The sequence below is a fragment of the Mobula hypostoma genome, chromosome 5, assembly GCF_963921235.1.
Source record: "Mobula hypostoma chromosome 5, sMobHyp1.1, whole genome shotgun sequence".
Lineage (NCBI taxonomy): Eukaryota > Metazoa > Chordata > Chondrichthyes > Myliobatiformes > Myliobatidae > Mobula > Mobula hypostoma.
This window is the reverse complement of record NC_086101.1, coordinates 106933974-107005905: the sequence shown is the minus strand read 5'-3', so window position 1 is coordinate 107005905 and position 71932 is coordinate 106933974. Positions and strand designations below refer to the sequence as shown.

At 51.8% G+C, this 71932-nt stretch overlaps 2 protein-coding genes across 3 annotated transcripts in view; one reads left to right on the top strand and one right to left on the bottom strand.

The window, feature by feature from the left end:
- Positions 1-25357: 25357 nt before the first annotated feature.
- LOC134347324 (F-box only protein 24-like) lies at positions 25358-52973 on the bottom strand (the record flags this gene model as incomplete). The annotated part of the gene is made up of 9 exons (XM_063049719.1): positions 25358-25693; positions 27932-28102; positions 29364-29495; positions 33845-33966; positions 38502-38660; positions 42021-42264; positions 43340-43578; positions 45267-45453; positions 52950-52973. Coding segments are annotated over 9 exons (1614 nt in total), but the record flags the coding sequence as incomplete, so codon positions are not given.
- A 15173-nt stretch (positions 52974-68146) lies between these two features.
- Positions 68147-71932, top strand: part of lrch4 (leucine-rich repeats and calponin homology (CH) domain containing 4) — a 72570-nt gene continuing 68784 nt past the window's right edge. Inside the window, exon 1 of one of the 2 annotated variants that reach the window (XM_063048708.1) lies at positions 68147-68450. In XM_063048708.1, the coding sequence (XP_062904778.1) occupies positions 68147-68450 (304 nt within the window). The remainder of the gene's footprint in view (positions 68451-71932) is intronic. The other variant, XM_063048709.1, reaches the window with a different exon arrangement.

The following is a 71932-nucleotide window of genomic DNA, read 5'->3' as shown; positions in this document are numbered from 1 at the left end:
TGTGTGATGGGACGGTGTGTGTGATGTGACGGTGCGTATGTGATGGGACGGTGCGTATGTGATGGGACGGTGCGTGTGTGATGGGATGGTGCTTGTGTGATGGGACGGGATTTGGGGAGTGTGTGATGGGACGGTTGGGGGTGATGGCGGTTGGGAGTGTGTGATGGAGTGTGAGTTGGGGGGGCGAGTGTGTGATGGGACAGTGTGAGTTGAGGGGAGTGTGTGATGGACGGTGTGAGTTGGGGGAGTGTGTGATGGGACAGTGTGAGTTGGAGAGTGTGTGATGGACAGTTTGAGTTGGGGAGTGTGTGATGGGATGGTGTGAGTTGGGGGGACAGTGTGATAGGACAGTGTGAATTGGAGAGTGTATGATGGACAGTGCAAGTTGGGGGAGAATGTGATGGGACAGTGAGAGTTGGGCGAGTGTCTGATGGGACAGTGTGAGTTGGGGGGAGTGTGTGATGGGACAGTCTGAGTTGACGGGACGGTGTGTGTGATGGAACGAGGAGTGTGATGGGACGGGGTGTGTGATGGGACGGTGCGTATGTGATGGGACGGAGTGTGTGATAGGACAGTGTGAGTTGGGGAGTGTGTGATGAGACAGTGTGAGTTGGGGGAGTGTGTGATGGGACAGTGTGAGTTGGGGAGTGTGTGATTGCACAGTGTGAGTTGGGGGGAGTGTGTGATGGGAAAGTGTGAGTTGGGGAGTGTGTGATGGGACAGAGTGAGTTGGGGGGGCGAGTGTGTGATGGGATGGTGTGAGTTCGGGAGTGTGTGATGAGACTGTGTGACTTGGGGAGTGTGTGATCAGACAGTGTGAATTGTGGGAGTGTGTGATGAGACAGTGTGAGCTGGGAGAGTGTGAGTTGGGTGTGGCGAGTGTGTGATGGGACAGTGTGAGTTGGGGGGAGTGTGTGCTGGACAGTGTGAGTTGGGGGAGTGTGTGATGGGACAGTGTGAGTTGCGGAGTGTGTGATGAGACAGTGTGAGTTGTGGGAGTGTGTGATGAGACAGTGTGAGGTGAGGGAGTGTCTGATGGGACAGTGAGAGTTGGGGAGTGTGTGATGGGACAGTCTGAGTTGGGGGAGTATGTGATGGGACGGTGTAAGTTGGGGGAGTGTGTGATGAGACAGTGTGAGGTGAGGGAGTGTCTGATGAGACAGTGTGAGTTGTGGGAGTGTGTGATGGGACAGTGTGAGTTGGGGAGTGTGAGATGAGACAGTGTGAGTTGGGGGAGTGTGTGATGGAACAGTCTGAGTTGGGGAGTGTCTGATGAGACAGTGTAAGTTGGGGACTGTGTGATGAGACAGTCTGAATTGGGGGAGTGTGTGATAGGACAGTGTGAGTTGGGGAGTGTGTGATGGGACAGTGTGAGTTGGGGAGTGTGTGATTGCACAGTGTGAGTTGGGGGGAGTGTGTGATGGGAAAGTGTGAGTTGGGGAGTGTGTGATGGGACAGAGTGAGTTGGGGGGGCGAGTGTGTGATGGGACGGTGTGAGTTCGGGAGTGTGTGATGAGACTGTGTGACTTGGGGAGTGTGTGATGAGACAGTGTGAATTGTGGGAGTGTGTGATGAGACAGTGTGAGCTGGGGGAGTGTGAGTTGGGGGTGGCGAGTGTGTGATGGGACAGTGTGAGTTGGGGGGAGTGTGTGCTGGACAGTGTGAGTTGGGGGAGTGTGTGATGGGACAGTGTGAGTTGCGGAGTGTGTGATGAGACAGCGTGAGCTGGGGGAGTGTGAGTTGGGGGGCGAGTGTGTGATGGGACAGTGTGAGTTGGGGAGTGTCTGATGAGACAGTGTCAGTTGGAGAGTGTGTGATGAGATGGTGTGAGTTGGGGGGAGAGTGTGATAGGACAGTGTGAGTGGCAGAGTGTGTGATGGACAGTGTGAGTTGGGGAGTGTGTGATGGGACGGTGTGAGTTGCGGGGAGAGTGTGATAGGACAGTGTGAATTGGAGAGTGTGTGATGGACAGTGCGAGTTGGGGGAGTGTGTGATGGGACAGTCAGAGTTGGGGGAGTGTGTGATGGGACAGTGAGAGTTGGGGGAGTGTGTGATGGGACAGTGTGAGTTGGGGGGAGTGTGTGATGGGACAGTGTGAGTTGGGGAGTGTGTGATGGGACGGTGTGAGTTGGGGGAGTGTGTGATGCGACAGTGTGAGTTGGGGGAGTTTGTGATGAGACAGTGTGAGTTGGGGAGAGAGTGATGAGACAGTGTGAGTTGGGGGAGTGTGTGATGAGACAGTGTGAGTTGGGGGAGTGTGTGATGGGACAGTGTGAGTTGGGGAGAGTGTGAAGAGACAGTGTGAGTTGGGGGAGTGTGTGATGAGACGGTGTGAGTTGGGTAGGGTGTGATGAGACAGTGTGAGTTGGGGAGTGCGTGATGAGACAGTGTGAGTTGGGGAGTGCGTGATGAGACAGTGTGAGTTGGGGGAGTGTGTGATGGGACGGTGTAAGTTGGGGGAGTGTGTGATGGAACAGTGTGAGTTGGGGAGTGTGTGATGGGACAGTGTGAGTTGTGGGGCGTGTGTGATGGGACGGTGTGAGTTGGGGAGTGTGTGATGGGAGAGTGTGAGTTGGGAGAGTGTGTGATGAGACACTATGAATTGGGGGGAGTGAATGATGTGACAGTGTGAGTTGGGGGAGTGTGTGATGGGACAGTGTGAGTTGGGGAGTGTGTGATGGGACGGTGTGAGTTGGGGGAGTGTGTGATGCGACAGTGTGAGTTGGGGGAGTGTGTGATGGGACAGTGAGAGTTGGGGGAGTGTGTGATGGGACAGTGTGAGTTGGGGGGAGTGTGTGATGGGACAGTGTGAGTTGGGGAGTGTGTGATGGGACGGTGTGAGTTGGGGGAGTGTGTGATGCGACAGTGTGAGTTGGGGGAGTTTGTGATGAGACAGTGTGAGTTGGGGAGAGAGTGATGAGACAGTGTGAGTTGGGGGAGTGTGTGATGAGACAGTGTGAGTTGGGGGAGTGTGTGATGGGACAGTGTGAGTTGGGGAGAGTGTGAAGAGACAGTGTGAGTTGGGGGAGTGTGTGATGAGACGGTGTGAGTTGGGTAGGGTGTGATGAGACAGTGTGAGTTGGGGAGTGCGTGATGAGACAGTGTGAGTTGGGGAGTGCGTGATGAGACAGTGTGAGTTGGGGGAGTGTGTGATGGGACAGTGTTAGTTGGGGGAGTGTGTGATGGGACAGTGTGAGTTGGGGGAGTGTGTGATGGGACAAGGAGTGTGATGGGACAGAGTGTGTGATGGGACAGTGTGAGTTGGGGGAGTGTGTGATGGGACAGTGTGAGTTGGGGGGAGTGTGTGATGGGACAGTGTGAGTTGGGGAGTGTGTGATGAGAGTGTGAGTTGGGGGAGTGTGAGTTGGGGGGGCGAGTGTGTGATGGGACAGTGTGAGTTGAGGGGAGTGTGTGATGGACGGTGTGAGTTGGGGGAGTGTGTGATGGGACAGGGAGTGTGATGGGACAGTGTGTGTGTGTGATGGGACGAGGTGTGTGATGGGACGGAGTGTGTGATGGGACGAGGTGTGTGATGGGACGGAGTGTGTGATGTGACGGTGCGTGTGTGATGGGACGAGGTGTGTGATGGGACGGAGTGTGTGATGGGACGGTGTGTGTGATGGGACAGTGTGAGTTGGGGGAGTGTGTGATGGGACAGTGTGAGTTGGGGAGTGTGTGATTGCACAGTGTGAGTTGGGGGGAGTGTGTGATGGGAAAGTGTGAGTTGGGGAGTGTGTGATGGGACAGAGTGAGTTGGGGGGGCGAGTGTGTGATGGGATGGTGTGAGTTCGGGAGTGTGTGATGAGACTGTGTGACTTGGGGAGTGTGTGATGAGACAGTGTGAATTGTGGGAGTGTGTGATGAGACAGCGTGAGCTGGGGGAGTGTGAGTTGGGGGGCGAGGGTGTGATGGGACAGTGTGAGTTGGGGAGAGTGTGTGATGGACGGTGTGAGTTGGGGGAGTGTGTGATGGGACAGTGTGAGTTGGGGAGTGTCTGATGAGACAGTGTCAGTTGGAGAGTGTGTGATGAGATGGTGTGAGTTGGGGGGAGAGTGTGATGGGAAAGTGTGAGTTGGGGAGTGTGTGATGGGACAGAGTGAGTTGGGGGGGCGAGTGTGTGATGGGATGGTGTGAGTTCGGGAGTGTGTGATGAGACTGTGTGACTTGGGGAGTGTGTGATGAGACAGTGTGAATTGTGGGAGTGTGTGATGAGACAGTGTGAGCTGGGAGAGTGTGAGTTGGGGGTGGCGAGCGTGTGATGGGACAGTGTGAGTTGGGGGGAGTGTGTGCTGGACAGTGTGAGTTGGGGGAGTGTGTGATGGGACAGTGTGAGTTGGGGAGTGTGTGATTGCACAGTGTGAGTTGGGGGGAGTGTGTGATGGGACAGTGTGAGTTGGGGAGTGTGTGATGGGACAGAGTGAGTTGGGGGGGCGAGTGTGTGATGGGATGGTGTGAGTTCGGGAGTGTGTGATGAGACTGTGTGACTTGGGGAGTGTGTGATGAGACAGTGTGAATTGTGGGAGTGTGTGATGAGACAGTGTAAGCTGGGAGAGTGTGAGTTGGGGGTGGTGAGCGTGTGATGGGACAGTGTGAGTTGGGGGGAGTGTGTGCTGGACAGTGTGAGTTGGGGGAGTGTGTGATGGGACAGTGTGAGTTGCGGAGTGTGTGATGAGACAGCGTGAGCTGGGGGAGTGTGAGTTGGGGGGCGAGTGTGTGATGGGACAGTGTGAGTTGGGGCCTGTGTGATGGGACAGTGTGAGTTGGGGGAGTGTGTGATGGGACAGTGTGAATTGGGGGGAGTGTGTGATGGGACAGTGTGAGTTGGGGAGTGTGTGATGAGAGTGTGAGTTGGGGGAGTGTGAGTTGGGGGGGCGAGTGTGTGATGGGACAGTGTGAGTTGAGGGGAGTGTGTGATGGACGGTGTGAGTTGGGGGAGTGTGTGATGGGACAGTGTGAGTTGGAGAGTGTGTGATGGACAGTTTGAGTTGGGGAGTGTGTGATGGGATGGTGTGAGTTGGGGGGACAGTGTGATAGGACAGTGTGAATTGGAGAGTGCGTGATGGACAGTGCAAGTTGGGGGAGAATGTGATGGGACAGTGAGAGTTGGGCGAGTGTGTGATGGGACAGTGTGAGTTGGGGGGAGTGTGTGATGGGACAGTCTGAGTTGGGGGAGTGTGTGATAGGACAGTGTGAGTTGGGGAGTGTGTGATGAGACAGTGTGAGTTGGGGGAGTGTGTGATGGGACAGTGTGAGTTGGGGAGTGTGTGATTGCACAGTGTGAGTTGGGGGGAGTGTGTGATGGGAAAGTGTGAGTTGGGGAGTGTGTGATGGGACAGAGTGAGTTGGGGGGGCGAGTGTGTGATGGGATGGTGTGAGTTCGGGAGTGTGTGATGAGACTGTGTGACTTGGGGAGTGTGTGATGAGACAGTGTGAATTGTGGGAGTGTGTGATGAGACAGCGTGAGCTGGGGGAGTGTGAGTTGGGGGGCGAGGGTGTGATGGGACAGTGTGAGTTGGGGAGAGTGTGTGATGGACGGTGTGCGTGTATGATGGGACAGTGTGTGTGATGGGACAGTGTGAGTTGGGGAGTGTCTGATGAGACAGTGTCAGTTGGAGAGTGTGTGATGAGATGGTGTGAGTTGGGGGGAGAGTGTGATAGGACAGTGTGAGTGGGAGAGTGTGTGATGGACAGTGTGAGTTGGGGAGTGTGTGATGGGACGGTGTGAGTTGCGGGGAGAGTGCGATAGGACAGTGTGAATTGGAGAGTGTGTGATGGACAGTGCGAGTTGAGGGAGTGTGTGATGGGACAGTCAGAGTTGGGGGAGTGTGTGATGGGACAGTGTGAGTTGCGGGGAGTGTGTGATGGGACAGTCTGAGTTGGGGAGTGTGTGATGGGACGGTGTAAGTTGGGGGAGTGTGTGATGGGACAGTGAGAGTTGGGGGAGTGTGTGATGGGACAGTGTGAGTTCAGGGAGAGTGTGTGAGGGGACAGTGTGAGTTGGGGGCTGTGTGATGGGACAGTGTCAGTTGGGGGAGTGTGTGATGGGACGGTGTGAGTTGGGGGAGTGTGTGAGGGGATGGTGTTCGTTGCGGGGAGTGTGTGATGGGACGGTGTAAGTTGGGGGAGTGTGTGATGGGACAGTGTGAGTTGGGGAGTGTTTGATGGGACAGTGTGAGTTGTGGGGCGTGTGTGATGGGACGGTGTGAGTTGGGGAGTGTGTGATGGGACAGTGTGAGTTGGGGGGAGTGTGTGATGGGACAGTGTGAGTTGGGGAGTGTGTGATGAGACAGTGTGAATTGGGGGGAGTGTGTGATGGGACAGTGTGAGTTGGGGAGTGTGTAATGGGACAGTGTGAGTTGGAGGGGTGAGTGTGTGATGGGACAGTGTTAGTTGGGGAGTGTGTGATGGGAAGGTGTGAGTTGGGAGAGTGTGTGATGAGACACTATGAATTGGGGGGAGTGAATGATGTGACAGTGTGAGTTGGGGGAGTGTGTGATGGGACAGTGTGAGTTGGGGAGTGTGTGATGGGACGGTGTGAGTTGGGGGAGTGTGTGATGCGACAGTGTGAGTTGGGGGAGTGTGTGATGAGACAGTATGAGTTGGGGGAGTGTGTGATGGGACAGTGTGAGTTGGGGAGTGTGTGATGGGACAGTGTGAGTTGCAGAGTGTCTGATGAGACAGTGTCAGTTGGAGAGTGTGTGATAAGACGGTGTGAGTTGTGGGGAGAGTGTGATAGGACAGTGTGAGTTGGAGAGTGTGTGATGGACAGTGTGAGTTGGGGAGTGTGTGATGAGACAGTGTGAATTGGGGGGAGTGTGTGATGGGACAGTGTGAGTTGGGGAGTGTGTAATGGGACAGTGTGAGTTGGAGGGGTGAGTGTGTGATGGGACAGTGTTAGTTGGGGAGTGTGTGATGGGAAGGTGTGAGTTGGGAGAGTGTGTGATGAGACACTATGAATTGGGGGGAGTGAATGATGTGACAGTGTGAGTTGGGGGAGTGTGTGATGGGACAGTGTGAGTTGGGGAGTGTGTGATGGGACGGTGTGAGTTGGGGGAGTGTGTGATGCGACAGTGTGAGTTGGGGGAGTGTGTGATGGGACAGTGTGAGTTGGGGGAGTGTGTGATGGGACAGTGTGAGTTGGGGAGTGTGTGATGGGACAGTGTGAGTTGCAGAGTTTCTGATGAGACAGTGTCAGTTGGAGAGTGTGTGATAAGACGGTGTGAGTTGTGGGGAGAGTGTGATAGGACAGTGTGAGTTGGAGAGTGTGTGATGGACAGTGTGAGTTGGGGAGTGTGTGATGGGACGCTGTGAGTGGGGGGGAGAGTGTGATAGGACAGTGTGAATTGGAGAGTGTGTGATGGACAGTGCAAGTTGGGGGAGTGTGTGATGGGACAGTGAGAGTTGGGCGAGTGTGTGATGGGACAGTGTGAGTTGGGGGGAGTGTGTGATGGGACAGTCTGAGTTGGAGAGTGTGTGATGGGACGGTGTAAGTTGGGGGAGTGTGTGATGGGACAGTGAGAGTTGGGGGAGTGTGTGATGGGACAGTGTGAGTTCAGGGGGAGTGTGTGATGGGACAGTCTGAGTTGCGGGAGTGTGTGATGGGACGGTGTGAGTTGGAGGAGTGTGTGATGGGGTGGTGAGAGTTGGGGAGTGTGTGATGGGACAGTCTGAGTTGGGGGCGTGTGTGATGGGATGATGTAAGTTGGGGGAGTGTGTGATGGGATAGTGTGAGTTGGGGGAGTGTGTGATGAGACAGTGTGAGTTGGGGGAGTGTGTGATGGGACAGTGTGAGTTCAGGGGGAGCGTGTGATGGGACAGTCTGAGTTGGGAGAGTGTGTGATGGGACAGTGTGAGTTGGAGAGTGTGTGATGGACAGTTTGAGTTGGGGAGTGTGTGATGGGATGGTGTGAGTTGGGGGGACAGTGTGATAGGACAGTGTGAATTGGAGAGTGCGTGATGGACAGTGCAAGTTGGGGGAGAATGTGATGGGACAGTGTGAGTTGGGCGAGTGTGTGATGGGACAGTGTGAGTTGGGGGGAGTGTGTGATGGGACAGTCTGAGTTGGGGGAGTGTGTGATAGGACAGTGTGAGTTGGGGAGTGTGTGATGAGACAGTGTGAGTTGGGGGAGTGTGTGATGGGACAGTGTGAGTTGGGGAGTGTGTGATTGCACAGTGTGAGTTGGGGGGAGTGTGTGATGGGAAAGTGTGAGTTGGGGAGTGTGTGATGGGACAGAGTGAGTTGGGGGGGCGAGTGTGTGATGGGATGGTGTGAGTTCGGGAGTGTGTGATGAGACTGTGTGACTTGGGGAGTGTGTGATGAGACAGTGTGAATTGTGGGAGTGTGTGATGAGACAGCGTGAGCTGGGGGAGTGTGAGTTGGGGGGCGAGGGTGTGATGGGACAGTGTGAGTTGGGGAGAGTGTGTGATGGACGGTGTGAGTTGGGGGAGTGTGTGATGGGACAGTGTGAGTTGGGGAGTGTCTGATGAGACAGTGTCAGTTGGAGAGTGTGTGATGAGATGGTGTGAGTTGGGGGGAGAGTGTGATAGGACAGTGTGAGTGGGAGAGTGTGTGATGGACAGTGTGAGTTGGGGAGTGTGTGATGGGACGGTGTGAGTTGCGGGGAGAGTGCGATAGGACAGTGTGAATTGGAGAGTGTGTGATGGACAGTGCGAGTTGAGGGAGTGTGTGATGGGACAGTCAGAGTTGGGGGAGTGTGTGATGGGACAGTGTGAGTTGCGGGGAGTGTGTGATGGGACAGTCTGAGTTGGGGAGTGTGTGATGGGACGGTGTAAGTTGGGGGAGTGTGTGATGGGACAGTGAGAGTTGGGGGAGTGTGTGATGGGACAGTGTGAGTTCAGGGAGAGTGTGTGACGGGACAGTCTGAGTTGGGGCCTGTGTGATGGGACAGTGTCAGTTGGGGGAGTGTGTGATGGGACGGTGTGAGTTGGGGGAGTGTGTGAGGGGATGGTGTTCGTTGCGGGGAGTGTGTGATGGGACGGTGTAAGTTGGGGGAGTGTGTGATGGAACAGTGTGAGTTGGGGAGTGTGTGATGGGACAGTGTGAGTTGTGGGGCGTGTGTGATGGGACGGTGTGAGTTGGGGAGTGTGTGATGGGAGAGTGTGAGTTGGGGGGAGTGTGTGATGGGACAGTGTGAGTTGGGGAGTGTGTGATGAGACAGTGTGAATTGGGGGGAGTGTGTGATGGGACAGTGTGAGTTGGGGAGTGTGTAATGGGACAGTGTGAGTTGGAGGGGTGAGTGTGTGATGGGACAGTGTTAGTTGGGGAGTGTGTGATGGGAAGGTGTGAGTTGGGAGAGTGTGTGATGAGACACTATGAATTGGGGGGAGTGAATGATGTGACAGTGTGAGTTGGGGGAGTGTGTGATGGGACAGTGTGAGTTGGGGAGTGTGTGATGGGACGGTGTGAGTTGGGGGAGTGTGTGATGCGACAGTGTGAGTTGGGGGAGTGTGTGATGAGACAGTATGAGTTGGGGGAGTGTGTGATGGGACAGTGTGAGTTGGGGAGTGTGTGATGGGACAGTGTGAGTTGCAGAGTGTCTGATGAGACAGTGTCAGTTGGAGAGTGTGTGATAAGACGGTGTGAGTTGTGGGGAGAGTGTGATAGGACAGTGTGAGTTGGAGAGTGTGTGATGGACAGTGTGAGTTGGGGAGTGTGTGATGAGACAGTGTGAATTGGGGGGAGTGTGTGATGGGACAGTGTGAGTTGGGGAGTGTGTAATGGGACAGTGTGAGTTGGAGGGGTGAGTGTGTGATGGGACAGTGTTAGTTGGGGAGTGTGTGATGGGAAGGTGTGAGTTGGGAGAGTGTGTGATGAGACACTATGAATTGGGGGGAGTGAATGATGTGACAGTGTGAGTTGGGGGAGTGTGTGATGGGACAGTGTGAGTTGGGGAGTGTGTGATGGGACGGTGTGAGTTGGGGGAGTGTGTGATGCGACAGTGTGAGTTGGGGGAGTGTGTAATGAGACAGTATGAGTTGGGGGAGTGTGTGATGGGACAGTGTGAGTTGGGGAGTGTGTGATGGGACAGTGTGAGTTGCAGAGTTTCTGATGAGACAGTGTCAGTTGGAGAGTGTGTGATAAGACGGTGTGAGTTGTGGGGAGAGTGTGATAGGACAGTGTGAGTTGGAGAGTGTGTGATGGACAGTGTGAGTTGGGGAGTGTGTGATGGGACGCTGTGAGTGGGGGGGAGAGTGTGATAGGACAGTGTGAATTGGAGAGTGTGTGATGGACAGTGCAAGTTGGGGGAGTGTGTGATGGGACAGTGAGAGTTGGGCGAGTGTGTGATGGGACAGTGTGAGTTGGGGGGAGTGTGTGATGGGACAGTCTGAGTTGGAGAGTGTGTGATGGGACGGTGTAAGTTGGGGGAGTGTGTGATGGGACAGTGAGAGTTGGGGGAGTGTGTGATGGGACAGTGTGAGTTCAGGGGGAGTGTGTGATGGGACAGTCTGAGTTGCGGGAGTGTGTGATGGGACGGTGTGAGTTGGAGGAGTGTGTGATGGGGTGGTGAGAGTTGGGGAGTGTGTGATGGGACAGTCTGAGTTGGGGGCGTGTGTGATGGGATGATGTAAGTTGGGGGAGTGTGTGATGGGATAGTGTGAGTTGGGGGAGTGTGTGATGAGACAGTGTGAGTTGGGGGAGTGTGTGATGGGACAGTGTGAGTTCAGGGGGAGCGTGTGATGGGACAGTCTGAGTTGGGGGAGTGTGTGATGGGACGTTGTGAGTTCGAAGAGTCTGTGATTGGGCGGTGTGAGTTGGGGAGTGTGTGATGGGACAGTCTGAGATGGGGGAGTGTGTGATGGGACAGTCTGAGTTGGGGGAGTGTGTGATGGGAGGGTGTGAGTTCGAGGAGTCTGTGATAAGGGCGGTGTGAGTTGGGGAGTATGTGATGGGACAGTCTGAGATGGGGGAGTGTGTGATGGGACAGTGTAAGTTGAGGGAGTGTGTGATGGGACAGTGTGAGTTGGGGGAGTGGGTGATGGGACAGTGTGAGATGGGGGAGTGTGTGATGGGACAGTGTAAGTTGAGGGAGTGTGTGATGGGACAGTGTGAGTTGGGGGAGTGTGTGACGGGACAGTGAGAGTTGGGACAGTGTGAGTTGGGGGCGTGTGTGATGGGACAGTGTGAGTTGGGAGAGTGTGAGCTGGGGGAGTGTGTGATGGGACAGTGAGAGTTGGGGGAGTGTGTGATGGGACAGTGTGAGTTGCGGGGAGTGTGTGATGGGACAGTCTGAGTTGGGGGAGTGTGTGATGGGACGGTTTGTTTTGGGGGAGGGTGTGATGGGACAGTGTGAGTTGGGGCCTGTGTGATGGGACAGTGTCAGTTGGGGGAGTGTGTGATGGGACGGTGTGAGTTGGGGGAGTGTGTGAGGGGATGGTGTTCGTTGGGGGGAGTGTGTGATGGGACGGTGTAAGTTGGGGGAGTGTGTGATGGAACAGTGTGAGTTGGGGAGTGTGTGATGGGACAGTGTGAGTTGTGGGGCGTGTGTGATGGGACGGTGTGAGTTGGGGAGTGTGTGATGGGAGAGTGTGAGTTGCGGGGAGTGTGTGATGGGACAGTGTGATTTGGGGAGTGTGTGATGAGACAGTGTGAATTGGGGGGAGTGTGTGATGGGACAGTGTGAGTTGGGGAGTGTGTAATGGGACAGTGTGAGTTGGAGGGGTGAGTGTGTGATGGGACAGTGTTAGTTGGGGAGTGTGTGATGGGAAGGTGTGAGTTGGGAGAGTGTGTGATGAGACACTATGAATTGGGGGGAGTGAATGATGTGACAGTGTGAGTTGGGGGAGTGTGTGATGGGACAGTGTGAGTTGGGGAGTGTGTGATGGGACGGTGTGAGTTGGGGGAGTGTGTGATGCGACAGTGTGAGTTGGGGGAGTTTGTGATGAGACAGTGTGAGTTGGGGAGAGAGGTGATGAGACAGTGTGAGTTGGGGGAGTGTGTGAAGAGACAGTGTGAGTTGGGGGAGTGTGTGATGAGACAGTGTGAGTTGGGGAGAGAGTGATGAGACAGTGTGAGTTGGGGGAGTGTGTGATGAGACAGTGTGAGTTGGGGGAGTGTGTGATGGGACAGTGTGAGTTGGGGAGTGTGTGAAGAGACAGTGTGAGTTGGGGGAGTGTGTGATGAGACGGTGTGAGTTGGGTAGGGTGTGATGAAACAGTGTGAGTTGGGGAGTGCGTGATGAGACAGTGTGAGTTGGGGAGTGCGTGATGAGACAGTGTGAGTTGGGGGAGTGTGTGATGGGACGGTGTTAGTTGGGGGAGTGTGTGATGGGACAGTGTAAGTTGAGGGAGTGTGTGATGGGACAGTGTGAGTTGGGGGAGTGGGTGATGGGACAGTGTGAGTTGGGGAGAGTGTGTGATGGGACAGTCTGAGTTGGGAGAGTGTGTGATGGGACGGTGTAAGTTGGGGGAGTGTGTGACGGGACAGTGAGAGTTGGGACAGTGTGAGTTGGGGGCGTGTGTGATGGGACAGTGTGAGTTGGGAGAGTGTGAGCTGGGGGAGTGTGTGATGGGACAGTGAGAGTTGGGGGAGTGTGTGATGGGACAGTGTGAGTTGCGGGGAGTGTGTGATGGGACAGTCTGAGTTGGGGGAGTGTGTGATGGGACGGTTTGGTTTGGGGGAGGGTGTGATGGGACAGTGTGAGTTGGGGCCTGTGTGATGGGACAGTGTCAGTTGGGGGAGTGTGTGATGGGACGGTTTGAGTTGGGGGAGTGTGTGAGGGGATGGTGTTCGTTGCGGGGAGTGTGTGATGGGACGGTGTAAGTTGGGGGAGTGTGTTATGGAACAGTGTGAGTTGGGGAGTGTGTGATGGGACAGTGTGAGTTGTGGGGCGTGTGTGATGGGACGGTGTGAGTTGGGGAGTGTGTGATGGGAGAGTGTGAGTTGGGGGGAGTGTGTGATGGGACAGTGTGAGTTGGGGAGTGTGTGATGAGACAGTGTGAATTGGGGGGAGTGTGTGATGGGACAGTGTGAGTTGGGGAGTGTGTAATGGGACAGTGTGAGTTGGAGGGGTGAGTGTGTGATGGGACAGTGTTAGTTGGGGAGTGTGTGATGGGAAGGTGTGAGTTGGGAGAGTGTGTGATGAGACACTATGAATTGGGGGGAGTGAATGATGTGACAGTGTGAGTTGAGGGAGTGTGTGATGGGACAGTGTGAGTTGGGGAGTGTGTGATGGGACGGTGTGAGTTGGGGGAGTGTGTGATGCGACAGTGTGAGTTGGGGGAGTTTGTGATGAGACAGTGTGAGTTGGGGAGAGAGTGATGAGACAGTGTGAGTTGGGGGAGTGTGTGATGAGACAGTGTGAGTTGGGGGAGTGTGTGATGGGACAGTGTGAGTTGGGGAGTGTGTGAAGAGACAGTGTGAGTTGGGGGAGTGTGTGATGAGACGGTGTGAGTTGGGTAGGGTGTGATGAGACAGTGTGAGTTGGGGAGTGCGTGATGAGACAGTGTGAGTTGGGGGAGTGTGTGATGGGAAGGTGTGAGTTGGGGGAATGTGTGATGGGACAGTGTGAGTTGGGGCCTGTGTGATTGGACAGTGTGAGTTGGGGGAGTGTGTGATGGGACAGTGTGAATTGGGGGGAGTGTGTGATGGGACAGTGTGAGTTGGGGAGTGTGTGATGAGAGTGTGAGTTGGGGGAGTGTGTGATGAGACAGTGTGAGTTGGGGAGTGTGTGATGAGACAGTGTGAGTTGGGGAGTGTGTGTAGAGACAGTGTGAGTTGGGGGAGTGTGTGATGAGATGGTGTGAGTTGGAGGAGCATGGGATGGGACGGTGTGAGTTGGGAGAGTGTGTGATGGGACGGTTGGAGTTGGGGGAGTGTGTGATGGGACGGTTGGAGTTGGGGGGAGTGTGTGATGGGACAGTGTGAATTGGGGGGAGTGTGTGATGGGACAGTGTGAGTTGGGGAGTGTGTGATGAGAGTGTGAGTTGGGGGAGTGTGTGATGAGACAGTGTGAGTTGGGGAGTGTGTGATGAGACAGTGTGAGTTGGGGAGTGTGTGTAGAGACAGTGTGAGTTGGGGGAGTGTGTGATGAGATGGTGTGAGTTGGAGGAGCATGGGATGGGACGGTGTGAGTTGGGAGAGTGTGTGATGGGACGGTTGGAGTTGGGGGAGTGTGTGATGGGACGGTTGGAGTTGGGGGGAGTGTGTGATGGGACGGTGTGAATTGGGGGAGTGTGTGATGAGACAGTGTGAGTTGGGGAGAGTGTGATGAGACAATGTGAGTTGAGGGAGTGTGTGATGGGACAGTGTGAGTTGAGGGAGTGTGTGATGGGACAGTGTGAGTTGGGGAGTGTGTGATGAGACAGTGTGAGTTAGGGAGTGTGTGGTGAGACAGTGTGAATTGGGGGAGTGTGTGATGGGACAGTCTGAGTTGGGGGGAGTGTGTGATGGGACAGTCTGAGTTGGGGAGTGTGTGATGGGATGGTGTAAGTTGGGGGAGTGTGTTTTGGGACAGTGAGAGTTGGGGGAGTGTGTGATGGGACAGTGTGAGTTGGGAGGAGTGTGTGATGGGACAGTTTGAGTTGGGGGAGTGTGTGATGGGACAGTGAGAGTTGGGGGAGTGTGTGATGGGACAGTGTAAGTTGGGGAGTCTGTGATGGGACGGTGTGAGTTGGGGGGAGAGTGTGATAGGACAGTGTGAGTTGGAGAGTGTGTGATGGACAGTGCGAGTTGGGGGAGTGTGTGATGGGACAGTGAGAGTTGGGGGAGTGTGTGATGGGACAGTGTGAGTTGGGGGGAGTGTGTGATGGGACAGTCTGAGTTGGGGAGTGTGTGATGGGACGGTGTAAATTGGGGGAGTGTGTGATGGGACAGTGAGAGTTGGGGGAGTGTGTGATGGGACAGTGTGAGTTGGGGGGAGTGTGTGATGGGACAGTTTGAGTTGGGGGAGTGTGTGATGGGATGGTGTAAGTTGGGGGAGTGTCTGATGGGACAGTGAGAGTTGGGCGAGTGTGTGATGGGACAGTGTGAGTTGCGGGGAGTGTGTGATGAGACAGTCTGAGTTGGGGGAGTGTGTGATGGGATGGTGTAAGTTGGGGGAGTGTGTGATGGGACAGTCTGAGTTGGGGGAGTGTGTAATGGGATGGTGTGAGTTGGATAGTGTGTGATGGACAGTGTGAGTTGGGGGGAGTGAGTGATGGGACAGTCTCAGTTGGGGGAGTGTGTGATGGGATGGTGTAAGTTGGGGGAGTGTGTTTTGGGTCAGTGAGAGTTCGGGGAGTGTGTGATGGGACAGTGTGAGTTGGGGGGAGTGTGTGATGGGACAGTTTGAGTTGGGGGAGTGTGTGATGGGATGGTGTAAGTTGGGGGAGTGTCTGATGGGACAGTGAGAGTTGGGCGAGTGTGTGATGGGACAGTGTGAGTTGCGGGGAGTGTGTGATGAGACAGTCTGAGTTGGGGGAGTGTGTGATGGGATGGTGTAAGTTGGGGGAGTGTGTGATGGGACAGTGTGAGTTGGGGGCGTGTGTGATGGGACGGTGTGAGTTGGGGAAGTGTGTGATGGGACGGTGTTAGTTGAGGGGAGTGTGTGATGGGACGGTGTAAGTTGGGGGAGTGTGTGATGGGACAGTGAGAGTTGGGAGAGTGTGTGATGGGATAGTGAGAGTTGGGGGAGTGTGTGATGGGACAGTGTGAGTTGGGGGGAGTGTGTGATGGGACAGTCTGAGTTGGGGGAGTGTGTGATGGGATGGTGTAAGTTGGCCGAGTGTGTGATGGGACGGTGTGAGTTGGGGGAGTGTGTGATGGGACGGTGTTAGTTGGGGGGAGTGTGTGATGGGACGGTGTAAGTTGGGGGAGTGTGTGATGGGACAGTGTGAGTTGGGGGAGTGTGTGATGGGACAGTGTGAGTTGCGGGGGGGTCAGTGTGAGTGACGGGGTGGTGCGGAGGGAGTGTTTGATTGGTATGCAAGAAACCTTGCTCCTGGTGGTGTCCCACACCCTCCCATACCCACCTCTGGATATCCTCATCTCCAATGGTGAGCAGACGTGGACGTTGGGGTTTAGTACCACACATAGGGAAGTTTATGGCCTGCAGCAGGAGGTCATAGGACTTCATAGCGAGGTGGCTGGTGGAGAGATGAGCTTCCTGGATCAGTGTGAAGTCTACGCCCAGCACGTAGCCATCTTCGTTGGTGAGGTAGAGCAGGCAGTTGAGGTGGATGAAGTGGTCATGCTGGAGGGCTGTTGATAGACGAGAGGGGTGGGATCAATATTGAGGGGACAGTGTTGGTTTGATGGGTGGGCTGAGGAGGAAGGGCAGGAATGGGGCATTGTAAGGGTGGGTGAGGAAAGAGGAGGAAGAGAGGAGTGGATGAGTGAAGCAATAAAGGAAGTGGAGCAGGCATAAGGAATTTGTCGAGGGAGGGAGAGTTGGGGGGGGTCAATGGGATGGGAAGAAGGTGGTGGGGGGAATCAAAGAAAAGGGGGACGCAGTTGCCAGTGAAGACAAATTCTGGAAGAATTGGATGAACACCACTGGCCAAGTAACCTGGGTCGGGGTGAAGTGGGTGCAGGTTCATGCAGGGTGGGCAGAGGATGGGAACCTTTCACCCAGCATCAGCTTCCGGCTGGACATCCCACCCTCCTGCGAAGTACTTGAACGGGTTTTCCTGCATAACCGCTGATCCTAGTGCAGGTGATTCAGCCAAAACATAAAATGCACGCCAGGCAGCACCTTTGCTGTCTTACCAACAATGACTCCCCTCTCCACAGGCGCCGACTGACCATCCAAGAGTTTCCAGCACATGTGGCCTATTTCTCCAAGTGCATGTTCCTGACCTCGTTCTGCTCCCAGAAGCAGAGCTGGGCTGACTTCATGGTGGACACTCAGACATTGAGGAGGGCAATTCTCACCCATGCCCGGCCCCACCAGTGGAGACAGACTGGGCACCTGAGACAACACCCTCACCTCTGCCCAACCTCCCACAGATTTGGGAGCTGACCACAGGCTAATTCAGGGGCGGGAAAATGGGAACGTCAAACAGTCCAGCACAGGAACAATCCTTTCAGCCCATCACATCTGTGTCAACAATGACGCCAATTAAACCTCGACTCTGTGGCCTGCACAAGGTCCATATCCCTTCATTCTGAGTCTCTGTGGCCTGCACAAGGTGCACATCCCTTCATCCTGAGCACATTCCTGTGCCGAAGAGCCATCACCCTCCATCACCACCCAAGACAGTGCATTCTAAGCATCCACCATTCTCTGTATAACAACCTTGCCCTGCACATCTCCTTTTGACTTTGCCTCCCTCAACCTAACTGCATATCCTCTCGTTCAAAATTCAAAGTAAATTTATTATCAAATTATGTATATGTCACCATATACTAGCCTGAAATTCATTTTCTTGCAGGCATTCACAGTAGAACAAAGAAATGCAATAGAAACAATGAAAGCTACACATAAAGACTGACAAACACAAGTTCAAAAAGAAACAAATAATAATAAATTAGTAAATAGATAAGTAAAAAAAGGGTCAGAACGGAGTGAAGATGGCGCTAAACGGTGACTCCTTTGTTTGCATCTTCAGAAACAGCTCTATTTCCATCTTTAGTATCTTTACTTTTCCCTTTCAGGGTTTTAGAAGACCCTGACCTGGAGTCACATGCTGACTACGGATCTTTGCGGGAATGGGACCCGCTCTCGGGGTTCCACAACCGGCTGTTGTTCGGCATGCCAAGGGATCGGCCTAAGAGTCTGGCTCGGCTTTGAAGGCCTAGAGATGGGTGGATCGAAGGTTGGCGTCCCAGACGGGTGAGTCGTGGGCGCTGGAACTTCTTTGGCTGTGTACCCAAAGACCCAAGACTTTTGGGCACTGAGCTCAAAAAAAGCGACACAACAGACTTTTAACATCGTAAACCAGTGAGTTGTTTGTTATGTCTCCCTTCTCAATGTGAAATGAAGATACCTCTTTCTCCCTTATTAGGGAGAGAGAGAGAGCCTGTGGTATGTCGAATACCGGGTGGACAGTGTAGTCTTTGGGGTATTGAAAGTTTGTCTTTGCTGTTGCTTTGCTCACAGTTGAGTGCTCAGTGGCAGGTGCCGATACTTTTTTTTTGCTAGTGAGGGGATGGGGGAATCATTGCTTGCTGCTGCTGCTTATGCGCAGGAGGGAGGGGAGCTGGGGGGGGGAACTTTGGGGTTCTAACATTTAACTGTCATTAATTCTTTGGGGCACTCCTCTGTTTTCGTGGATGGTTGAGAAGAAAAAGCATTTCAGGATGTATATTGTCTACATTTCTCTGACATTAAATGTACCTTTGAAAATAAATAATACTAACAACATGAGTTGTAGAGTATTTGAAGGTGAGTCTGTAGGTTGCAGAATCAGTTCAGAGTTGAGGTGAGTGAAGTTATCCACACTGGTTCAGCAGCCTGTTCCTGAACTTGGTGGTGTGGGACCCAAGGCTCCTGTACCTTCTTCCTGATGGAAGAACAGCGAGAAGAGGGTATGGCCTGGATGGTGGGGGTCCTTGATGGTGAATGTTGTATTCCTGCGATAGCGCTCCTTGTCGGTGTGGCTCAGTCGTAAGGAAGGCTTTACCTGTGGTGTATTATCACAGGAAAATGTCTAGTGTTTGACCTTGCACTCTGAGGAAACAGATTTTGATTCCCTACCCTATTCTATGCATTTTAAAAATCTATCTACAGTTCAGCATATAACACCATCATTCCTACAGTTTTGGTCAAAAAGCTCCAAACCCGGTCTTCTGTACCTCCCCCTACAACTGGATTCTCCACTTCCTAACCAGAAAACCACAATCTGTGGGGATCGGTGATAACATCTCCACCTCACTGTCAATCAACCTTGGCACACCTCAGGGATGTGTGCTTAGCCCACTGTTCTACTCTCTCTACACTGATGACTGTGTGACGAGGCATAGCTCAAATACCATCTATACATTTGCTGACGACACAGCTATTGCTAGCAGAAGTTCAGGTGATGAAGTGAGATATAGGTGCCCGATCAGACTTTTCCATGGATGGCTTCCAGACCGTTCGGGCTGACCGGAAGTGTACTGAGAGCGGTAAGCGTAAAGGAGTTGCGGGCTTATTCAGTTAGTCCTGACGAAGGGTCTCGGCCTGAAACGTCGACTGCACCTCTTTCTATAGATGCTGCTTGGCCTGCTGCGTTCACCAGCAACTTTGATGTATGTTGCTTGAATTTCCAGCATCTGCAGAATTCCTGTTGTTTGCGGGCTTATTGTTCTGGTTAACAACGGATGGTGCAATCCTGGTCATATTACAATTGAGGAATGTGTTTGTAGACCGGATATTGAACTGGGCGTCACGGGAGGTTGTTCCTGCCTGTGGCCATCGAACTTTGCAGCTCCTCCCGTGGAGGGTCAGACACCCTGAGCCAATAGGCTGGTCCTGGACTTATTTCCATCTGGCATAGTTTGCATATTGTTGTTTGATTGTTTGTGGTTTTTGTATTGCTATATTTATGCTCTATTCTTGGTTGGTGCAGCTGTAACGAAACCCAATTTCCCTCAGGATCAATAAAGTATATCTATCTATCAATTGAGTGGTGCTGCAGCAACAGCCCTGATGGTGAATGTTGATTATCTGTCAATAAGGCCAGATAACTGATTGTAGACTCCAGAAAGTCTAAGACAAGGGAACACACGCCAGCTATAAAGAAGGCAAGACAGTGGCTATATTTCATTAAGAGTTTGAGGAAATTTGGGGTGTCATCAAAGACACTTGCAAATTTATACAGATATAACTCAGAGAACATTCTAACTGGCTTTATCACTGTCTTTTCTGGGGGTGGGTGGGGAGGGTGCTACTGTAGAAAACTTAGTTTTTTTTTCTTTTCTCTTTCCATATACACACACACACACACACACACACACACACACATATATTCACATATATATATATATACACACACACATATGTATACATACTGTATATACACACATATATACTGTACACAACACACACACGCACACACATGCACACATACATAAATACACAGATATATACACATATGTACACACATATGCATACATTCACACTAAACGTACACATATACATACACTCATACATCCATATATACATATGTACACATAGTAACTCATGTTTTTTCTACTGTACAGTATTTCATTGTACTGCTGCCACAAAGGCAACACACTTCGTGACACATGCCAGTGATATTACCCCCAGGTCTGATTATGTCTCCAGAGAAAACAACCCAACTTTATCCACCCTTTCCTTATGGCTCACACTGTACTCCAGGCAGCATCCTGGTGGACCTCCTCTTCACCCTCTCCAAAGCCTCAACATCCTTCCTGTAACGTGGGTGCACACCCTGCTCCAGTGTGTCCTCAAAGTTTTATGCAGCTGTGAAGTGAATTCCTGACACTCGACAGACTCCATCCTTACCACCCTATCTATTTGCATGGCTACTTTCCAGGAGCTGTGGGCATGGACACCAGTACCCCTCTGATAATCTGGAGCATGCATTGGACAGACTTCAAATTCAAGATTCACATTTATGTGTGACGTGTATATTGAAACATACAGTGAAATGTGTTGTTTGCACCGACAAACAACACAAAGCAAGGATGTGCTGGGGAAACCCCACAAGTGTCGTAATTCATTCCGGTGCCAATGTTTCACGACCAACATGTTAAGTGGAACAACACAAGCAACAACAACAGGTAAACAAACTAAGACAACAACAGCAAAACAGGCCCCTTTCCATCCTCTTGCCCACCCAACCTCTCACACACAGACATGCCTCCAGCCTTCAGATCTTGGCCCTGGAGGATCAGGCTCGCAAGACGCTGGGAGCGGGATACACTGGAAACAGGACAGCAACTGGGTGCCGGGATCTAGAGTGGGGGTGACGAGAATGGGTGGACACCCAGATGGGTACCAACAATGGGGTGGATACCCGGAGTAGGGACACTGGGAGTGTCAATGGGAGCCCAGACCCAGTGGCAGAGGACTGACACCAGAAGCCAGGGCAGGCAGTGGGATTGTGCATCTGGATTGGGGTGGACACCTGGAATGTGAACAACAGGATGGTGAATCTGGATCAGGACAGATACCCGGAGTATGGACAGCGGGATCCTTGAACTGGATCTGGAGAAAGATGCCAGGAGTGTAGACACTGGGATCGTGGATCCGGATCGGAGCAGACACACGGATCATGGATCTGGGTCAGGGCAGATGCCTGGAGAAGGGACACTGGGGTGGTGAATCTGGACAGAGGCAGACACCCAAAGTAGGGACATGGGGGTGGCAGATCCGGATCAGGAACAAGGGTCGCGACCCAGGGGAAGTCACATACCCGCCCACTGGTGACAGTCTGGTGTCTCGACCAATAGGAGGGCAGATTAGGAAGGTGATTAACGTACCTAGCTCCTCCTCATCTTCCTCCTCCAGGTTGATCAGGCTGACATACTTGCGCAGGTCCCGCAGGATCAGCACATCATCACTGTAGAAACGCTCATTCACCTGCTGCGCAGGGTTCTCCACGGTCAGCGCCGTGCACGTGTTCCTGATCACGTGCAGCGTCCAGTTGGCGCCGTTGGCGGGTAGGCGGCGTGCTGACACCTCCCCCTGGCGGCGCCAGCCCTCCAGCATGGTGGCATCATCCCCGTTCCCAGCCGCCTGGTCTGTCAGCAGCTTCCGGTACCAGTGGAACATGAGCTCCGAGAAGTCGAGCAGTTGCTCCCGGTAACCAGTCACAAAGTCCATTGGACCGGCGCTGCGGAGAAAGTAAACTGCTTAAATCGTGTGGTTCCCCTCCCCCCCCCCCAGGGCTGGTGCCCGTTCCCCACTCCCACCGGCCCCGTCCTGAGACACCACCCCTCATCATCGGACCCCTACCCACCCCTCATCACCCATCCCCGGACCCCAAGACACTTCTCCCAGAACCCCTAACATCCTGAGACCTCCTCGGCCCCAGACACTGACCAGTCGAGATATCGCTCCATCTCCGGACTCCTACTGGCCCTGAGACACCCCTCTCCTCCCCAGAACCCAACTGGCCCCTGGATACTTCATGTCACCCCCACCACCTCATCCCTAGACCCATACTGGCCCCAGGAACCCCATCCTCGGTCCCCTACCTGCCCCGAGACACCCCGCCCCACCATTCCCTCCAAACTGGCCCCAAGATACTACCCCACCAATCACCCCATCCCTTGACCCCTAACAGCTCCAGAACTAACTCCCTCTCATCTCAGGACCCCTACTAGCCCCGGGACACCCCTCATCTCTCTAGCCCCAACCTACACTGAGATACTACACCACCCCATCCCTGGAGTACCAGCCCTGAGACACCTCTCCTCCCCTCAACGCCTGGACCCCTATCAGCCCCGAGACACCCCTCCTGTTCCCAATCCCCGGACCCCTACCAGCCACAAGACACCTCTTCCCTCCATTATGAACCTCAATTGGCCCCAAGAACACCCCCGCCATCCCTATACCCCACTCCTGGCCCCAAGACCTTCCACCCAATCATCCCCAGCCTAGCCCTGGACCCCTCACCACACTCCCCTACCACACCCCCGGACCCCACCCACGGATCAAAGATACATCTCCAGGCCCCACCACCACACCCAGGATCCCCCCTCCCTCCTATACCCTGGCACCCAGCTTTGTTCCCACACCAACTCTCCACCCCTGAACCCCACCTGGAGGAGGGACGTAGACTAGCCCTGGGGGGGGATTGGGGGTTGTTGGTGTGGTTGGGGGGGGGGTGACCAGTCCAGTGGTGTAATTAGGGGTGAGTAGACATTGATCACCATGGGAGGGGTTATAGTTGGGGGGAATGCTGCGGGTAGAGAGACAAGCTGAACAGCCCGGTGGGGGGGTTGACTGCGTGGTAGGGTGCTGACCAGTCAAGGGAAGGGGTCCCACCTGTAAAAGGGAGACGAACCGCTCACCTCCTGTCTGGTCTCCCTTTCAGCTGAAATAAACACTGTCGGGATTCTGCTCTGATGCATTCCTGGGGTTCCGGAATCCCCACACCCTCCCCGTGTAAAACTGATGTTTTGATTCGGTTTTGAGATGTTCCGGTCCCTTGTCACAGCCGGAACTGGGAGGGGGGTTCTGGGAGAACAATGGCTGGGCCGCTCTCAGCAACGGCGACTGGGGGCTGAATATGCTGAAGTTGTGGTGGGGGGGCAGGATTAGATTAGATTAGATTATGAAGACACGTAGTCCTCTTTTATAGTCATTTAGTAATGCATACATTAAGAAATGATACAATATTTCCTCCGGTGTGATATCACAAAACACAGGACAGACCAAGACTGAAAAAACTGAGAAAACCACATAATTATAACATATAGTTACAACAGTGCAACAATACTGATGAAGAAGTCCATGAGCACAGTAAAGAGTTCAAAGTCTCTCAAATGTCCCACATCTCACGCAGACGGGAGAAGGAAGAAAATCTCTCCCTGACATGCCGACCACAGTCCGACTCTGAGTCATCCGAAAACTTCAAGCCTCCGATCAGCTCTCCAACACCGAGTACTGAGCGCCATCTCTGTCCGAACGATTCAACCTCAATCGGTCGCCAACAGCAGGCAAAGCCGGGGATTTTGAGGCCTTCCCTCCGGAAGATTCCCAACCACGCGGTAACAACAGCAGCCAACTAGTGTTTCAGAAATTTCTCCAGATGTTCCTCAGTGCTTTCTTGTCCATCTCCATCAAATCAGAATCATCCACAGCCCCTGTTTAACAGATACGATATCATTTTTCACCGGAGGGCTGCACATGCACAGCGCTGCTCTCTCTCCTCCCACCGTTAAAATCCCCCAAGAAAGCAAACTCCCACGGAAGGGACCAGGATGCAGGGACGGAGTGTGGAAGTGAAAGGTGTGCCTTGACGGAGAGGGTTGGAGAGGTCTGTTTGAGAGTGAGGTTGAGGTTCCCCCATCACTGACATGACCTCTCCCTGGGGAGTTGGGGGGGGGCAGGATGGTGTAGTGAACACTCCCCCACGTCTGACGTGATCCGTCCCCGGGGAGTCTGGTCGCAGATGGTGGAGTGAACGCTCCCCGACGTCTGACGCAATCCATCCCCGGGGAGTCTGGTCGCAGACGGTGGAGTGAACGCTCCCCCACGTCTGACGCGATCCGTCCCCGGGGAGTCTGGTCGCAGACGAGATGGTGAAGTGAACGCTCCCCCACGTCTGACGCGATTCATCCCCGGGGAGTCTGGTCGCAGACGAGATGGTGGAGTGAACACTCCCCCACGTCTGACGTGATCCGTCCCTGGGGAGTCTGGTCGCAGACGGTGGAGTGAACGCTCCCCCACGTCTGACGCGATCCGTCCCTGGGGAGTCTGGTCGCAGACGAGATGGTGGAGTGAACACTCTCCCACGTCTGACGTGATCCGTCCCCGGGGAGTCTGGTCGCAGACGAGATGGTGAAGTGAACGCTCCCCCATGTCTGACGCGATTCGTCCCCGGGGAGTCTGGTCGCAGACGAGATGGTGGAGTGAACACTCTCCCACGTCTGACGTGATCCGTCCCCGGGGAGTCTGGTCGCAGACGAGATGGTGGAGTGAACACTCTCCCACGCCTGACGTGATCCGTCCCCGGGGAGTCTGGTCGCAGACGAGATGGTGAAGTGAACACTCCCCCATGTCTGAAGCGATTCGTCCCCGGGGAGTCTGGTCGCAGACGAGATGGTGGAGTGAACACTCCCCCACGTCTGACGTGATCCGTCCCTGGGGAGTCTGGTCGCAGACGGTGGAGTGAACGCTCCCCACGTCTGACGCGATCCGTCCCCGGGGAGTGTGGTCGGAGACGAGATGGTGGAGTGAACACTCTCCCCCACGTCTGACACGATCCGTCCCCGGAGAGTCTGGTCGCAGACGAGATGGTGGAGTGAACGCTCCCCCACGTCTGACGCGATCCATCCCCGGGGAGTGTGGTCGGAGACGAGATGGTGGAGTGAACACTCTCCCCCACGTCTGATGCGATCCGTCCCCGGGGAGTCTGGTCGCAGACGAGATGGTGGAGTGAACACTCCCCCACGTCTGACACGATCCGTCCCCGGGGAGTCTGGTCGCAGACGGTGGAGTGAACGCTCCCCCACGTCTGACGCGTTCCGTCCCCAGGGAGTGTGGTCGGAGACGAGATGGTGGAGTGAACACTCTCCCCCAGCTGTTGTAACTGTCACTGCCACTGTCCATAAACACAGCCAGGCCCTCCTTCCTGTCATCCGTATAATTTATTTCTGTATAAAAAAACAACGCAAATTTGAAGTCCTGATTTTCTGGCTCTGCGTCCATAAAGATAAAGCTCCATGGCTGGTGGACTGGAGGTGGTGCTGGGGATCCTGGCCTCACCCAGGGAGGGAGGGTCACATGAACACTCCACCACTAGGGTGCCGGACACCTGTCGACCGCTGCAAGGTGCTGATGGCCTCTTTCAGAAAGTCCTTCTGGTAGGCAGACAACCCCATCTGACCCACAATCTCCTTCATCATCTGCATCTGCTCGGGCAGGCTGCCACAGCTCTCCAGCTGGCTTAGGTAGCGGGCACACAGGCGCGAGCCCTCCCCGTCAGTGCCGGCACCCTGGCACCGGGCCTTGGCAGAAGGCAGCTCCCGAAACACTGGCTCCTGCTTGATGTCGTGGCAGGACAGCATGTAGAGGCACTCGCGGCTGGAACACAGTAGCCTGGTACAATGGGGGACCTGCAGTGAGCACAGGGCACAGAATCATACCCCTTGTTCCACTCTAACCCCACCAGCCTGCTCCAATCCCACACTCCTCTCTTCCTCACTCATTCCTGCTAGTCTCGCCTCCCCACCTCCTCTGATAGTTGAGTCCCATCATAACTACCCTTCATGTGAAAATTTTAACCTTTAAACCTCCACCTCCTCACCTGGAACCATTCCTTCTACTTTTAGCAGCCTTAGCATGGGGAACTGACTCTGCCTAATAACCCTATCTGGCCAATCTGTGATACCCTAATGCTATGGAGGGAAGCAACACAGATTTTCGCATTTTCAGATCTCATCTCTTGGAGGAATACCACTGCTGAACAGCCCATCCTACAGTGCAACATTCCTACATTGCCTCCAACCTCAGAGTGTGACACTCCCTCAGAATGGGTTTGGGATGCTGTGCTTAGCACTGTTGGTGAATGCCATTGTGAAGAGGCAGTTTGCAGAGTCACAGGTCATTCCAAAAGGATGGAGTGGTGTTGGCCAGAAGGAACTACAGTCAGTGAATTTGAATGAATCAGGGACAGTGGACCAATTGTCTTTGGTTCTTGCCATGAGGAAGGAGACGGAGGCCGCCATTTTATGAAGGAGACTGGGTTCTCCATTTTGTGAGACAGTCGCTTGGTTTGATAAGTGTTTTAAAATAGGCACAATGAAGCCTCAGGTAATCTGCTGAACTAGGAACCATTTCTAAATAAGTTATTTGTGAGATGTTCTTTGGTTGGATGCAGGTTTTTGACTGTTGGGGTCAGCATCTGTTCTGAGTGAATCAAGCTGATGGAGAACAGAGCCATAAATTACAGATTGTCACTTGCTGGGAAGAGGGCAAGATATGGGTGCTGGCCTGGAGCAGAGCCAATAGAAAGGAGCTAAAGGTCAGACACATGGCCTACAGCCAATTACACTGGATTGTAATATCTGAATTGGTAAGGAATGAATATTGATTGAAACATATAAGATTATTAAGGGATTGGACACGCTAGAGGCAGGAAACATGTTCCCGATGTTGGGGGAGTCCAGAACCAGATGCCACAGTTTAAGAATAAGGGGTAGACCATTTAGAACGGAGTTGAGGAAAAACTTTTTCACACGGAGGGTTGTGTTTCTGTGGAATGCTCTGCCTCAGAAGGCAGTGGAGGCCAATTCTCTGGATTCTTTCCAGAAAGAGTTAGATAGAGCTCTTAAAGATAGCGGAGTGAAGGGATATGGGGAGAAGGCAGGAACTGGATACTGATTGTGGATGATCAGCCATGATCACAGTGAATGGCGGTGCTGGCTCGAAGGACTGAATGGCCTACTCCTGCACCTATTGTCTATTGAATATAAAAGCAGACACTCCAAGTGTGTTGGTCTCGCGGATGTGAAGTGTCCTTCATGGAGATTCAAACCGGGACGGAGAGGGACATGTGGTCAGCTGCAGAAACACCTTTTTAATTGGCAATATATTTTCTATTCTTTGACTGTTAATAGAAGGTCAGGGAAACTTAGTAGGTATGCCACAGGTATTTGGTTGTGTAAGTTCATGTTCTTCCTTGTGACAAAAAATATATTTACCGGTAAATACAGATCTCTCTGTGCCTCTCTGATCATTATTACAAGAACCACCCTTAATAATAGTGGTCAGCTGGTCACCCAAGTGAGGTCAAAGCAGTTGGAATCTCATTTCTGGACCCTTGGCTCAGCAAGCTCGGTAGGACTTTTCTGTTTGGAGCGAAGGAGGATGAGAGACGGCTTGATTGAGGTGTACGAATTGATGAGGCACAGGTGGAGAGGACATCCAGAGACCTTTCCCCAGGAAAGAAATGGCTAATATGAGGGGACAAAATTGTAAGGTGATTGGAGGAAAGTGTGGGGGGGGGGGTGGAATACAGAGGCATTTTTTTTAAAAAAACAGTGGTGGGTGTGTGGAACGGGGTAGTGGTAGAGTCAGATGTATCAGAGACATTTGAGAGATTCTTTTAGATCAGCACACGGATGATGGAAAGAAGGAGGGCTACGTGAGAGGAAAGGATTGGATGTATCTAGAGTAGATTAAAAGGTCAGCACTACATCGTGAACTGAAGGGCCTGTACTGTGCTGTAATGTCCTAACAATCTTAATATGGACCCAAACCCCTTCCCACTCCCCAGTTCCCCACCCCATTCCTCCCAAAGCCCTCAATGACAGAATCTAGATTAACTAATAGAATCCAGAGTTGGCACCTACCTGAACATATAGCTTGACAAAGAAGGCACTGCCCTTTGGGAACCCCGGCAGACGACCTCCCGCTCCACAACCACAGCCGTGCACTTCCTTACTGAAGTCGCTGGACTGCGTGAGAACCAGGGAGTGGTTCAGCCCACACCAGATGTCCACTGGTCGCTTCAGGTATGGCACCTTGACACAACCAGATATATGACAGCAGGATGCACATCACACACCATCTCCTCCTCCCCAGATCACACAGTCCCACGCAGACTGAAACTATCCCTCCACGTGGTCCTATTACACACTCCTGGGGTCAGACACAGTGAAGCTCCCTCCACACTGTCCCATCACACACTCCTAGAGTCAGACACAGAGTGAATCTCTCTCTACACCATCCCATCACACACTCCCAGGGTCAGACATAAACAGAAACTATCCCTCCACACTATCCTATTACACACTCCCAGGGTCAGACACAGACTGAAACTATCCCTCCACACTGTCCCATCACACACTCCTAGAGTCAGACACAGAGTGAATCTCTCTCTACACCGTCCCATCACACACTCCCAGGGTCAGACATAAACAGAAACTATCCCTCCACACTATCCTATTACACACTCCCAGGGTCAGACACAGACTGAAACTATCCCTCCACACCGTCCCATCACACACTCCTAGAGTCAGACACAGAGTGAAGCTCCCTCTACACCGTCCCATCACACACTCCTAGAGTCAGACACAGAGTGAAGCTCCCTCTACACTGTCCCATCATACACTCCCGGGGTCAGACACAGAGTGACCCTCCCTCCACACCGTCCCATCACACACCCCCGGGGTCAGACACAGAGTGAAGCTCCCTCCACACCGTCCCATCACACACTCCCAGAGTCAGGCACAGAGTGAAGCTCCCTCTACACCGTCCCATCACACACTCCTAGAGTCAGACACAGAGTGAAGCTCCCTCTACACCGTCCCATCACACACTCCTAGAGTCAGACACAGAGTGAAGCTCCCTCTACACTGTCCCATCATACACTCCCGGGGTCAGACACAGAGTGACCCTCCCTCCACACCGTCCCATCACACACCCCCGGGGTCAGACACAGAGTGACCCTCCCTCCACACCGTCCCATCACACACCCCCGGGGTCAGACACAGAGTGAAGCTCCCTCCACACCATCCCATCACACACTCCCGGGGTCAGACACAGAGTGAAACTGCCTACACACCTTCCCATCACACACTCCCAGAGTCAGGCACAGAGTGAAGCTCTCTCTACACCGTCCCATCACACACTCCTAGAGTTAGTCAACAGAGTGAAGCTCCCTCTATACTGCCCCATCACACTCCTGGGTCAGATGCCATAGGTGCCTGGTAAACTGATTTTCTATGGTGTTATAGGCACAGACAGATGGCAAGTGTTGGGATCAAGAGAGTTTGACCGTACCAGGGTTGGTTCTCCTCTGTCGATCTTGTCACCTGTCCCCAGTTGTCCATATCGGTTGTTTCCCTGCATGAACACACGTCCAAATTCATCGACCAGCCCCAGATGGTTGTATCCCAGTGAACAACTGATCACCTGCAAGAATATTACGGTCAGCACTCAAAGTCGTAACTAAGTTTGTTACCAAAGTACGTGAATGGTACCATAGACTACCTGGAGATTCATTTTTTGCAGGCATTCACAGTAGAATGAAGAGTGAAGAAATACAGTAGAATTTTCAAACAAAAGCTATACGTAATTGACTCAGTGTGAAAGGTGAAGTGTGAAAGGGGAACTTCATTCAGACGGTGGAGAGAGTGTGGAGCAAGATGCCAGTGAAAGTGGTGGACGTGGGTTTCATTTCAATACTTAAGAGAAGCTTGGATAAGTACATGGATGGAAGGGGTATGGTCCGGGTGCAGGTTGGTGGCACTAGACAGAATAATAGCTACAAGCTATCTTGTGTTTTTTTATTATTGTGTTATTTATCTTATTGTGCTTTTTTTGTGCTGCAACAGATCAGGAGTAACATTTTATTCTTTACGGTTGTGCGCTAGAAATGACATTAAACAATCTTGAATCTCAAACAGATGAAGCGTTCTTGAAAGTGGGTCTGTCAGTTGTAGAATCTGCTCAGGCAGAGTTTGTCCACTTTAATGTGGCTCCATTGCTTTCCTGGTCAAGCCACGCTCAGTGGACATGTTTGGCCTCGGCACCATCACTCATGGGCCACAGTTGGGTGTCCACATCACTTCAATGAGGAAAGACTCAACCCAGGTTGGTAGGATTTGTGGGACATGGACCAGCCAGGTCTATCCCTTGCATGGGTGGGCATGAGGAACCCGGAATCTTGTTGTTGTGACGGCAGTAGGAATCTGCTCCATTTCCCCTCCCTCACTGACCGAAGACTGCTGTGCAGTGGGGGGGGGGAGCACATTGTACCTGGGCTGACTGCTGTGCAGTGGGGGGGGGCACATTGTACCTGGGGCTGACTGCTGTGCAGTGGGGGGGGGCACATTGTACCTGGGGCTGACTGCTGTGCAGTGGGGGGGGGCACATTGTACCTGGGCTGACTGCTGTGCAGTGGGGGGGGAGCACATTGTACCTGGGCTGACTGCTGTGCAGTGGGGGGGGGCACATTGTACCTGGGGCTGACTGCTGTGCAGTGGGGGGGGGGCACATTGTACCTGGGGCTGACTGCTGTGCAGTGGGGGGGGGGCACATTGTACCTGGGCTGACTGCTGTGCAGTGGGGGGGGGAGCACATTGTACCTGGGGCTGACTGCTGTGCAGTGGGGGGGGGCACATTGTACCTGGGCTGACTGCTGTGCAGTGGGGGGGGAGCACATTGTACCTGGGCTGACTGCTGTGCAGTGGGGGGGGCACATTGTACCTGGGCTGACTGCTGTGCAATGGGGGGGGGGGCACATTGTACCTGGGGCTGACTGCTGTGCAGTGGGGGGGGGCACATTGTACCTGGGGCTGACTGCTGTGCAATGGGGGGGGGGGGAGCACATTGTACCTGGGCTGATGAGGCTTTTCCAGGTTTTGTCTTGTACAGGCAGTTGATAGCATGGTTAAGGTGTATGGTATTCTGACCTTCATTAGTTGGGGACAAGGTAATACTGCAGTTCTATAAAACTTTGGTTAGACCACATTTGGAACATCTTGTTCATTTCTGGTGGCCTCATTATCAGAAGGATGTGGAAGCTTTAGAGATGATGCAGAGGAGATTCACCAAGATGTTGCCTGGATTATAAAGCATGTCTTATGAGGAAACGTTGAGCAAGCTAGGGCTGTTCTCTTTTGAGTGGAGGAGGATGAGAGGTGACATTACAGTAGAGTACAAGATGATAAGGGGCATAGATCTAGCGGACAGCCAGACTTTTTACCCAGGATGAAAATGGCTAATATAAGGGGGCTAATTTTAAGGTGATTTGGAGTGAAGCACAGGGGGGATATTAGAGATAAGTTTTTTTATATAGAGAGTGGTGGGTGCGTGGAAGGAACACACTGCCAGGGGTGGTAGAGGCAATACATTAGGGACACTAAAGAGACTCTGAGATAGGCAATGGATGATAGTAAAATGATGAGCTATGTGGGATGGGTTAGATTGATATTGGGCTAGGTTAAAAAGCTGGCACAATATTGTGGGCTGAAGGGCCTTTATTGCACCGTAGTGTTTTGTACCAGTATTTGAAAAGAGCAGCAAAAACAAACCAGGGAACTCGTTCAATGAGTGACATCAGTGTGAATTACTGTAGGTTTGAAGTGCAGCCAGGAGGACATGGCACAGAGAATCGGAAGCCCTGGCAACACACTTCGAGGAAGGAGCGTGTGCACTGGGAGGGAGACATCAGCAGGGTTACTGTCTGGACAGGGAGCAGAACCCGGGGTTCTCTGGGTGTGGTAGAAATGGTTAAAACTAGTGTCGGATGGGATACTTGACCATTCTGGAACAGCTGGGCTTAAGACTGGTGATGCGTGTCGAGTATAACCTTGGATGATACGTGCAGTGCCAGGGACTCCAATTAAAAAGATATTAGGTCCCTGGAACCAGGAGGGAAGTTGTGCCTGGGGGTAAACTATGAGCCCTGATAACAGGAAGTAGGAAGAACTGTTAGACTCGTGCTGAGAGATAATTGACATGTCTTTTAAATGATTGATTATTTACTGACCATGGGATGCCAAACAAAGTTATGTGAAGTTGTTTTCCTTGCTGTCATCAGAGGATGAGAGGTGACCTGATAGAGGTGACAAGATAATGAGAGACATTGATCGTGTGGGTAGTCAGAGGCTTTTTCCCAGGGCTGGAATGGCTAGCACGAGAGGGCATAGTTTTAAGGTGCTTGGAACTAGGTACAGAGGAGGTGACAGGAGTAAGTTTTTTTTGGTTTTTTTTACACAGAGAGTGGTGATTGCGGGGAATGGGCTGCCAGCGGCGGCGGTGGTGGTGGAGGCGGAAACGATAGGGTCTTTTAAGAGACTCCTGGATGGCTACATGGAGCTCAGAAGAATAGAGGGCTCTGGGTAAGCCTAGGTAGTTCTAAGGTAAGGACATGTTCGGCACAGCTTTGTGGGCTGAAGGGCCTGTATTGTGCTGTAGGTTTTCTATGTTTCTATGTTTTCTATAAATATGACCTTTTCAGAATGGCAGGCGGTGACTAGTGGGGTACCGCAAGGCTCAGTGCTGGGACCCCAGTTGTTTACAATATATATAAATGACTTGGATGAGGGAATTAAATGCAGCATCTCCAAGTTTGCGGATGACACAAAGCTGGGTGGCAGTGTTAGCAGTGAGGAGGATGCTAAGAGGATGCAGGGTGACTTGAATAGGTTGGGTGAGTGGGCAAACTCATGGCAGATGCAATTTAATGTGGATAAATGTGAAGTTATCCACTTTGGTGGCAAAAATAGGAAAACAGATTATTATCTGAATGGTGGCCGATTAGGAAAAGGGGAGGTGCAACGAGACCTGGGTGTCATTATACACCAGTCATTGAAAGTGGGCATGCAGGTAGAGCAGGCGGTGAAAAAGGCGAACGGTATGCTGGCATTTATAGCGAGAGGATTCGAGTACAGGAGCAGGGAGGTACTACTGCAGTTGTACAAGGCCTTGGTGAGACCACACCTGGAGTATTGTGTGCAGTTTTGGTCCCCTAATCTGAGGAAAGACATCTTTGCCATAGAGGGAGTACAAAGAAGGTTCACCAGATTGATTCCTGGGATGGCAGGTCTTTCATATGAAGAAAGACTGGATGAACTGGGCTTGTACTCGTTGGAATTTAGAAGATTGAGGGGGGATCTGATTGAAACGTATAAGATCCTAAAGGGATTGGACAGGCTAGATGCGGGAAGATTGTTCCCGATGTTGGGGAGGTCTAGAACGAGGGGTCACAGTTTGAGGATAGAGGGGAAGCCTTTTAGGACCGAGGTTAGGAAAAACTTCTTCACACAGAGAGTGGTGAATCTGTGGAATTCTCTGCCACAGCAAACTGTTGAGGCCAGTTCATTAGCTATGTTTAAAAGGAAGTTAGATATGGCCCTTGTGGCTACAGGGGTCAGGGGGTATGGAGGGAAGGCTGGGTTCTGAGTTGGATGATCAGCCATGATCATAATAAATGGCGGTGCAGGCTCGAAGGGCCGAATGGCCTACTCCTGCACCTATTTTCTATGTTTCTATGTTTCTATGTATTACCTAAAAATCGGAGTTCTGGTGCCAGTGGAGACTGCTGCAGACTCTCCATGATATCAGGTTAATAAACAAAACTCGAAGTCACTCTAGTGTTCTTAGTTAGTGTTTCTACAACAGTGGGGCTGGCGAGTTGGGAGAGCTTTGTAGCGGTCTGCAGACCTGAGGATCAGTGACTGGCCAGAGACTAGGCAATGGTATACACAGCTGTGTGATTATTTCCACGGAGCGCAAAGGGTTAGTGCGACCTTTACCTTGGAGGAAAGCGCCAGCGCCAGAGGCATCTGCGGGTCAAAGGGATCAAAGGCGTGAAGAGTTCCAAAGAGGTCCCGATAGACACCAGCAGTGTGTACTTCCAAGTAGACAGCACCTGAGTCTGGAAACAGACAGCCAGAGCATAATGACAAAGTAACAGGTTGTTCAGTACAGCCTCCTGCCCCACTGAGGGAGCTCCCTGCAGAGACTGCAAGAGAGCCAGTACAGAGGCCACACCATAACATACCATTTAAACAAGTGTGCTTCCACTGTCCAACGAGCCCTCTGTACTGCCCTTGCCAACAGAGTGGCACTCCCTTGGCCCCATCCCACCCACTCCCACCTGGGCATCACTCCCTCAGCTCCACCCCTCTGACACTGTGACACTCCCTCAGAACTGTCCATCAGACAGATCGAGATGGGAAACATAGAAAACCTACAGCACCTACAGCCCTTCGGCCCACAAAGCTGTGCCAAATATGTCCTTACCTTAGAACTTACCTAGGGTTACCCATATCCCTCTATTTTTCTGAGCTCCATGTACCTGTCCAGGAGTCTCTTCAAAGACCCTATCGTATAGACCACTATTGCCGGCAGCCTATTCCACGCACTCACCGCTCTCTGCATAAAAAACTTATCCCTGACGTCTCCTCTGTACCTACTTCCAAGCACCTTAAAACTGTGCCCTCTCATTCGAGCCATTTCAGCCCTGGGAAAAAGCCTCTGACAACCCACACAATCAATGCCTCTCATCATCTTATACACCTCTATCAGGTCACCTCTCATCCTCTGTCACTCTAAGGAGAAAAGGCTGAGTTCACTCAACCTATTCTCATAAGGCATGCTCCCCAATCCAGGCAACATCCTTGTAAATATGACTTCACAATTTCTCCCTTGTCCCTCTCAGGTTCATTCAACCTCTCTCCTGCCTCTTACATTCCCTTCTCATCCTCCTCAGGGACATTGCTGAAGATGCAGGGAGCTCCCAGTCCCATTATTAAGCTCTGTCTGCTGTTTCTCTGACCCTGTCTTTTGTCTCGCTCTCCCTGACCTCCCTGTAGCACAAACCAAATTCCCCTCTCTCCCTGTTTGACCCCAGACACTGACCACTCCCACCCCACCACCCTCTCCCAACTCACCCTGATTGACCTCAAAGACCCCTCTCACCACACCACCCTCTCCCTGAACTCCATCTGACCCCAGACACTAACCACTCCCACCCTACACCACCTTCTGCGTGAACTCCATCAGACCCCAGACACTGACCAACCCCACTCAACACTTCCCTCTTCCTGAACTCCGTCTGACCCCACACTGACCACTCCCATCCTACACCACCCTCTCCCTGAACTCCATCTGACCCCAGACACTGACCACCCCCACCAGACCACCCTCTCCCTGAACTCCATCTGACCCCAGACACTGACCACTCCCACCCTACACCACCCTCTCCCTGAACTCTGTGACCACAGACACTGACCACTCCCACCCTACACCACCCTCTCCCTGAACTCCCTGTCTGACCCCAGACACTGACCACTCCCACACCACCCTCTCCCTGAACTCCCTGTCTGACCACAGAGACTGACCCCTCCCACCAAACCACCCTCTCCCTGTCTGACTGAGACAATTACCACTCCCACCACACCACCCTCTCCCTGAACTCCCTGTCTCACTCCAGATACTGACCACTCCCACCACACCACCCTCTTTCTGAACTCCCTGTCTGACCCCAGACACTGACCACTCCCACACCACCCTCTCCCTGAACTCCCTGTCTGACCACAGAGACTGACCCCTCCCACCAAACCACCCTCTCCCTGTCTGACTGAGACAATTACCACTCCCACCACACCACCCTCTCCCTGAACTCCCTGTCTGACCCCAGACAATTACCACTCCCACCACACCACCCTCTCCCTGAACTCCCTGTCTGACCCCAGACACTGACCACTCCCACACCACCCTCTCCCTGAACTCCCTGTCTCACTCCAGATACTGACCACTCCCACCACACCACCCTCTTTCTGAACTCCCTGTCTGACCCCAGACACTGACCACTCCCACACCACCCTCTCCCTGAACTCCCTGTCTGACCACAGAGACTGACCCCTCCCACCAAACCACCCTCTCCCTGTCTGACTGAGACAATTACCACTCCCACCACACCACCCTCTCCCTGAACTCCCTGTCTGACCCCAGACACTGACCACTCCCACCACACCACCCTCTCCCTGAACTCCCTGTCTGACCCCAGACACTGACCACTCCCACACCACCCTCTCCCTGAACACCGTCTGACCACAGAGACTGATCCCTCCCACCAAACCACCCTCTCCCTGTCTGACTGAGACAATTACCACTCCCACCACACCACCCTCTCCCTGAACTCCCTGTCTGACCCCAGACACTGACCACTCCCACCACACCACCCTCTCCCTGAACTCCCTGTCTGACCACAGACACTGACGACTCCCACCACACCACCCTCTCCCTGAACACCCTGTCTGACCACAGACACTGACGACTCCCACCACACCACCCTCTCCCTGAACACCCTGTCTGACCACAGACAATGACCACCCCCACCAAACCACCCTCTCCCTGTCTGACTGAGACAATGACCACCCCCACCACACCACCCTCTCCCTGAACTCCCTGTCTGACCACAGAGACTGACCACTCCCACCCTACACCACCCTCTCCCTGAACTCCCTGTCTGACCCCAGACACTGACCACTCCCACACCACCCTCTCCCTGAACACCCTGTCTGACCACAGACAATGACCACCCCCACCAAACCACCCTCTCCCTGTCTGACTGAGACAATGACCACCCCTACCACACCACCCTCTCCCTGAACTCCCTGTCTGACCACAGATACTGACCACTCCCACAACACCACCCTCTTTCTGAACTCCCTGTCTGACCACAGAGACTGACCACTCCCACCACACCACCCTCTCCCTGAACTCCCTGTCTGACCACAGAGACTGACCACTCCTACCACACCACCCTCTCCCTGAACACCCTGTCTGACCCCAGACACTGACCACCCACCCTACACCACCCTCTCCCTGAACACCCTGTCTGACCCCAGAGACTGACCACTCCCACCGCACCACCCCCTTCCTGAACACCCTGTCTTACCCCAGACACTGACCACTCCCACCACACCACCCTCTCCCTGAACACCCTGTCTGACCCCAGACACTGACCACCCACCCTACACCACCCTCTCCCTGAACACCCTGTCTGACCCCAGATACTGACCACTCCCACCACACCACCCTCTCCCTGAACACCCTGTCTGACCACAGACAATGACCACTCCCACCGCACCACCCCCTTCCTGAACACCCTGTCTGACCCCAGAGACTGACCACTCCCACCGCACCACCCCCTTCCTGAACACCCTGTCTGACCCCAGACACTGACCACTCCCACCACACCACCCTCTCCCTGAACACCCTGTCTGACCACAGACACTGACGACTCCCACACCACCCTCTCCCTGAACACCCTGTCTGACCACAGACACTGACCACTCCCACCACACCACCCTCTCCCTGAACACCCTGTCTGACCACAGACACTGACGACTCCCACCACACCACCCTCTCCCTGAACACCCTGTCTGACCACAGACACTGACGACTCCCACACCACCCTCTCCCTGAACACCCTGTCTGACCACAGACACTGACCACTCCCACACCACCCTCTCCCTGAACACCCTGTCTGACCACAGAGATTGACCACTCCCACCAAACCACCCTCTCCCTGTCTGACTGAGACAATGACCACCCCCACCACACCACCCCCTTCCTGAACACTCTGTCTGACCCCAGACACTGACCACTCCCACCACACCACCCTCTTCCTGAACACCCTGTCTGACCCCAGACACTGACCACTCCCATCCTACACCACCCTCTCCCTGAACTCCCTGTCTGACTCCAGACACTGACCACTCCCATCCTACACCACCCTCTCCCTGAACTCCCTGTCTGACTCCAGACACTGACCACTCCCATCCTACACCACCCTCTCCCTGAATTCCCTGTCTGACTCCAGACACTGACCACTCCCACCCTACACCACCCTCTCCCTGAACTCCCTGTCTGACCCCAGACACTGACCACTCCTACCACACCACCCTCTCCCTGTCTGACCCCAGACACTGACCACTCCCACCACACCACCCTCTCCCTGTCTGACCCCAGACACTGACCACTCCCACCACACCACCCTCTCCCTGTCTGACCCCAGACACTGACCATGCCCACCACACCACTCTCTCCCTGAACACCCTGTCTGACCCCAGACACTGACCACTCCCACCCTACACCACCCTCTCCCTGAATACCCTGTCTGACCCGACACTGACCACTCCCACCCTACACCACCCTCTCCCTGAATACCCTGTCTGACCCGACACTGACCACTCCCACCCTACACCACCCTCTTCCTGAACTCCCTGTCTGATTGAGACAATGACCCCTCCCACCACACCACCCTCTCCCTGCACTCCCTGTCTGACCCCAGGCACTGACCTTCCTCAATCTCTCAGTGATCTCCCCATCCAACACTGACCCCTCCGTCCCTGTCCTTCCCATTGGAGCCTGACACTCCCGCCCCACCGGCCAGGCTACCTGTGATGTAGAGAGCACTGCTCTGGTTGGAGTGGACCTTGGCGACAGTGATGTGGGGCAGACATTTGGTGATCTTGCGGGTGGACAGCTGCACGGTGTAGGACCTCGGCTGGTCCAGCTGCGTTTCGTTGATGGTCAAGCTGTACATCTTTCCATCATCTGGGAGAGGAACGAGAGGGTAAACCTTTGGCACCAAGTCTGATGCCAAGGTCCACCAACCCTGAGAACAATCCTCAGGCAGGCAGACCAACAGCCCACACAACCTGTGCAGTGCGCAAAGACGAGTCTGGGTGCAAAGGGTTAGTCTCCGAGAAACGGTTGCACATCTGGGCCTGTCTGCTGCAGTCGAGTTGAGGGGTTTGAGATGGCTAGTAAGAGACATTGTGCCCCGGAGGGTTGTGGAGGAGCCCAGCATTCAGAGCAATGTGTGGAAGCTCCTTCCTTCACAGCAGGTGAAGGCCCGGAGCCATCAAATGCTCCTCATATGTTTTATTCCAGGGATTATTCAAGGACCTCTTCTCAATCCAGTGCATCATATCTTTTGATTCGGGCCCAAAGCTTACGAACAAAATAGAGAAAATTTACAAGAATGTTGCTGGGACTTGAGGATCTGAGTTATGGGGAAAGGTTGCATAGGTTAGAACTTTATTCCCTGGAGCGTAGGAGAATGAGGGGAGATTTGATAGAGGTATACAAAATTATCAGGGATACAGATAGGGTAAATGCAGGCAATTTCCCTTCAGGATTGGTGAGACGAGAACTCTTAGATTAAACATTTAAAGGGAACCCGAGGGGAACGTCTTCACTCAGAGGGTGGTGTGAGTGCAGAAGAAGCTGCCAGTGGAAGTGGCTTCGAATGTGAAACTTGAGAAATTTGGATAAGTACCTGGATGGGAGGGACATGGAGCACCATGGTCGAAGTGCAAGTTGATGGGACTGGACAGAATAAGTCTGGCACAGACTAAATGGGCCAAAGAGCCTGTTCCTGTGTGTAGTGTTCTATAACTGTGTCATAGGTAGAGTTTTTAAACAGATTTGAGAGACTCTCGGAAAGGGATATGGATGAAAGAAAAATGGAGGGCTATGTGGGAGGGATGGGTTAGATTTATTCTGTAGTGAGTTTACATAGATTAAAGATTAGCTGTATTTGTCACATATACAAAGCATCAAAATATTCAATAAATGCACCACTTGTGTCAATGACCAACACAGTCCAATTACAATCTGGGGGCAGCCCGCAAGTCTCACCATGCTTGCAGCACCAACGTAGCATGCCTGTAACATACCAACGTAGCATGCCTGTAACATACCAACGGAGCATGCCCGTAACATACCAACGTAGCATGCCCGTAACATACCAACATAGCATGCCTGTAACATACAACGTAGCATGCCTGTAACATACCAACGCAGCATGCCTATAACATACCAACGTAGCATGCCTGTAACATACCAACGAAGCATGCCTGTAACATACCAACATAGCATGCCTGTAACATACCAACGGAGCATGCCTGTAACATACCAACGTAGCATGCCTGTAACATACCAACGGAGCATGCCTGTAACATACCAACGTAGCATGCCTGTAACATACCAACGGAGCATGCCTGTAACATACCAACGTAGCATGCCCGTAACATACCAACGGACCATGCCTGTAACATACCAACGTAGCATGCCCGTAACATACCAACGTAGCATGCCCGTAACTTACCAACGTAGCATGCCTATAACATACCAACGTAGCATGCCTGTAACATACCAACGTAGCATGCCTATAACATACCAACGTAGCATGCCTGTAACATACCAACGTAGCATGCCTATAACATACCAACTTGCAGCACCAACATAGCATGCTCATAACATACCAACTCTAACCCATATATCTTTGGAATGTGGGAGGAAGCCCACACAGTCATGGGGAGAACGTACTAATTCTTTGCAAAGGCGGTTTACTGGCACATTAAAACTAGTTGCCTCAGGCAGATGGGGCTCATCAGCCGTGGTTGGCAGCTCATCTAGGAGAAGCAAACCTCTGCTGTCTTGCAGCTACCCCCACTCACGGGATGAGCTTCAGGAGTAAAACCCAGAGGGGAAAATCTAGAGCTGGAGTCCCCAAGGCAGACCTGCATTGAGTTCAATACTGACTAGAAACTCCTGCGATGCTGGTCTCTGCCATTCCTTTGGGTTCATCAGATGCTTGGAGAGGGGGAGCTTGCTCTCCATATCATATTGCCCAGGCTTGCATATCTAGACAGCTGGGATGTGACATCCATGGTCAACTCTGACCAGCAGAGACCAAAACATCCATGGTCAACTCTGAACAGCGGACACCAAAACATCCATGGTCAACTCTGACCGGCGGAGACCAAAACATCCATGGTCAACTCTGAACGGCGGACACCAAAACATTCATGGTCAACTCTGACCGGCGGAGACCAAAACATCCATGGTCAACTCTGACCGGCGGAGACCAAAACATCCATGGTCAACTCTGACCGGCGGAGACCAAAACATCCATGGTCAACTCTGACCGGCGGAGACCAAAACATCCATGGTCAACTCTGACCGGCGGAGACCAAAACATCCATGGTCAACTCTGACCGGCGGAGACCAAAACATCCATGGTCAACTCTGACCGGCGGAGACCAAAACATCCATGGTCAACTCTGACCGGCGGAGACCAAAACATCCATGGTCAACTCTGACCGGCGGAGACCAAAACATCCATGGTCAACTCTGAACAGCGGAGACCAAAACATCCATGGTCAACTCTGACCGGCGGAGACCAAAACATCCATGGTCAACTCTGACCGGCGGAGACCAAAACATTCATGGTCAACTCTGACCGGCGGAGACCAAAACATCCATGGTCAACTCTGAACGGCGGACACCAAAACATCCATGGTCAACTCTGACCGGCGGAGACCAAAACATCCATGGTCAACTCTGACCGGCGGAGACCAAAACATCCATGGTCAACTCTGACCGGCGGAGACCAAAATAATAGGGAATTTTGAGCAAAGTATTGAGGTAGTGTCCATGGGCTCAATACCCACGGAGATCGAATGGCAGAGAGGAAGAAGCTGTTCCTGAATTTCTGAGTATATGCCTTCAAGCTTCTGTATCTCCTTCTTGATGGTAACAATGAGAAGAGGGCATGCCCTGGGTGATGGAAGTCCTTAATGATGGACATAACATTTTGGGTTGGAAGACTGTCGTGTTCTATGACCACGTCTTAAGATTGCTCACAATACTCCAAGTTTGGTCTGAACACTACTTCAATTTTTGTGCTAGTTTTTTAAAAATGTATTTCTTATTGTAACCTCTAATAATTTGTTTTGCATTGCACTGCAACAACTTTCACAACATACTCTATGTCAGTGATAATAAGCTCAGTTTTGATTCCGACCGGGGGGCGGGGGGAGAGGGGGAAGACTGGGGATGAAGTCGCTGTCCTGTGTCCCAAATCGCCCCTTCACACCCCTCACACAGACACTGCCCAAGGCTTACCTGTCAAGAGGAGCAAAGACCTTTCCGTTTCTTGTCCCACCAGCTTAATCTTCTTGAACCTCATGGAAGAGTGGAAGGTCATCTTGAATACTCGCTGTCCACTGGACTGGAGGTACACCTCTACGCAGTCACATGCACAGGCAGCTTCACTTGGGTCCTGGGCTACCAAAGGAGGAATCTCCCTTGTCCCCAGCACATATAAATATTTCCTGTAGATTGTGTCATTCCTCGGGTCAGTTGCAAACTGAAAACAGAGAAACAAACATTAAATTCTCACCTTGGAGAAAATAAATCCGAAAGAAAGCCTGTGAAGCAAACACTGTCCCATCGGATGCTCCCAGATTCACCTCCCTCCACACCGTCCCATCACACACTCCCGGGGTCAGACACAGAGTGAAGCTGCCTCCACACTCCCGGGGTCAGACACAGAGTGAAGCTGCCTCCACACTCCCGGGGTCAGACACAGAGTGACCCTCCCTCCACACCATCCCATCACACACTCCCGGGGTCAGACACAGAGTGAAGCTGCCTCCACACTCCCGGGGTCAGACATAGAGTGACCCTCCCTCCTCACCGTCCCATCACACACTCCCGGGGTCAGACACAGAGTGACCCTCCCTCCACACCATCCCATCACACACTCCCGGGGTCAGACATAGAGTGACCCTCCCTCCACACCGTCCCATCACACACTCCTGGGGTCAGACACAGAGTGACTCTCCCTCCACACCGTCCCATCACACACTCCCAGGGTCAGACACAGAGTGAAGCTCCCTCCACACCAGCCCATCACACACTCCTGGGTCAGACACAGAGTGAAACTCCCTCCACACCGTCCCATCACACACTCCCAGGGTCAGATACAGAGTGAAGCTCCCTCCACACCGTCCCATCACACACTCCTGGGTCAGACACAGAGTGAAACTCCCTCCACACCGTCCCATCACTCACTCCCGGGGTCAGACACAGAGTGAAACTCCCTCTACACTGTCCCATCACACACTCCCGGGGTCAGACACAGAGTGAAGCTCCCTCTACACCGTCCCATCACTCACTCCCGGGGTCAGACACAGAGTGAAACTCCCTCTACACTGTCCCATCACACACTCCCGGGGTCACACACAGAGTGAAACTCCCTCCGCACCGTCCCATCACACACTCCCGGGGTCAGACACAGAGTGAAGCTCCCTCCGCACCGTCCCATCACACACTCCCGGGGTCAGACACAGAGTGAAGCTCCCTCCGCACCGTCCCATCACACACTCCCGGGGTCAGACACAGAGTGAGAACAGATCAGTAGCAGAAATATTAACACTTACGTCCTTGACGTTGCGGCACAGTACAACATAGCGACAAGCCCGCCTCCACTGGATCTGGCCCAAGCTGGAGGAGACCAGTGCATTCTTCAGGAAGAACAGAGTGCCACTGTAGTCCAGGATAAAGATGTTATCCTTGGTGGGGATGAACTTGCGGTACCCGTGGGACAGGTGAGGTGCCACTGTCCGACTCACGGTCTTCCTACGGCCACCGAACGTTTGGAAGAATAGGCCTTTGGTATCTGTCGGGGCAGGAGACTGACAGCGTGAACCAGCGGGTGGGAGGGTGGAGGACCACGTCCTGACGACCCAGACCAGCAGAGTGGAGGACCACACCCCCAGCACCAACATCACTGAACGACAGTTCAGGGTGATGACAGACTGGTTCCCAAACCCTTCCCAGTTTGTGATCAACTCCTTCAACCTTCACCGAAGGCAGAGGGGCAGGGCTCTGATTATTATCCCGTCGGGGGCAGAGGGACAGGGAGGAAGGGGGTGGAAGAGTTGGGGGGGGAAGAGTTGTGGGTGGTAGGAGAAATGGGGGGGTGAGAGTGGGGAGGGGAGAGGGGGTGAGGGGGGAGGGGAGGGAGTGGGAGGAGTGAGAGGGGGAGGGGGAGAGAGGGAGAGGGGGAGAGAGGGAGAGGGGGGAGAGGGGGGAGAGGGGGGAGAGGGGGAGAGGGGGGAGAGGGGGAGAAAATCAGTGATCCCTGAGTTAGTGAGGGGGAAGAGGGAGGAAGGGGGGAGAGGGGAGGAGGGGATGGAAGGCGGGAGGAGTGGGGGAGGAGAGAGGGGGGAGAGGAGAGAGGGGGAGAGGAGAGAGGGGAGGGGGAGAGGGGAGGGGGGAGAGGGAAGGGGAGAGGGAAGGGGAGAGGGAGGGGGAGGGGAGAGGGGGAGGGGAGAGGGGGAGGGGGGGAGAGGGGGAGGTGGAGGAGAGGGGGAGAGGGGGAGGGGAGAGGGGGAGATGGAGGGGGAGGGGGAGAAGGGGAGTTGGAGGAGGGGGAGAGGGGAGAGGGGAGGGGGAGGGAGAGGAAGAGGGGGGGAGAAAATCAGTGATCCCAGAGTTAGTGAGAGGGGGTAGACAGTACTCACTGTGGTAACTGCTTATGACCCCTGGATTAGAGGGAGAGCGTAAGTGGGGTGTGCAGGAGGTGAATCACTGTCCATCTCTGTCCCAGCCCCACGGGGAACCCGGCTGAGAGGGTGTGGCAGAGTACAGGACCACGGGGCAGAACCTGGGCACTCCAGGGTGAACTCAGGAAGCAGGACTGCCCTCTCCCAATGGGGGCCTTGGTGTGTGTGTGTGGGGGGGGGTGAAATTAAACAGACAGCTCTGTGGAGGCATGAACAGTTTCCAGGTTGTCAGAAAGCCACCTCCCCCCATGGAGGCACAGCACTTGGCGGTGGGGAGGGATTGCTGTGGGAAAGGTGTAAAGCAGGACCCTCCCTGGGTTAAAGTGTACGAGCTATATAGGGGGTGGAGCTGGGGGTGGGGTCTGGCTGGAGAGGGTAGTTGAAGAGGAGCATGGTTGACTCCGTGTGGGAGGGAGGTGCGTGGGCAGGGGTCCACATTTGGAGGGGGGAGCAGAGTGTTGGAGGGAGAACTACTGTCCAGGTAGACGGGGGAGAGGAGTCAAAGCCAGGTGTCCGCTGGGGGAAGTAAGGTTGGCGGAGTTCAGGAGTTGTGGTGGATGGCGATGGGGGTGGGGGTGGTGGATGGGGGTGGGGTGGGGTGGGATGGGGGTGGGGTGGGGTGGGGTGGGGGTTGGGGGTGGGGGTGGGGTGGGGTGGGGTTGGGGGTTGGGGTTGGGGGTGGGGGTGGTGGATGGGGGTGGGGGTGGGGATGGGGGTGGGGTGGGGTGGGGTGGGGGTTGGGGGTGGGGGTGGGGGTTGGGGGGGCGGTTAGTGTTGAGGTCCCAGTGGTTTAACTCACAGTTGAGGATGGAAGCCCGTTTCCAAAAGCCATGTTCAGCCACCCCCTCAGCACTGAGCCGTGGCGCTAAGCGGCGGCTGATGCGTTTCCACACGGAGTCGTTACTACAGAGAGCGTGCAGGTAGCGGCACGTCTGGCCCAGTGTCACCACCTCCTTCACCGACAGCTCTGCGATGATCCGATCCAGCTGCAGGCGAGACAGGCATAGCAGCTGAAGCCCCAAGAAATCAACCACTCCCCTCCTCGGCCCAGGTGACCTCCAGCTGGCCCAGCCCAGAGATACCTTCCACCCAGAGAGACGTCTGAGACACCCTTATGACCTGCTGAGTTCCTCCAGCATTGTGTGTGTGTTGTTCTGAGGCTAACGCTGGCCAACACAAATGCCAACGTGCCACTAACATGGACTGAGAGCTGTGTTAATCCAGCCATGAGGCACAGAGAGCTTTTTATCAGATCTTCACGCGAAAGACAGCCCTCTAACAATGCAGTTCCCTCGGTACACCAGCACGGTTTAACCCCAGTGGAATGACAGAGTTTTGACCAACATGTTCAAGGGATCCTGGGCCACTCTCTCCTTCAGCAATACAATTGTAACCCTGAGCAACACATACAAAATTCTGGAGGAACTCCGCAGGTCAGGCAGCATCTATGGATGGCAATAAACAGCTGATGCTTTGGGCGGAGACCTTTCATCAGGACTGGAAAGGAAGGTGAAAGAAGCCAGAACAGGAAGGTGGGGGAGAGTGGGGATGAGGTAAAAAAGCTTTGAGGTGATAGGTGAGGCCAGCTGAGGGTGCGGGAGAGTGGGGATGAGGTAAAAAAGCTGGCAGGTGATAGGTGAGACCAGCTGAGGGTGCGGGAGAGTGGGGATGAGGTAAAAAAGCTTTCAGGTGATAGGTGAGACCAGCTGAGGGTGCAGGAGAGTGGGGATGAGGTAAAAAAGCTGGCAGGTGATAGGTGAGACCAGCTGAGGGTGCGGGAGAGTGGGGATGAGGTAAAAAAGCTGGCAGGTGATAGGTGAGACCAGCTGAGGGTGCGGGAGAGTGGGGATGAGGTAAAAAAGCTGGCAGGTGATAGGTGAGACCAGCTGAGGGTGCGGGAGAGTGGGGATGAGGTAAAAAAGCTGGCAGGTGATAGGTGAGACCAGCTGAGGGTGCGGGAGAGTGGGGATGAGGTAAAAAAGCTGGCAGGTGATAAGTGAGACCAGCTGAGGGTGCGGGAGAGTGGGGATGAGGTAAAAAAGCTTTGAGGTGATAGGTGATGGGCCAGATGGTCTGCATCCTAGAGTGCTTAAGGAAATAGCCCAAGAAATAGTGGATGCATTAGTGATAATTTTTCAAAACTCGTTAGATTCTGGACTAGTTCCTGAGGATTGGAGGGTGGCTAATGTAACCCCACTTTTTAAAAAAGGAGGGAGAGAGAAATCGGGGAATTATAGACCGGTTAGCCTAACGTCGGTGGTGGGGAAACTGCTGGAGTCAGTTATCAAAGATGTGATAACAGCACATTTGGAAAGCGGTGAAATGATCGGACAAAGTCAGCATGGATTTGTGAAAGGAACATCATGTCTGACGAATCTCATAGAATTTTTTGAGGATGTAACTAGTAGAGTGGATAGGAGAGAACCAGTGGGTGTGGTATATTTGGATTTTCAAAAGGCTTTTGACAAGGTCCCACACAGGAGATTAGTGTGCAAACTTAAAGCACACGGTATTGGGGGTAAGGTATTGGTGTGGGTGGAGAATTGGTTAGCAGACAGGAAGCAAAGAGTAGGAATAAACGGGACCTTTTCAGAATGGCAAGCGGTGACTAGTGGGGTACCGCAAGGCTCAGTGCTGGGACCCCAGTTGTTTACAATATATATTAATGACTTGGATGAGGGAATTAAATGCAGCAGCTCCAAGTTTGCGGATGACACGAAGCTGGGTGGCAGTGTTAGCTGTGAGGAGGATGCAGGGTGACTCGGATAGGTTAGGTGAGTGGGCAAATTCCTGGCAGATGCAATTTAATGTGGATAAATGTGAAGTTATCCACTTTGGTGGCAAAAATAGGAAAACAGATTATTATCTGAATGGTGGCCGATTAGGAAAAGGGGAGGTGCAACAAGACCTGGGTGTCCTTATACACCAGTCATTGAAAGTGGGCATGCAGGTACAGCAGGCGGTGAAAAAGGCGAACGGTATGCTGGCATTTATAGCGAGAGGATTCGAGTACAGGAGCAGGGTGGTACTACTGCAGTTGTACAAGGCCTTGGTGAGACCACACCTGGAGTATTGTGTGCAGTTTTGGTCCCCTAATCTGAGGAAAGACATCCTTGCCATAGAGGGAGTACAAAGAAGGTTCACCAGATTGATTCCTGGGATGACAGGACTTTCATATGAAGAAAGACTGGATGAACTGGGCTTGTACTCGTTGGAATTTAGAAGATTGAGGGGGGATCTGATTGAAACGTATAAAATCCTAAAGGGATTGGACAGGCTAGATGCAGGAAGATTGTTCCCGATGTTGGGGAAGTCCAGAACAAGGGGTCACAGTTTGAGGATAGAGGGGAAGCCTTTTAGGACCGAGATTAGGAAAAACTCCTTCAGACAGAGAGTGGTGAATCTGTGGAATTCTCTGCCACAGGAAACAGTTGAGGCCAGTTCATTGGCTATATTTAAGAGGGAGTTAGATATGGCCCTTGTGGCTACGGGGATCAGGGGGTATGGAGGGAAGGCTGGGGCGGGGTTCTGAGTTGGATGATCAGCCATGATCATAATAAATGGCGGTGCAGGCTCAAAGGGTTGAATGGCCTACTCCTGCACCTATTTTCTATGTTTCTATGTTTCTATGTGAGACCAGCTGAGTGTGTGGGAGAGTGGGGATGAGGTAAAAAAGCTGGCAGGTGATAGGTGAGACCAGCTGAGTGTGTGGGAGAGCAGGGATGAGGTAAAAAAGCTTTGAGGTGATAGGTGAGACCAGCTGAGGGTGCGGGAGAGTGGGGATGAGGTAAAAAAGCTGGCAGGTGATAGGTGAGACCAGCTGAGGGTGCGGGAGAGTGGGGATGAGGTAAAAAAGCTGGCAGGTGATAGGTGAGACCAGCTGAGGGTGCGGGAGAGTGGGGATGAGGTAAAAAAGCTTTGAGGTGATAGGTGAGACCAGCTGAGGGTGCGGGAGAGTGGGGATGAGGTAAAAAAGCTTTGAGGTGATAGGTGAGACCAGCTGAGGGTGCGGGAGAGTAGGGATGAGGTAAAAAAGCTTTGAGGTGATAGGTGAGACCAGCTGAGGGTGTGGGAGAGTGGGGATGAGGTAAAAAAGCTGGCAGGTGATAGGTGAGACCAGTTGAGGGTGCGGGAGAGTGGGGATGAGGTAAAAAAGCTTTGAGGTGATAGGTGAGACCAGCTGAGGGTGCGGGAGAGTGGGGATGAGGTAAAAAAGCTGGCAGGTGATAGGTGAGACCAGCTGAGGGTGCGGGAGAGTGGGGATGAGGTAAAAAAGCTTTGAGGTGATAGGTGAGACCAGCTGAGGGTGCGGGAGAGTGGGGATGAGTTAAAAAAGCTGGCAGGTGATAGGTGAGACCAGCTGAGGGTGCGGGAGAGTGGGAATGAGGTAAAAAAGCTTTGAGGTGACAGGTGAGACCAGCTGAGGGTGCAGGAGAGTGGGGATGAGGTAAAAAAGCTGGCAGGTGATAGGTGAGACCAGCTGAGGGTGCGGGAGAGTGGGGATGAGGTAAAAAAGCTGGCAGGTGATAGGTGAGACCAGCTGAGGGTGCGGGAGAGTGGGGATGAGGTAAAAAAGCTGGCAGGTGATAGGTGAGACCAGCTGAGGGTGCAGGAGAGTGGGGATGAGGTAAAAAAGCTGGCAGGTGATAGGTGAGACCAGCTGAGGGTGCGGGAGAGTGGGGATGAGGTAAAAAAGCTGGCAGGTGATAGGTGAGACCAGCTGAGGGTGCGGGAGAGTGGGGATGAGGTAAAAAAGCTGGCAGGTGATAGGTGAGACCAGCTGAGGGTGCGGGAGAGTGGGGATGAGGTAAAAAAGCTTTGAGGTGATAGGTGAGACCAGCTGAGGGTGCGGGAGAGTGGGGATGAGGTAAAAAAGCTTTGAGGTGATAGGTGAGACCAGCTGAGGGTGCGGGAGAGTGGGGATGAGGTAAAAAAGCTGGCAGGTGACAGGTGAGACCAGCTGAGTGTGCGGGAGAGTGGGGATGAGGTAAAAAAGCTGGCAGGTGATAGGTGAGACCAGCTGAGGGTGTGGGAGAGTGGGGATGAGGTAAAAAAGCTTTGAGGTGATAGGTGAGACCAGCTGAGGGTGCAGGAGAGTGGGGATGAGGTAAAAAAGCTTTGAGGTGATAGGTGAGACCAGCTGAGGGTGCGGGAGAGTGGGGATGAGGTAAAAAAGCTTTGAGGTGATAGGTGAGACCAGCTGAGGGTGCGGGAGAGTGGGGATGAGGTAAAAAAGCTGGCAGGTGACAGGTGAGACCAGCTGAGTGTGCGGGAGAGTGGGGATGAGGTAAAAAAGCTGGCAGGTGATAGGTGAGACCAGCTGAGGGTGCGGGAGAGTGGGGATGAGGTAAAAAAGCTTTGAGGTGATAGGTGAGACCAGCTGAGGGTGTGGGAGAGTGGGGATGAGGTAAAAAAGCTTTGAGGTGATAGGTGAGACCAGCTGAGGGTGCAGGAGAGTGGGGATGAGGTAAAAAAGCTGGCAGGTGATAGGTGAGACCAGCTGAGTGTGCGGGAGAGTGGGGATGAGGTAAAAAAGCTGGCAGGTGATAGGTAAGACCAGCTGAGTGTGCAGGAGAGTGGGGATGAGGTAAAAAGCTTTGAGGTGATAGGTGGAAGCTGTAAAGGACTGAAGAAGGAATCTGAATGGGGAACAGAAAAAGAGAGAAGGGGCAGTAGGGGATGGATTACTGGAAGTCAGATATTCATGCCACCAGGTTGGAGACTACACAGACTGAATACAAGGTGGTGCCCCTCAAAACTGAGTGTGGCTTCATCATTCCAACGTGGTGGAGGAGGAATGGGAAGTAGAACTGAAATCAGTGGTCACCAGAAGGTGTACAATGAAGCAGTCCCTCAGTCTGTGTCCGGGCTCACCGATGTGGAGGACCCCACACAGGGAATTAGTCACATAATTGCCTAGATTAACAAATTATTAGTCATCTCATTCCCTGGAGTAACCACTCATTAGAACTGTACAGCACCAGAGGCTTCGGTCCACAGAGTCCTCACCACCATCAACTCGACACCCATCCCACCTAACTCTCCCCAGGATCTGCTTCTCACCTACGGACTGCGGACAATCTACAACAACCAATTAACCAACCAACCCACACATCGTCGAGAGGTAGGAGGCACAGGGAAAACCTACACAGTCACAGGGAGAACGTGCAAGCTCCACAGAGACATCACCTGAGCTCAGGGTTGAACCCGGATCTCTGGAGCCACGAGGCAGGAGCTCTACTAACTGTGGCAGTGTCCCACACAGTCACCTCACTGCTCCGATTAGCACATCAATTCATATGTTAACACACACAAATGCTAGAGGAACTCTGCAGGTCAGGCAGCATCTAGAGAGAGGAATAAACAGTCAATGTTCTGGGTGGTCACCAGGAGCTCAAAGCCAGTTGCTGCAGGTGTGAGGCAGCAGAAGCAGCTCCTGCAATCCCCCTGGTCTCGGCGATGGTTTTGTATCCAAGACTCTGGGATGACCATGACATCAGGGACACACATTGTCTCTGTCCATGTTGGAGAGAATGCACAGTACGTCAAACAAACACAGTGCAAGTACACCTGGACAAAATGAGGGGAAGAACAAGGTAGAGAGTCCTCATAACAGCTGATAGAGAGTGAAAACCGCATTTCGCTCAACCTATCCTCATAAGATATGCTCCAGGCAGTACACTGGTAAATCTCCTCTGCATCCTCTCCAAAGCTTTCACATCCTTCCTATAATGAGGCAACCAGAAATAGGAGACAAGTTTGAGGAAATTTGTAGAGCACAGATGTGAGTGTGACAATAGCTCCATTCAGTAAAACTGGCCTTGTACTGTGTGGAGCCATGAGGGATACAAATGGGTCTTCGCAACCATTTGGTATCCCTGAGAAACTTGTAGTTATTTCAACTGGTATGACAAAAGAGAGATCTGTATTTAGAAAGAGAACTCTTCGGTAGCTCAGACGTGCCAAAGTGCTTCAGCCCCAGAGAGGGATTGTGGAAATGTAGCTCTTGTTGGAATATGGGAATCAGCAGTCACTGTGAGTAACCAGATCCCACCAAAACCCAATATGAGAATTGCCACGTCTTGTTCCAGTGACATTGGATGGGGAGTAGATGTTGCCTCCCAACTCTCCCATCACACTCCTGGGTCCAGATTAATTCTCTGGACGGCGACTCAAAAGGAAACCTTTAGGCTCTAATGGCAAAGTTTCAGTTAACAGCTAGAGTGAGATGAGGTTGCCTCCAGTACAGAGTAACCGCAGACTAGGATAAACAAAACCAGGAGAAAGACAGAGCTAAAACACTCCCAACAACTGATCAAAGCTCTGAGGTATCACACTATCTGATCAGGAACAATTAAACTACCAGCTGTTAGAAGTTCCAAGCTCATCTCCCCCATCAGGGGCAAGGACAAGGCTGAAGCACTCACGATTGTGTTTAGTCAGAAGTGTGGAGTGGGTGGTCCACCTCAACTACACACCCCCCACATCCCAGGAATTCTTGTCATCACAAGACCAACAGTCCACATAAAATCGCTTAGTGTGATATCATAAAACAACCAAGAATGTGGAGTACGGCAAGGGGTACAGAATAGACAACGTCCCCACCTCTGTACTGAGTGCCCACAGGCTGCATCTCTAGCCAAACTGCTCCAGTTCAGTGAACAATCAAGGAACAACTCTATCTGACATATACATTTACACGGGTCAGAAATTTGCTGTGGTGTGTTGCCGTGACGTGCAACAAAAAACAACATTCAACAATATAAAGAATGAAGAATTCTATAAAATAAAGTTCAAGGCTAAAGTACGGATATGGAATAACATGTACATAAATACAAGCCTGTATTTTCAATGTAAACAGTTTACTATGCAGTGCAATGACGGGGAAACAGATTGGGGGGAGGGTGGGCACGGTAGCATGGTGGTTAGCAGAATGCTTTACAGTATCAACGCTTTCCAATTCCTGCCATTGGCTGAAAGAAGTTTGTCCACTCTCCCTGTGACCACGTTGCTTTCTTTCAGATGCTCTGGATTCTGCTCACAGTCCAAAGACATACCGGTTAGTAGGTTAATTGGTCATTGCAAATTGTCCTGCGATAGGCGAGGTTAAATCAGAGGGTTGCTGGGCAGCGTGACTCAAAAGGGCCAGAGGGCCTGTTCCGCACTGTATCTCAATAAATAAGTAAATAGATGGGGGCTGGGGTGGGCTAGCGAGAATGGTTGATCAGATTAACTGTTTGGGTTGGGGAAAGAAACTTCTTAGATGACACGATGTTTTTGTTTTAATAGCCCTACAGTGCTTTCCAGAGGGAGCTTTTGGAAAAGGCAGTTTACTAGGTGGGTACTGTCTGAAAGGTTGTCAAGCCAAGGAGTGGTACTGGGGACAAGCTCCCACTACTTAAAAGTGCTCCTCACGGCACGCACCTCAAATAGCCTCTGACAACCAAGTCTAACTCCTGGCCTTGTTATGTGGCTTAGCCGCCAAGCCCGGCGGAACTGTTTCTACTGACAGGAGAAGGGGCGAAGGCAGGTCCTGGTGCCTTAAAACCAGTGCTTCGGGTAGATGGAGCTCATCAGCCTGGGAAGGCAGTCCATCTAAGGGAGGGAAAACTCTGATCTCAAACCTCCGCTGCCTTGCGGCCATAACCACTCATGGGAAAGGCTTCAGGAGTAAACCCTGAGGACAAATCCGGAGCTGGAGTCCCTAAGGCAGTCCGACGTTGCCTTCAACCTCGCTCTGGCAACTCCTGCGACGTCACTGGTGCCAAGCTGTATCGGCCCTTGCACTTCCCTTGGACAACATTGGTGTCGTGGAGAGGGGAGACTTGCTGCATGGGCAACTGCCGGTCTTCCATACAGCCTTGCCCAGGCCTGCATCCTGGAGAGGACACTTGCAAGACTTTCCAGGTGCAGATCCATGGTCTCGCGAGACTAACGGATGCCATCACCACCACAGTCTGAAATGATTTTCCACTTTGTCTTGGACACACACAAGTCCTGAAATGATGGTAGATTGCCACCAATGATCTTTTCTGCTGACCTGACGGTCTGCTGTAGTGTTTGTACATTGTAAGAGGATGCTGCACCAAACCAGACATAACAGCTGATGTGAGGAAGCTCTGTATGATGGCAGTGTATAATTGGACCAGTACGTTCTGGGGAAGATGGAATCACCAAACCAGACAGTAATGGTTGATGTGAGGGGACTCTGATGGCAGTGCAGAATTACACCAGCGTGTTCTGGAGAAGATGGAATTTTACCAACTGCCACAAAATCCTCTGCCGAGCATTTTTATTAATGAAAGAGTCCAATCACAAACAAGAGAAAATCCGCAAATGCTAAAAATCTGAGCAACACACACAAAATGCTGGAGGAACTTAGCAGGCCAGGCAGCATCTATGGAAAAGAGTCAACGTTTTGGGCCGAGACCCTTCATCAGAACTGGGAAAAAAGATGAGGAGTCAGAGTTAGAAGGTGGAGGGAGGGGAGGAAGAAACACAAGGTGATAGGTGAAACTGGGAAGGGGAGGGGTGAAGTAAAGAGCTGGGCAGTTGATTGATGAAAGAGATACAGGGTTGGAGAAGGGGGAATCTGATAGGAGAGGACAGAAGGCCATGAAGAAAGGGGGAGAAACACCAGAGGGAAGTGATGGGCAGGTAAGGAGATAAGGTGAGAGATGGAAAAGGTAATGGGGAATGGTGAAGGAGTGGGGTGGGGGGCATTACTGCAAATTTGAGAAATCCATGTTCATGCCATCAGGTTGGAGGCTACCCAGATAGAATATAAGATGTTGCTCTTCCAATCTGAGTGTGGCTTCATCACAACAGTAGAGGAGGTCATAGACTGACATCGGAATGGGAATGGGAAGTGGAATTAAAATGGTTGACCACTGGGAGATCCCATTTTTTTCCAGCAGATGGAGCACAGGTGCTTTGCGAAGCAGTCTCCCAATCTATGTTGGGTCTCACTGATATACAGGAGGTCACACTGGGAGCACCGGATGCAGTAGACTCTCAGTTGAAGTGTTGTCTCACCTGGAAGGTTGTTTGGGCCCCTGAATGGTAGTGAGGGAGCAGGTATAGGGACAGGTGTAGCACTTGTTCCACTTGCAAGGATAAGTGCCTGGAGGGAGATCAGTGGGGAGGGATAAATGAACAGAGGAGTTGCGTAGGAAGCGATGCCTGTGGAAAGCAAAGTTGGGGGCGGGGGAGGGAAGGACGTGCTTAGTGGTGGGATCCCGTTGGACAGGCAGAAGTTATGGAAAATTTATGGACACAGAGGCTGGTGGAGTGGTAGGTGAGGACAAAAGGAACCCTATCCCTGGGAGGGTGGCGGACATGTGTAAAATGGAAGAGCTACAGTTGAGGTTAGCGTTGATGGTGGAGGAAGGAGATGTCCCCCTCCTTCAAATACCAACTGATATCTATTATAAAGCCACTGATTCACACAGCTACCTGTACTATAACTCTTCCCACCCTCTCACATGTTAAAAAGAATGCCATCCCCTTCTCTGAATTCCTTCACCTCTGCCACATCTGCTCTCTGGATGAGGCCTTTCATTCCAGAATGAAGGAGATGTCCTCCTCCTTCAAAGAAAGGGGCTTCCCTTCTTCCACCATCGATGCTGCCTCCAACCGCATCTCTTCCATTTTGTGCACGTCTGCCTTCTTCCCACACTCTCGTCACCCCACCATCACTACTAGAGGTCCTTGGAGTTGTGTCCAGATCCCTGCCATCTTTAGCTGTTTCTTCTGTGACCTTCCTTTCACCAGGAAGTCAGAAGTGGGAATGTTCACTGTTCATGGCACAGCATTCAACTTCATTCACCACATGTTAACAAGTTCAACAGCCTACAGCAAGGACAAGATAACAATCTGGCATGGGCTGATGTGGCAACATGCCATACAAGGACAGGTAATGACCATCCATCCTTGACCTTCAATGACCTTTGCTGAGATCCCATCAGGAAAATTCTGGAAATATTGCTGGCCAGAAACTCAACTGAAGGGCAGGTACTGATGTACCAGTGGTGCGAGCCTCCCCTTGATTCCCCAATGTATTTCTATCATGAACAAGCAAGAACAGGCGTTTCTATCACAAACTCGAGAAGAGAATCTCTGACTGTCTGGTTGACAGAAGCCTGAAGTCCCACACCACTAGGTTTAAGAATAGCTACTTGCTTTCAACTGTTCAGTTTTTGAACCAACTGCACAATCTTAATCACAATACACTGGAGGAACTTGGCAGATCAGGCAGCATCTATGGAGGGGAATAAACACTCAACATTTTGGGTCAGGACTGGCATGGAAGGATGAAGAACCCAGAATGAGAAGGTGGGTGGGCGGAAAGGAGTATTATCTGGCAGATGACAGTGAAGCTAGGTGAGGGAGAAGGTGGGTGGATGGGGAAGGTGGGGATGAAGTGAGAAGTTGGGAGGTGATGAATGGAAAAGGTAAATGGCTGAAGGAGAAGAAACCTGATAGGAGAGGTGAGTGGACCTAATCACAACCTTGGTATATCGACACTATGGCCAACTTGTGCTACAGAGAACCTTGTTCCGTAACAACAGTTCTACTCGTGATCTTTCACATTGATCACATCAATGTTCTCTCTTTAATGCTTGAATCGTGATCAGAATATGTGCCCGTGGTACTCCTGTACGTAAGTATTTCATTGCACCTGGGCACACATGGACGTGTGCAGATGACAATAAACTTGAACTTGACTTTTTGATGAGGGCAGCTCCAACATCTCTAAGGAAACATGATACCATCCTGGGCAAAGTATCTTTTTTTTTTAATTTTTAGCCCATCCACTTCCCTAAACATGAATTCTCTGCTTCAAAAAACAGGTGGACCTCAACAGATCAGGCAGCATCTATGGAGGGGAATCAAGAGTCCACATTTCGGGCTGAGACCCCGTATTGGACAGACCGTCCACCCACCCTAAACATTCATTGCCTTCACCACTGTTGTGATATTGCACACCACCCACAAATACTCTACTGTTATCTGCCCTGACCACTACATTACAACTCCCAAACCCGCAACCTCCACAGGCTGCAAGGACAAAGGCAACTAAGTTACCTCTCCAAGCCATAGGTCTCCCCAGTCTTCATCACTGGGCCCATCCACATCCTGGGCGGTTCTGCCGAGCAGGACGATGGGAGGATCACCAGCACACAAACTATGGTAGATCAGCAAGAACATTCACCTTGCCACCAAACCAAGAGTGAGAAAGCTAAAAGCACCCTACAATGAAAGAAAAAAGGAGAGCAGGTGGCAGGTAAGACAACAGTAATTAACATGAACAGAACCCGCACTAAGGAACTGGATTATAACTATATCTTACAAGGCCAAGATGCTTGTAGAGATTTTTGTGCCTCATTAAGCTGAACATGGTGTATCCTCTTGCATGTACTACACTGGATACTCACTAACTCGGGAGGGATGGAGAGGATGGAGAACGGACCTGTTCGGTCCTGCTTGGCGGTACTTCCTCCGAGTTCTGCCCCATTCGACTGGCAGAAGGACATTCTCCTTCTCTTCACCTGGTGGAACAGGACCAACCTCTCGTTACTCCCAGCCACAGTCAGCTCAGCAAATCCATCCAAACGCCTACACTGAAGAGACCTGCTCATGTGTCCCACCACTCTGCCACATCCAATGACCACCCCTACACAGCACCGCCCCACCCAGACCTCCCATACCGTCCCACTCAGTGACTCCCCCAAACCCCACTGATACTGTCTCATCAATTGACCCCATCCCCAGGCACACAGTCCCACCCAAAGTTCCACTTTGCCCTACCAATTACACCCATACCCCTCCCATACTGTCCTAACCAATGAAATCTCTCTCTGCACAGTGATCCCCACCCCATCACCCCCACTCCACCACACTGTGAACTATCCTTGCACCCACAGTCCCACCTAGACCCCCCAACACTATTGCACCTTAAACTCCATTGAGACTCCCACACAACTAATCCCCACCACCCCACTCACACTGTCTCACTCAATGACCCTTTCCACCTATCCACAGTCCCAATGAATTTCTCACACCCACTCTAACTCCACCTAGTGTCCTCACCCAATCACACCTCAAACTCCATTGACTATCCCACCCAATGACCTCCCGCACCCACAGTCTACACCACCATACTACCCACAATGTTTCACCCAATCACTCCTCCCCTACACCTACAGTCCCACCCAATACAGCCCCAAACTCCACCCGCACTGTCCACACCCAATAACCACATCCCAACCACACAGTTGCACCTGATAACCCACCAATGTTCCACCCAACCACCCCTTCCCCACGCCTACAATTTCACCCCACCCCAACCACACAGTTGCACCCAATAACCCACCAATGTTCCACCCAACCACCCCTTCCCCACGCCTACAATCCCACCATACCCCAACTACACTGTCGCACCCAATACAGCCCCAGACTCCACCCACACTCACTTCTGCCATTGAATAACCATGACCACCTCATCCACGTTGCACCCACCACTGATGCCCACTTCTCCCCACACCCAATCCATGGGTGGAAATGGCTAACATGAGGGGACAGTATTTTAAGGTGATTTGAGGAAAGTATGGGGGGATGTCAGAGGTAAGTTCTTTACATGGAGAGTGGTGGAGCACAGAACGTGCTGTCAGAGATGGTGGTAGAACCAGATACATTAGGGGCACAAAATTTTGTATTGCTATATTTATGATCTATTCTTGGTTGGGCGGCTGTAACGAAACCCAATTTCCCTCGGGATCAATAAAGTATATCTATCTATCTATCTATCTAAAAGACTTTTAGATAGGCACAGAGATGATAGAAAGTAGAGGGAAGGGTTAAATTGATCTTAGAGTAGGTTAAAAGATCAGCAAAATATCATGGGCTGAAGGGCCTGTACTGTGCAATGTTCTAATCCATCAAACAGCCTGCAGCAAAAAGTAACCCGTGACTCAGGCACCAGAGTGGTGGCTCACACTGGTATTAAAACAGCCAATATCATGAACTTCATCTGAGGGTGCTCAGCCTGTGGCATCCTCTCCATTCCAGGCAGGTGAGGCTCTCATTCACCATATTCATGTTGGGGGTGGGGGAATGGAAACACTTAATGCCAGAGGGATCTCCGGTTGTGTAGGTCAGTGGGGGTGGGATATCAGCTCTGATTGTGGTGAATAGCAGAGAAGGGCCAAATAGCCTCCTGCTTGTGCCGGTGAGCTTAGCCTCACTGTCCACGTCTTGACCGTTACTCTCCCTGACTCAGTGTGAAGTAGGTTCTTGCATTCCCTTGGTTGCTCCCCGGCCTCCTCCATCACGCTCCCTCCCTCTACACACAACTTCCTCCAAGTGTCACCACAGGTCCTGGTGAAAACATAACATGCCCATAATGTTCAGAACAACACAAAACAAGCCCCTTTCCAATCCTCCCACCTTCCCACCCACCCATACAGGCCTCCAACTCCAGGACCAGCCACTGCCAGGCCTCCAATCCCATACTCAGCACACCATCCTCCTGAGCCCCACCCCCACCCCCCCATGGGACGTAATATAAGCAAACAGTTGCCCAGGGCAACTCCTGTTCGCCTGCTCAGGACAGCCAGTGTTGGAGAGGATTGTGTCACACCAGCCGCCTGTTGTTGCCTGGATACATCTCAGAAAGGCCGTGCATTGTAGATTAAGGTTTGTCCCTGTCCATGACCGCCCCCACCTTCTGGTGGCTGCAGTGGGGAGGGGTCAGCCTGTGAATTCAGGATGCCCGTGCACTCCCCAGCTGGAGATGGGAGAGAGAGTCATGGACACACCCCCACCACCCAGAGGAAAGGGGTTTGTGGTAGGGGGTCACACAGAGCTTGAGGGTGTGGGGAGTGAGAGTACAGGTGGGGGACTGAAGCCCCTCGGCCCACACAGCAACGGCACTAACCTCCCTGTTCCGAAGCAGAGATTTTGCTCTCCACTGCCCCCCACTCCCCACCGTTCTTCTCTCATCCCGCATTGGGTGGCCTCTTTCGGTGGCTGTCATATTGCTGCTTGCGGGATTTGAGTGCAAGATGGCTGCTGTGTACCCAGGAGACCAGCAGTGTCTGAGAGGCTGTAACGTGCTGAGGTTGGTGAGTTGGGGGGGGCGGGGGAGAGAAATGGAAAATTGGAGGCTTCTATGTCATCTACAAGACCACGTGCTTCCAGGGCTGTTGGTGGGGATGGAGAGGGTGTTTCCCTGACTGTGGAGAGCAACAACCCAGGCTTCACCATTCAGAACTGAACAGGCGGAGCCGTCACCATCCCAGGAATGGGGAACTTCGGCACTCGTGAAGACTTAGTCATGGAGTTTGTTCAAAACTGAGATTGATATAGTTCTGGATGTTGGAAGTACAAAGTAAATTTATTATCAAGATGTCTATACGCTGTCATAGAAATCATGAAAATCTATATATAAACAAAGACTGACAAACAACCAATGTCCAAAAGAAGACATACTGTTCCAATAATAAGTAATATTGAGCACATGAGTAATAAACTCACTGAGTCTATTTAAAGCTGAGGTTGGTAGGTTCTTGGTTAGTCAGGATGTCAAAGGTTATGGGGGAGAAAACAGGAGAACGTGGTTGAGAGGGATAATAAGTCAGCCATGATGAAATAGCAGAGTATTCTGCTCCTATGTTGTATCATCTTATGGCCTAACGTCAGTGACACATTACATTAAATGAAATTAAAATTAATAGCTGTAAAAAAAACACAATAAGACAGTCATGGAGTGAGACAGCACAGGTAGAGGCCCTGCAGTCCATCAAGTCTATGCTTGCCACAGTGTCCACCAACTGCCCCACTCTCCTATATCCCTCCAAGCACCTATCTAACTACTTCTCAAATGACACCACTGTACCTGCCTCAACCACTTCCTCGGGCAGCTCCCGAGCCTCTGCGTGAAAATGTTGGCCCTCAGGTTCCTTTTAAATCTTCTCCTCGCACTGTAAATCTCTACATCCTAGATTTAGACTCTGCCTCCCAGGGGAAAAGACTGTTATCATCCACGTTGTCTGTACTTCTCATAATTTTAAACACTTCTGTAAGGTTACCCTTACCCTCCTACCATCTAAAGAATAAAGATCCAACCTGTCCAACCTTTCCCTCCAACTTGGTCCCTCAAGTCCAGGCAAGATCCTTGTAAATCTTTCCTGCACTCTTTCCAGGTTAACTACAACTTTCCTAACTCATAATAGATACATAAACACAATCACAATATGTTACTATCATGCTCTTTGAAGCTTAGATAAATGGGAGTCAGTGACACAGAGCTAGTACAGGCTATTTGGCCCAATGAGCCTGTGCTGACCACAGTGACACTGGCTGGTCCCAATTTCCTGCCTTCAGCTCATATCGCTCAAATCCCCGCCCCACCATCCTCCTTTTCCCAAATGGCGCTAGTGTTCCTGCCTCAACCTCTTCCTCTGGCAGCTCGTTCCATATATTCCACACCCTCTGCATGAAAATATTGGCCTTCAGGTCCCTTTTAAATCTTTCCCTCTCACCCGAAACCCATGTCCCCTAGATTTTGCCTCCCCTACCTTGGGGAAAAGACTTATTATCCACCTTACCTCTGCCTCTCAAAATTTTAAACACTTTTGTAAGGTCTCCCCCTCATAGTCCTATGTTCATGGAATAAAGACCTCGGTTGGCAACCTCTCCCTATAACTCGGGCTCTCTAGTCCCAGCAACATCCTCATAAATCTTCCCTGCACTCTTTCCAATTTAACCACATCCTTCCTTTAACAGGGTGACCAAGACAGTACTCAGCACTCCAAGTACAACCTCACCAACGACTTATACAACTGCAACTCCTACACTCAGTGCCCTGACTGATGAAGACCAGTGTGCTAAACACCTTTTTCACCACCCTGTCTACCGTGGCACCATTTTCAATGAACTATGTGTTCGTCCTCCTCGTCCCTCTGTTCCATTACACTCCCTCGTGCTCTACCATTCATAGTACAAGTCCTACACTCGTTTGACTTTCCAAAGTGCATCACCTCACTCATTGGTATTGAAATCCATTTGCAACTCCTCAGCACACTTCTCTAACTGATCAATACCCCCGTGATCTACAATAACCCTCCTCACTCTCGACAACACCTCCTAATTCTGTGTCACCACCAACTTAGTGATCAATGTAGAAAGAGAGCAGCCTGTTGCACAGAATATGCCCAGAAAGCGGCAGACTACACAGAATGATCAGCTGTTTAGTTTAGTTGGTCCCCACAATAAGAATGAAGTCCCAAAGGCAGCAGCAATGTAACTGATCCATTCAACTGGTTTGGAGCTGAAGGTCGAGAGGGAAATCAAGGGAACTCCCTCATTAATGAAGACCAGGTGATCTTAGGAATAGATGCTGAAAAGCTCCGAGTTATTGGACGACGTTGAGCAGGATGGGAGACAGGGTCAGCTGGCTTTGAGACAGAGACATAGATCATTACAGATCATTACAGGCCCTTTGACCAATAGTGCCACCCTATTATTCCGCCTGCTCCCACTGACCCATAACTGACCATAGGACCACACTCCTGTCATCCATGTACTTATCCAAACTCTCTTAAATGTTGCAATCGTACCCACATCCACCACTTCCTCTGGAAGATCCTTCCACACTCTTACCGCCCTCTGATTGAAGTTCCACATCATGTTCCCTTAAACAGTTCACCTTTCACCCTTAACCGATGACCTCTAGTTCAAGTCTCACCCAACCTGAGGGGAAAAAGTCTTCTTGCATTCACCCTATCTATACCGCTCAATTTTAATAATCTGTCAAATCTCCCATCATTCTATCTTCCAAGGTATAAAATTCTAACCCATTCAATCTTTCACCATTCCTCTGGATCACAAGTCCTGGCAACATCCTTGTACATTTTCTCTGCATACTCAGTCTTATTGACATCTTTCTTGTAGGTCAGTGACCATAACTGTGCACACTCCTCCAAATTAGGCCTCACCAAAGTCTTATAAAATTCTTCTGTGTATCTTTCAATCTTCTTGGAACACAAGTGCTGAATAGTTTAACCCCCTCCCCACTCCATCTAAACAGCCTACGGCACTTTAGATTAGTGTCTGGTCTGGCAAACTGCTTCTTTATGCAATGCAGAGCTCCCAGAACACCAAAAGTGGAGAGTGCACATTAGCTCCTCATCATCTTGGGTAAGAATGGTGGCAATAACTGAAACAGCAAAGCCCAAGCTGGTCTACCCTGCTGTAACCCAAGCATGCCCAAGAGAAAACCATCTTATTGGAGAAAGCAAGCTACAAGGTATTCAGAAAAGAATTTCCAAGTGGTGACAGGATATGCCTGATACTTACACTAGGTGGCCCCTCATTTCTACTTAATCTGGAATATTTCTGAAGATTGTCTCTGCCTGCTTTGCTGGACATTGTCCTCTCTCTCTCTCTCTCTCTCCCCAAATGCAGTTATGTTTTTGTTCAAGTTGCACTGCTAAGGGACTGATTGTGATCTGCGTTTTCCCCAGGGTAACCATGCACATGTCATTATTTTGGCTGTTTGTGCTGTAAAGTGCTTGCAGCAGCTCCCCCATGCCTTTTCCCGTGGCGTGACATCACCTTTAACAGTTGTCCAGGAGACAACAGTGATTATTATGACTTAACAGTTGGAGTTTTGACATCACGGCCAGGGCACCCAGCTGCCTGTCTGGGCCCAGAAACCGAGGCTGCTTCGGAAGAGACAGGGCTGGATCTGTTGAATCCAATGGGAAAGGTGGGCTGCAGAGAAGATGGAGGCGTAGATTGCTGCAAAAAGCACAGTCTGAAGAAATGGAGGCTGGAGGGCTGAAAGAGGGGGGAAAAAAGGTCAATGATTCTGATGAGGGAAAGATTCAGGAATGAGCTTGAGAGAATCAATGGAGATTATTTTTCCGTGTTGGGAAGACCAGGGTTCAATTTTATCACTGTCTGAGAGGAGTTTGAATATTCTCCCTGTGATCACGTGGGTTCCCTCCCACACTTCAGAGACGTGTGGGTTAGTAGGTTGAAAAGTCACATGGGTGTAATGGGTGGTGCAGGCTTGTTGAGTTGGAAGGGCCGGTTACCAAAATGTACCGTTAAATAATAAGTAAAACTTGGCAGTACTCATAATAAAATAGTTGCAATTAAATTTATTTGTGGAAAGTCTTTGTTTCTCCATAAAGTCGGGGTAAAACATGGAACAGGGATAGGTTTAAGGAGGTGGGAGGAACATGAGGAATGAGAGGAGCTGGAAGAGATGAAAAGGGATAGGCTTGGTCTGGAGCATATGGCAGATGGGCCATGTATATCCAAGGATGTGACAATGTGATGGTTGCATCGGTGCAGCAATCAGAGCTGGGAGTAGGGACAGCAAGGTAAAGCAGGTATTAAGATGGGGGTACACATAGATTAATCAATATCTGGGGAGGGGAAGGCTGTGTGTGAGGAGATAGAGAAGTTAAGGCTCTAAGTTCAGGCATACTAAAGAGCAAAGAGCAGAATAATTTCTCACCTTCCTCATTCCTGGGGGTACATGTCCACAGATCCCTGAAAGTTGCCTCACAGGTAGATCGGGTAGTTAAGAAAGCTTATGGGGTGTTAGTTTTCATAAGTCAAGGGATAGAGTTTAAGAGTCGTGAGGTAATGATGCAGCTCTATAAAACTCTGGTTTGGCCACAATTGGAGTACTGTGTCCAGTTCTGGTCACCTCACTATAGGAAGGATGTGGAAGCATTGGAAAGGGTACAGAGGAGATTTACCAGGATGCTGCCTGGTTTAGAGAGTATGCATTATGATCAGAGATTAAGGGAGCTAGGGCTTTACTCTTTGGAGAGGAGAAGGATGACAGGAGACATGACAGATAATAAGAGGAATAGATAGAGTGGATAGCCAGTGCCGCTTCCCCAGGGCACCACTGCTCAGTACAAGAGGACATGGCTTTAAGTTAAGGGGTGGGAAGTTCAAGGGGGATATTAGAGGAAGGTTTTTTACTCAGAGAGTGGTTGGTGCGTGGAATGCACTGCCTGAGTCAGTGGTGGAGGCAGATACACTAGTGAAGTTTAAGAGACTACTAGACAGGTATATGGAGGAATTTAAGGTGGGGGGTTATATGGGAGGCAGGGTTTGAGGGTTGGCACAACATTGTGGGCCGAAGAGCCTGTAATGTGCTGTACTATTCTATGTTCTATTCTTCGTAACGAAGACTCCACATTGGCTGATGTCTGAGCCAGCTGATTCAGTATCTTCAGAATCACTTTATTGCCAGTATGTGAAATGTACTAGAACTAATTGTGGTTCGGTGCCAAGTATAAAACACAGGACAATATCATGGCAGCAACACAATGGCAACCAACAATTTACAAGACAATAGTGCTAATAGCCATGAGCAATCAACAAATAGCAGAACAGTCACATGCGCAAACTTCAATAATCAAACTTAAATAAGTATGAACATATGAACAGAATTTATAATTATGAACACAAGTGGGTCTGTGGGCATTAAATAATCATGATGTTGGGATACATCCTCGGATGTGCTGGGACACATTAGCGATGGAACCTGGGGTCGCCGGGTGTTTCAGGCCTTTCAACATCTGACACCCTCGCCCAGGCAACCCAGCCAGGGTTGATCAGACCCCGGCTTCTGCCCCAGCAGTATTCGTCCATGGGTCACATCTCCTGCTCCATAGCCATCCGGACCCGGGCTCACTCAGCTGCCCCTCAACCAACAAGGAGAGGAGGGAAGACCACTTAACGGATGTTGTGCAGGGACACTTTGGGTATTACACCTGAGTTTGGTTGAAAATCTGGATAGCTACAGGAAAGAAGTTTCAGACGCAACACGTAGTCCTGGTGGTGATGGACCTGCGGCATCTCCCTGATGGCAATTTAGTGAATAGGTGACTGCCAGGGCGGGTGGAGTCAGCAGTAATATTTCCAGCTCCTTCCTCCACTCTGGCAATGAAGAGGACTTTTAATGTGTGTAGTTGACAGTCAATGAAAGGCCTGAACCAGCTGCGATTTGCTACTGGTCTACAGTGGATGCAATCTCAGATCTCCATGAACCCTACCTTGCTATTTTTGTACTAATTATTTAGTTCTTAAATGTATTTCTCATTGTAATTTACAATACATTGTGTACTGCACTGTACCGCAGGCACAAAACAAATTTCATGATATGTCAGTGCTAATTAATCTCATTCTGATTCACCCAAGTTGACCTTCTCGATCCATTGCCAGTTCTCTTGCTGTAACAGTGCCAGACCCACCCACCCCCTCACAGTATACATCTGCCACTGAAGCCCTCTGCCATTCTCCAGACTGGCCTTCCCGCTTCTGCACACTGGAAATGAGAACTCCTCCAGTTCTTCTTGGCTCACATCCTCCTCGTTTCCACATCCCCATGAATCCTGTGCTGACTGACCCACATTCCCCACCCCCTCATTTCTGCACCATCCTTCCCATGGTCAACTTTCCAAACCGGTTCGCCACCTGACACTTCTGCCAGGCAACAACTCAAGAATTCCAACTTGGGCTCCTACCTCCCCCCACCAGCAGACGGCGCCTCTGAAATGGCCTCCTTCAACTTTTCACCAAAGCATTTCTTAACCCTTACTTGTACTGGTATTTCCCCGGGTCCAATAATTTACTGCCCCATCCTCTGTCTCCAAAGCTCCTGAACCTGATGTATACTCACATTTTCATGCCCAGCTTCGCCAGAGGCTACTACCATCAGGCAAGAGGTATAGGGTCCTCAGATCCGATAACACTATTTCAGGGACAGATATTACCCTACAACTATCCAGCTCCTTAACCAGTGTGGATAAATTCACTTGCCTCAACACTAAATTCATTCCACAGCCCAAGGTATAAGAGCAGAATTAAGCCATTCGGACAACTAAGTTTTATTTTCCCTCTCAACCCAATTCTCCTACTTTCTCCTCATAACTTTTGACACCCTGACTAATCAAGAACCTATCTTCTGCTTTAACTATACCCAATGACTTGGCGTCTGCATCTGTTTGTGGCAATCAGTTCCACAGATTCACCATCCTCTGGCTAAAGAAATTCCTCATCTCTGTTCTGAAGGGAAACCCCAGCAGCCAGCCAATTTTATTTCATAAATTCCATTGTTTCTTTTCTTTCCTGTGAATGCCTGCGAGAAAATGAATCTCAGGGTAGTAAATGGTGACATACATGTACTTCGATAATAAATTTACTTTTTCTTTATCGCTGAAGTGTATCCCTCAGATCCGAACCTGCATCGTTTCACTGGACGTAGAACCCGCTCTTGCACCACAAGGGAGGACCACAGTCTAATCCCCCCATTCCTCACTGTGCACTACTGATACCTCATCAGCCAGTCCTCACTGCCCTCTCACACTGCCCACCACTACCTCCTCACCATCCACAGTCCAGCCCACTCCTCACAGAGTCATGAGCACAGAAATAGGCCCTTCAGCCCCACTAGTCCATGCCAAACTGCTATTCTGCCTAGTCCCATCAACCTGAATCTGCACCTTAGCCCTCCATACTCCATCCATCCATGTACTTAACCAAACTTCTCTTAAGTGGTGAAACTGAACCTGTATCTACCGCTCCCGGCGGCAGCTCATTCCACGCTCGCACCACCCTCCTGTCTCCCTTAAAAAAAAAATCACCTTTGACCCTTACCATTACCTCCAGTTCTAATCTCACCCAACATCAGTGGGGGGAAAACTGTTTGCAATAAGCCTATATATACCCGTCATAGTTTGTATATACCTCTATCAAATCACCCTTCACCCTCCTACATTCTAGGGGATAGAATCTTGACCAATTCAACGTTTCCATGGCAACATCCTTGTAAATTTTATCTGCAATCATTCAATCTTATTGATATCTTACTCCACAATACTCCAAATTCTGCATCACCAACCTCTTACACAACTTCAACATCCCAACCCCTACACCATTCACTCCCCCAGTCCTCACTAGCACCTCCTTCTCAGCCACCCCTCAGCAACATCCCACTCAAATCCTGCACCCCATCCTTCCCCAGAATAATGGCGCCCAACTCCTCGTTCGCCAATCACAAGTCACTGAGTTCTGTGCAGCCAATAACGTAATAGCTCCAAACTTCCCGCTTTCTGCCAGTCAAAATATTCCCTTTTTGATTGGCTAACTTCTCGGTAGCCTCGTGTATTGGTTTAACTCTTCTTTCTATCCCTTTTAGGTCAGAATCGCCAGTTGGAGAGTTCAAGGTCGTTATCCACTCAATGAAAGTGTTCGGAGCGAAACATCGCCCCCGTTTCGTCCTCCACACTCGCAGCCCGACCTGCTGAGTGTCCCTAACATTTTCTGCTTCATTTCCCTTCCCCTCTCGGTTGACCTTGTTTTCAAGATTCTACTAGCTATGCACTGATTGGCTGAACTGAGTCTTCCTCACTCAGTGACGATTCTCTTCCTCCCATTGGTCCAGACTGCAATTCCCAAATTCTGCTATTGGTTTAATCATTGTCTAGGGACGCCTAGATCCAACCTACCAGCTATTGGCGAGTCCGTTATTTATTGGCCTTGGATGCTGTCAATCAGCGACAAAACAGTCCCGCCCCCCATGGCGCAGTCCTGCTGTGATTTGCCGCTGGTTGAAGGGAGTTGTGCTGTGATTGGTGGAGGTCGATGTCAGTCGGGTCGGCCGCGGATACTGTGCACCTAACTGGGAGTTACGGTGTAACCCGGGGAGAGTTACCGTGTGTCCCGGCGAGGTCGCGCCGCGTCTGGGCGCAGTCACAGAACGGTCCGGGCATGGCGCCGGGCGAGGAGCCTCTGCCCGCCGACACCAGTGGCGCCAACCTGACCCGCAGCCTGGAGAAGGCGCTGGACGAGGCAGCGGGCACTGGCATCTTGAACCTCAGCAATAGGAAGCTGCGGGAGTTCCCCCGGGCCGCCAGCAACTATGACCTGTCCGACGTGATCCAGGCCGGTGAGTGAGGCGGGGGAGCGCGGCGGTGGAGCGGGACTCCCCGGGGAAGGCGGGAGGAGGGAGGTGGTGGAAGGGAAGGGGAAGGAGGGGTAGGGAGTTCTGAAAAAAGTGGAAGTTGGGTGTAGAAACTTGGGGAAAGGGTTCATCGAGGAGGTGAGGATAGGTTTGATGATGCGGAGGGTTTGGGGCTAATCCTTTATCTGGTCGACCTGGTGATTTCCTTCTCCCCCACCCCACTCCTCCAAGACGTTGTTGTCATTGACCTGGTAAGGGGCACAATGCTGGAGGAACTCAGCAGGCCAGGCAGCATCTATGGACTGGCTCCAGGTTGGCCCCTGGCTCTCCAATTTTATTGGGAATTGATTTCCGGGTTGCTCTGGGATGTGTAGGAGGAGGCCGTGGAAGTGCAGCTGATGTTCTCCGGATTTCTAACAATTGGCTCACGCAGTCCCCTGTGAAGTCTTAAGCAGGATGGGACAGACCTACATAAGGGGCTGGAGGGGTGGAGCAATTTCAAATGCTTAGAGAGTCCAGAACCAGAGGTCCCAGCTTTGAGGTACAGGGTCTGCTGCTGAGAAACTTCATCTGAGGGCGCTCAACCCGTGGAATCCTCTTCATTGCAGGCGGAAGAGGTTCTCATTCGCCATATTCATAGTGGGGGTGGCGTGTGGACACTCTTAATGCCAGGTACCCATGTGGGATATAGGCTGTGACGTGAATGGCAGGGATGTGCCCAAGAGCCTCCTGTTGGTGCCATTGGTGAGCTTGGCCCCACTGTGCACATCCTGACCATTGCTGTGGCCCACCTGTTGCCTCCTCTCCCTGATGTAGTGGGAAGCAAGTTCCTGTGTTCCCTTGGTTCCTCCCCTGCCTTGGCCTTCACTGTCCCTCCCCCCCCCCCCATAACCTCATTCAGATTTATTTATCACGCACAAAAACGTAGTGAAATATGTTAGTAGCCAGCACCGTCCTGGGATGTGCTGTCACCACTGTCAACACAGCATGCCCACAATGTTCAGCAAACAATACAAGCAACAGCCCCTCTCACCCTTTCCCCCTCCTCCAATCCCCCAGCCAGCACTCCATCCTCTTTGACGGCCCCCCCCCATAGGATGTAATCTGAGCTCCTGTTCGCTTGTTGGGGAGGATTGTGTCACACCAGCCGCCTGTTGTTGACTGGATACATCTCGGAGAAGCTGTGTGTTGCCAGTTTGAGTTTTGTCCCTGTCTGTGACTGATCCCAGCCACCTTTGTTCCGTCTCCCCTCCCAATGAGAGGTCAGTGTGTGGACTCCCCAGAACTCCAGATGTCCATGCACCCCCCCCCGCAGCTGGAGTTTTAGGGGTTCATGGACCCGCCACCCCAAGAGAACGGTTTGGAAACTTCCCCTTGTGACGGGGATCACACGGGGTGAGAACAGCTGTCGGGGCTGGAGTGGTGGTTGGGGAGCCATCCTCCCTGTTCTGAAGCTTGGTGACAGATATTCTCTTACCCCCCCCCCCCACCAGTCTTCTCCTACCCCTCACCAGGCAGCCGGTTTTGGTGGCTGTCGTATTCCTATTTGCAGGATTTCTGTGTGCCCCAGTATCTGGGAGGCTGCAATGTGCTCTGGGTGGTGGGGGAATTATCTGCGACACCGCATGCTTACAGGATTGTAGGGGAGAGTGTTTCCCTGACTCTGGAAAGAAACCAGGCTTCACCATTCAGAACCAAACAGCTGAAGCCTTCTTCCCTGCCCCTCCTGCCCCACAACCCCCCAGAGGTGGTGAACTTGGCACTCTTCTGTGTAAGTCATGGAGTTTTTCAAAACTGAGATTGATTGATTTCTGGGTATTGGAAGTACAAAGTAAATTTATTATCAAGCTATGTATACGCTGTCATTGAATTTATGAAAATCTATACATAACCAAAGACTGACAAACAACCGATGTCCAAAAGAAGACATACTGTGCCAATAATAAATATTATTGAGCACATGAGTAATAAATTCACTGGGTGTATTTAAAGCCAAGGTTGGTGGCTTCTTGGTTAGTCAGGATGTCAAGGGTCACAGGGAGAAGACAGGAGAATGGGGTTGAGAGGGAAAATAAATCAGCCATGATGGGATGGCAGAGTCAAATGGTCTAATTCTGCTCCTATGTCTTATCATCTTGGAGTTTAAAGAATGGATTCTCAACCTGGAGTCCATAGACCCCTTATTTAATTGTAGGGCTCCATGGCATAAAAGAGGTTGGGACTCCCTGGTCTAAAGAGTCTAAGTTGTGGAATCAGTTCAGAGTTGTCCACGCCAGGTCAGGAGCCTGATGGTTGCAGTGTATTAACTGTCCCTGAACCCTGTGGTTCCCATACCATCTGCCTGATGGTAGTAACAAGAAAAGGGCATGGCCTGGGAGGTAGGGGTCCTTGGTCATGGATGGTGACAACCTTGTAGACGTGCTCATTGGTAGGGAGTGTTTTTCCTGTGATGGACTGGGCTGTGTCTTGGTAGCCTTTTCGTTCCATGGCCTTGATGTTTACATATCCGGCCGTAGTGCAAACAATTAGGTGGGATGTGGGGCCGAGGCAGGGAAGTGACACTGGTCTTGTTGACACCACAGGTCTGAGGGCAGAATGGCCTCCCACAGCTCCTGGTACTTGTTTTGCTAATGAGAAGTGTCGTTAAGTTGTGCTCCATATCTGGAACCACTCCTTACCACTGGAAGGGATGTGGAATGTAAGGGTGAGGGTTGGGGCAGAGGTTTGCACAGTGTGGCATCATCTGTACCTTCTAGAGTTTCAAGCCTTAACTGGGACATTGAGGTGTCCATAGAGGATAGCTGCCAACTGCCACATTCCAGGCTGCAAGGTCACATTGGGGAAAGCACTGAAGCCTGGTGCAGGACCACAGTATAGGGTTCTCCCACTACTGGAGAGAGATGGGCTGGGATAGATGAGGCAGCCCTTCAATTATGGTAGTGGTGTACCGCCACAGGACTGGCAACAGCCCTGTTGGTTTTCAGGAATGTAACGGAACAGAATAAAACACCATTGCAAGTTTTATTCTTCTAAAGTAATCTTTTATTGTGAATAAAGTTTATTTTGATTTTAAAAACAGAGGCAGCGAGGCTGGTCTCTCAGCAATCATCGCCAGGGTCTGACTCCACCCTCCAGCTCCTTCAGCATACAGATAAATATTCAAATACAGAGATGTTAGCTTTAAGTTTTTATGACATCAAATGCCTCATTTTCTTCTTTTAGACCCTGTAGTTTAGGCCAATTATCCAGGGGATGTGGGCATCGTCTCCGGCCTCCTGGGCTACCATCTCCTTGGACTGTGGCCTGTGTCAGCGTGGGGTGATCATTGGCCCTGCCTTCCTGTGGTCGGTTGGTCTCCCAATAGGATGAGTTGGATGTGTTGTAATATCAGTTCCACAGCCTCGTGGTAACTCCACTGAAATCTGTCTTGTTTTGATGTTTGTTTAAATTGAATTCAGCTTAAACTC